Source organism: Watersipora subatra, unplaced genomic scaffold (genome assembly GCF_963576615.1).
Source record: "Watersipora subatra unplaced genomic scaffold, tzWatSuba1.1 SCAFFOLD_51, whole genome shotgun sequence".
Classification (NCBI taxonomy): domain Eukaryota; kingdom Metazoa; phylum Bryozoa; class Gymnolaemata; order Cheilostomatida; family Watersiporidae; genus Watersipora; species Watersipora subatra.
Genome location: NW_027045320.1, coordinates 388666 through 460754, shown reverse-complemented (window position 1 = coordinate 460754; position 72089 = coordinate 388666). Strand labels below are relative to the sequence as shown.

Below are 72089 nucleotides of genomic sequence, written 5' to 3'. Positions count from 1 at the left end.
CAAAACTGAAAAATGTAAATTTCCAATTTCAACCAAACATGCTAGAAATGCTCCAATTGAGCTAATTAGCTTATTGTGAGAATATTACAAACGTCTGACAAAACTGAAAAATGTAAGTTTCCAATTTCAACCAAACATGCTAGAAATGCTCCAATTGAGCTAATTAGCTTATTGTGAGAATATTACAAACGTCTGACAAAAGTGAAAAATGTAAATTTCCAATTTCAACTAAACATGCTAGAAATGCTCAAATTGCGCAAATAAGCCTATTTTAAGAATTTTACAAACGTCTGACAAAACTGAAAAATGTAAATTTCCAGTTTCAACCAAACATGCTAGAAATGCTCCAATTGAGCTAATTAGCTTATTGAGAGAATATTGCAATTGTCTGACAAAAGTGAAAAATGTAAATTTCCAATTTAAACCAAACATGCTAGAAATGCTCCAATTGAGCTAATTAGCTTATTGTGAGAATATTGCAATTGTCTGACAAAAGTGAAAAATGTAAATTTCCAATTTCAACCAAACATGCTAGATATGCTCCAATTGAGCTAATTAGCTTATTGAGAGAATATTGCAATTGTCTGACAAAAGTGAAAAATGTAAATTTCCAATTTAAACCAAACATGCTAGAAATGCTCCAATTGAGCTAATTAGCTTATTGTGAGAATATTACAAACGTCTGACAAAACTGAAAAATGTAAATTTCCAATTTCAACCATACATGCTAGAAATGCTCAAATTGCGCAAATAAGCCTACTGTAAGAATTTTACAAACGTCTGACAAAACTGAAAAATGTAAATTTCCAATTTCAACCAAACATGCTAGAAATGCTCCAATTGAGCTAATTAGCTTGTTGTGAGAATATTACAAACGTCTGACAAAACTGAAAAATGTAAATTTCCAATTTCAACCAAACATGCTAGAAATGCTCAAATTGCGCAAATAAACCTACTGTAAGAATTTTCAAAACGTCTGACAAAACTGAAAAATGTAAATTTTCAATTTCAACCAAACATGCTAGAAATGCTCCAATTGAGCTAATTAGCTTATTGTGAGAATATTGCAATTGTCTGACAAAAGTGAAAAATGTAAATTTACAATTTCAACCAAACATGTTAGAAATGCTCCAATTGAGCTAATTAGCTTATTGTGAGAATATTACAAACGTCTGACAAAACTGAAAAATGTAAATTTCCAATTTCAACCAAACATGCTAGAAATGCTCCAATTGAGCTAATTAGCTTATTGAGAGAATATTGCAATTGTCTGACAAAAGTGAAAAATGTAAATTTCCAATTTAAACCAAACATGCTAGAAGTGCTCCAATTGAGCTAATTAGCTTATTGTGAGAATATTACAAACGTCTGACAAAACTGAAAAATGTAAATTTCCAATTTCAACCAAACATGCTAGAAATGCTCCAATTGCGGAAATAAGCTTACTGTAAGAATTTTACAAACGTCTGACAAAAGTGAAAAAGTGTAAATTTCCAATTTCAACCAAACATGCTAGAAATGCTCCAATTGAGCTAAATAGCTTATTGTGAGAATATTACAAACGTCTGACAAAAGTGAAAAATGTAAATTTCCAATTTCAACCAAACATGCTAGAAATGCTCCAATTGAGCTAATTAGCTTATTGTGAGAATATTGCAATTGTTTGACAAAAGTGAAAAATGGAAATTTCCAATTTCAACCAAACATGCTAGAAATGCTCCAATTGAGCTAATTAGCTTATTGTGAGAATATTACAACCGTCTGACAAAACTGAAAAATGTAAATTTCCAATTTCAACCAAACATGCTAGAAATGCTCAAATTGCGCAAATAAGCCTACTGTAAGAATTTTACAAACGTCTGACAAAACTGAAAAATGTAAATTTACAATTTCAACCAAACATGCTAGAAATGCTCCAATTGAGCTAATTAGCTTATTGAGAGAATATTGCAATTGTCTGACAAAAGTGAAAAATGTAAATTTCCAATTTCAACCAAACATGCTAGAAATGCTCCAATTGAGCTAATTAGCTTATTGTGAGAATATTACAAACGTCTGCCAAAAGTGAAAAATGTAAATTTCCAATTTCAACCAAACATGCTAGAAATGCTCAAATTGCGCAAATAAGCCTACTGTAAGAATTTTACAAACGTCTGACAAAACTGAAAAATGTAAATTTCCAATTTCAACCAAACATGCTAGAAATGCTCCAATTGAGCTAATTAGCTTATTGAGAGAATATTGCAATTGTCTGACAAAAGTGAAAAATGTATATTTCCAATTTAAACCAAACATGCTAGAAATGCTCCAATTGAGCTAATTAGCTTATTGTGAGAATATTACAAACGTCTGACAAAACTGAAAAATGTAAATTTCCAATTTCAACCAAACATGCTAGAAATGCTCCAATTGCGGAAATAAGCTTACTGTAAGAATTTTACAAACGTCTGACAAAACTGAAAAATGTAAATTTCCAATTTTAACCAAACATGCTAGAAATGCTCCAATTGAGCTAATTAGCTTATTGAGAGAATATTGCAATTGTCTGACAAAAGTGAAAAATGTAAATTTCCAATTTCAACTAAACATGCTAGAAATGCTCCAATTGAGCTAATTAGTTTATTGTGAGAAAATTACAAACGTCTGACAAAACTGAAAAATGTAAATTTTCAATTTCAACCAAACATGCTAGAAATGCTCCATTTGAGCTAGTTAGCTTATTGTGAGAATATTACAAACGTCTGACAACACTGAAAAATGTAAATTTTCAATTTCAACCAAACATGCTAGAAATCCTCCAATTGAGCTAATTAGCTTATTGCTAGAATATTACAAACGTCTGACAACACTGAAAAATGTAAATTTCCAATTTCAACCAAACATGCTAGAAATGCTCCAATTGAGCTAATTTGCTTATTGTGAGAATAGTACAAACGTCTGACAAAACTGAAAAATGTAAATTTCCAATTTCAACCAAACATGCTAGAAATGCTCCAATTGAGCTAATTAGCTTATTGTGAGAATATTACAAACGTCTGACAAAACTGAAAAATGTAAGTTTCCAATTTCAACCAAACATGCTAGAAATGCTCCAATTGAGCTAATTAGCTTATTGTGAGAATATTGCAATTGTCTGACAAAAGTGAAAAATGTAAATTTCCAATTTCAACCAAACATGCTAGAAATGTTCCAATTGAGCTAATTAGCTTATTGTGAGAATATTACAAACGTCTTACAAAACTGAAAAATGTAAATTTCCAATTTCAACCAAACATGCTAGAAATGCTCCAATTGAGCTAATTAACTTATTGTGGTGCATGTTGCTGGTTGGAAAGAGGTTACAGAAGCTTGAGCTTTTGCTATTATGTTTCCTGAATGCTTATCTGTAGGTCATAGTCATGTTTTCTGTAACAGGGTGTTTTAAAATGGTCTTTGTCGAGTACCTAGCAATGTATCTAAATTTAAAGGACCAAGCTATGAAGGTTATTGCAGCCTGAGTATTTAGGAATTGATGTCAGCAACCTTCCACTCATGATAAAATGCATCTAACATTTATCCACAGTTAAACTGGCATATCCTCTGTTATATTTAGATCAAGCTCATCCTGGAAAATGACTTGACTACAGGAATCGTGGCGTGAGTGGCAGCAAAAAAGGAGATCTTGTCTGGCCTTTTAATAGAATAGCCTCCGTATTCACAGAACGTATGTTCATATTCAGTCCGCTTCCTACTCCTATGCTTTCTTCAAACTTTTGCACAATCTGACACAAATGTTTTAAAAATACAGATAGATCTTTAGCATAACATGAATAAAATATTTATCTTTATGTACACAAATTAATTTTTTAATATTACGTAGATTTCTTTTACATTATACCACTAGATTACATAGATACTAAGTATTTTACTCCGTTCGTGTTATATCTTTTAGCTGAAACAAGAATATGTTTTCGGTATTACCATGGTAACACTGGAAATCTGAGAGCTGTTACAGAGCCGATTCTAGTCAGGAATTCTTTGGCCTCTTCTTCTGGTGTAAGAGATAAGTTTTCTGTTTACATTAACCTATTGTTGAGATCTCACTATAGCGATAAGAGGATGTACCCAGCACCTTCAAGGTTGCTACATACAATTTCGTTGTAGAGTGGTCTATGGGGTCAGACATCCATGGACAGTGAGGCAGAAATAGTGCATCTAGCAATCGAAGGTAGGCTAACTGTTGCTAGGCTGTCTGCTTGCTTACATGTAGTGTCATAATGTTACTCACGTGTCAAGTCGTTGTGGTCACTTTCTGACTGCTGTCTTTGGACTGTTTGTTTATCAGGTGTTGTTCTTCAGCATTTAAAATGTTTTCACTAACGTAGTGATAACATGTTTGAAGGCATAAAATACACCTTGTCAAGATCATGCATAATCTCTAAGATCCATTGTATGCGGACATTGAGGCTACTCATGTGAGAAAGGGCATGTTCTTCAATCCTGACCCTTATGTAAAAATACGAGTAGAGCTAGGACAGGATAGGTCTCAACCTGCTCTCTCTTACCACTACAAGGATTTTAGGACATCTGTTTGTGACAATACAACTGAGCCAAGGTGGCACAATGAGGTACATTCTTGTAGTACATGTATTTGAAATAGACTATTACTGTTAGAAATATAAATTTCTCTTCAAATTGGATTACAGTCAAATAGCATTTGAATACTGTCCAACTCCGTAGAGCATTTAAAAAAAATGATGATATTCAAATGAATATACCGTAATACCTTTATTTGAATGCTATGTCGCTCTATTTTTCAACAATTCCACTACAGTTGCATTTTATTAGAAGTGATGTTCAAATAGACGGTTACGTTGTATTTTTCAACCCTTTTATATTGGCTTCTATTAGAGGTGGCGTTTAAATCAATGTGGTGTTATAATATAGGTTTTACCATAGTTTCCTAAATGACAACTCCATCTAGCTCAATAGAGCATTTAGAAACATTAATTAACTTAAATGTAGCTTTACAGTTGACAGTCCCATGCAACATAGTAGAGGATTTCAAAACATCTCTCTAACCTGCTTCTAAAGTTGCAGTGATTTTTCGATAACTGATTCGATGATGGAGCAGGTGGGCTATCCAATGTTGGTTCAGCAAAAAATTCAAGATAATGAGTATATGCTGACTGCAGTGTCAGTTAGCATTAAGTTACTAGTTACTACTGCTAACACTTTACTTGTCTTTTTGATATTCCATTTTACTGCGCTGCCATCAGACACTCTTCTTATGAAAGTAAAGGATCGATTCACCACTGCTCGCCCCACTCTTCTCCGGTTCTTAGGTCAACTATCTCTTCCTATGAAGCAAGTTATAGAGAAGGCTAAACTCGGGTAAGATTTGTAGTCCCGTTTGTCACACTGCCCTTTGCTGTTGGTAACCTTAATAGGCACTTTGAAAGTTATTGTGGGTTGTTTCCGCTGAATATATTTTGAAATTGAGCATATATTAAATATAATGAATTCTCGTGACAGCATTTTATTATGCAAATAATTCGGTCTAAACATGTTTATACATTTTAGTTTATGGCAGTAGTAGGTTCACTAAAAATGCTTGCCAAATTGAATACAACTAGTATGTAACATGGCTGGAGTACACAATGTTTTACCAAATTATTATATTAAAACAATGCTTCTGTGAACTTGTTAAACAATTTACTGCAATTGTCCTGAGAAATCTATCGGCATCATCCATCAGTTTTGGTCAGAGAGTGTCTTGTATAATTTTTTTATAGCGTAAGGATTTAATTTTTGAAACAGAATATGCATAAAGGCTGAATATGCGTTTCTTTTCAATGTCTGTGATGCTCATCATAAAAGAGAGAACCGGAATTTTTCATTCAATATTCTTGTGTTTTCTTTTTTGCCTCCAGACTTGCAAGCCATCTGCTTTCCTAAAATGACTATCCACTAGTTTTTACTAAACTGAAAAACTCTGGTTTACACTGGTTATAATATAATGCATAGCATTATATACATGATATAGCATTATGTACATGATATAGCACGAAAGCGCACATGGTATAAATTGTCAAATGGTACAAATTCGGCTATTAATTGGAACACATGAATAGTATCTTGCTAATCTACATAGAATGTTAGTCACTATTCAAAATTACTGCCTCAAGGATCTTATCCTGATGTGTAGACCAGAGCAAGCCAGTCATCTGTATGGCTGATTTTTTTACTTACAAGAGACTTCCAGGAGATCTTTACTGATCATTGATGCAAGCATAACTAGTTTCTAGCACCGTGTGGGGTTATTACACGTTGACTTTCAAGTCTTCTCAGTCATGAAAAGAAGGAGCAACATCCAAATATGCTAGTTGTAGCGTAAAGCTAGTACAGTTCATCTCATGTCATGTTGGCGGTACAGTTGATGAGCAGTCGGACTTATAGTTTGTCCGTTCAGATAACCACAATTGTAGTAAATATTTGAATTGCATTCAGTGTATGAATTCCATTCACCAGGCAACTAGAGAATCCCTTTTGATTCCTTAGCAAACAGACAAAGGTTAGTAAAGGTTTACGAGAGCAACCTTTCCTAGGCCATCTTTTTACCATCTGTAGTACATTGAGTCTTCAGGTGATATCGTGGTAAGTCATTTGATGAACTGCTTTCCTGTTTGTTCCAGGCTGACTGTTAGCTGTCAATTAATTGGTCGAACGCCACATGACCACATCTGTGGTACATTGATGTTTAAACCGACAATCATTCCTTATGATGGTAAGCAAAGTAATCTGGCAAGTTTTTGTCTACTTGAAAGGTGTGTTAATTATTATCTGGTAGAGTTTGGTGTTTACTTGAATGTTGTGTTAATTGTTATCTGGTAGTGTGGTGTTTACTTGAATGTTATGTTAATGATTATCTGGTAGAGTTTGGTGTTTACTTGAGTGTTATGTTAATTATTATGTGGTAGTTTGGTGCTTACTTGAGTTTTATGTTACTTATTATCGGGTAAAGTTAGGTGTTTATTTGAATTCTGTGTTAATAATAAATTATAATGAAATAAGAAGTGGAAGCTAATAAGTTACTTCATTTTGTCCGTAGATATTACAGCACAGAATACATATTCATTTATTGTCAATGTAATAACAGCATGGAGAGGAAACATCATATTGGGGCAGTAGAATATTTTAAAGTAGAGTTTCTTTTGCGTTCTTTCTGGGTTTCAATGCCTTGGAAACTTCAATAATATACTCTACAGTATAATTGGACTTTAAAGTTTATAAAACGGCTTAATTCTGCAGATACTGATAACTATTTATATGCACTGTAGCGAGCAGGCATTCAATGGATAGGAACCATCTTGGAGAAACACGCGTAGGCTGCTGCGCCATCACAGACAGTGCAGTAGAGAACGCTGTAGATAGATCTTCTGCCGATATTCTCTCCGATTCCTCTGGGTACAGTGATGTTGAACTTACTGACACGGCTGAAACTCCAGCAATGCGGTGAGCATGAGCAACTTTGTCAGCCTGACCTCCTTATCTACTTGGAATGTTTAAGATCATCGTAATTCAGCAAAAAGAATGAAATAGCTTGGCGATGTAATTACAGTTGCAAATAGTTAATGTGATTGTTTCTATTTGCATCAGTTTACTGGACATTTAATCTTTTTCGAAATTTTTTTAAAGCACTAGTGCAATAAAATGACTATTAAAATACATGACTACGGACATTGCATTAAATCATGTTTGTGAATGCAAGTAAAATTTTATAGGGTGAGCTCCAGCAAATCTATCTATGACAGCTACAAGTTCACACACACAGTAAATAGTATTTATAGTAAATAGCTACTATCAGTTTTAGTAGCTTTTAGCTCTCTGTATGACAGGCCTTAACTCACTCTGTATGACAGGCCTTAACTCATTCTGTATGACAGGCCTTAACTCACTCTGTATGACAGGCCTTAACTTGCTCCGTATGACAGGCCTTAACTTACTCTGTATGACAGGCTTTAACTTACTCTGTATGACAGGCTTTAACTTACTCTGTATGACAGGCTTTAACTTACTCTGTATGACAGGCTTTAACTCACTCTGTATGACCGGCCTTAACTTACTCTGTATGACAGGCTTTAACTTACCCTGTATGACAGGCTTTAATTTACTCTGTATGACAGGCTTTAACTTACTCTGTATGACAGGCTTTAACTCACTCTGTATGACCGGCCTTAACTTAGTCTGTATGACAGGCTTTAACTTACTCTGTATGACAGGCTTTAACTCACTCTGTATGACCGGCCTTAACTTACTCTGTATGACAGGCTTTAACTTACCCTGTATGACAGGCTTTAATTTACTCTGTATGACAGGCTTTAACTTACTCTGTATGACAGGCTTTAACTCACTCTGTATGACCGGCCTTAACTTAGTCTGTATGACAGGCTTTAACTTACTCTGTATGACAGGCTTTAACTCACTCTGTATGACCGGCCTTAACTTACTCTGTATGACAGGCTTTAACTTACCCTGTATGACAGGCTTTAATTTACTCTGTATGACAGGCTTTAACTTACCCTGTATGACAGGCTTTAATTTACTCTGTATGACAGGCTTTAACTTACTCTGTATGACAGGCCTTAACTCACTCTGTATGACAGGCCTTAACTCATTCTGTATGACAGGCCTTAACTCACTCTGTATGACAGGCTTTAACTTAGTCTGTATGACAGGCTTTAACTTACTCTGTATGACAGGCTTTAACTCACTCTGTATGACCGGCCTTAACTTACTCTGTATGACAGGCTTTAACTTACCCTGTATGACAGGCTTTAATTTACTCTGTATGACAGGCTTTAACTTACTCTGTATGACAGGCTTTAACTCACTCTGTATGACCGGCCTTAACTTACTCTGTATGACAGGCTTTTACTTACTCTGTATGACAGCCCTTAACTTGCTCCGTATGACAGGCCTTAACTTACTCCGTATGACAGGCTTTAACTTACTCTGTATGAAAGGCTTTAACTTACTTTGTATGACAGGCTTTAACTCACTCTGTATGACCGGCCTTTACTCTGTATGACAGGCTTTAACTTACTCTGTATGACAGGCTTTAACTTACTCTGTATGACAGGCTTTAACTCACTTTGTATGACCGGCCTTAACTTACTCTGTATGACAGGCTTTAACTTACTCTGTATGACAGGCTTTAACTTACTCTGTATGACAGCCCTTAACTTGCTCCGTATGACAGGCCTTAACTTACTCCGTATGACAGGCTTTAACTTACTCTGTATGACAGGCCTTAACTTACTCTGTATGACAGGCCTTAACTTACTCTGTACGACAGCCCTTAACTTGCTCCGTATGACGGGCCTTAACTTACTCCGTATGACAGGCTTTAACTTACTCTGTATGACAGGCTTTAACTTACTCTGTATGACAGGCTTTAATTTACTCTGTATGACAGGCTTTAACTTACTCTGTATGACAGGCTTTAACTCACTCTGTATGACCGGCCTTAACTTACTCTGTATGACAGGCTTTTACTTACTCTGTATGACAGGCTTTAACTTACTCTGTATGACAGGCTTTAACTCACTCTGTATGACCGGCCTTAACTTACTCTGTATGACAGGCTTTAACTTACTTTGTATGACAGGCTTTAACTTACTCTGTATGACAGCCCTTAACTTGCTCCGTATGACAGGCCTTAACTTACACCGTATGACAGGCTTTAACTCACTCTGTATGACCGGCCTTAACTTACTCTGTATGACAGGCTTTAACTTACTCTGTATGACAGGCTTTAACTTACTCTGTATGACAGCCCTTAACTTGCTCCGTATGACAGGCCTTAACTTACTCCGTATGACAGGCTTTAACTTACTCTGTATGACAGGCATTAACTTGCTCCGTATGACCGGCCTTAATCTACTTTTTCTGCCTGCGGAGATCTAGAACGGTATAGCAGTGGCACTAGTGGTGATAGTTCTGTGCAAACACTTCCTACTGAAATGGATAACAATTCCGTTTCTTCAATACCTCAGGTAATACTGACCTTTATTGATTTATTGAACAGGCATTTATTATTAATTTCAATAACTCTGCACGCATTGTTCAGTCATTGTTAAGTGTCAGTAAGATGCGAATGGATATTTGAATAAATTACAAAGACAATTTGAATCAATGTCGTTGTTTATTTGGCAAAACACAGTTTTGTTAACCTAATAATTATATTACATGTTTTATATAGTATGCTTTTAAGTTGTTGTTGTTAAGGCAGAAAAAAACTAGCTGGATTCTGTAAAGTCTGACCTTTTTTAACCAATCAATTTATTCTCTTTCCAAACCAACAGTAAAACTTACACAACAAAATTTCCTTAAAAACGCTAATAATAACAACTAATGATAATAAAAAATCTAACAAGAATGTCATGGCCTTCGCCTGGTAAAGGCTAATTCGCACTCGTCCATTTATTTGTCAATGTGACGCGTTATTTCGTGTGTCTAGCCACAACAGCCTCAACTCTTACACATTTTGACACATTTTTTAAATGTAAGTCAGTGGCTGTCATTTGTTGCTTTTCTTCTTAACGCCGCAAAAAACGTAGCGTTCATGTATCTTTTGTAATTAACTTGAAACTTTCAGAGCTACAAACTATTTGATACATTTTACATGATTAACTTATGTTTTAGCTCTGTCACAACTGCTAGTTACATTTTTCTTAGTCAAATAGTATTTGAACATTGTGCTTTACCAACTTATGTAAACTTTGTTGAACGCAAATAATATTGAAAGTTAGCCTATCTATAAATTATTTATCTGTAATTTTTAAAAAAAGAATTGAATTCTATGTTAGAGTATTAAATGAGGTGTCTCTAGACTATTGTTCACTTGGGGGCAAAATCTGAGTTTTTCAGAAGTATTAAAGACCACCAACTAAGGTGAAATCTACAGTTTGTTAACAGTAATGGTATACAACTTGTTAAGTAAGTTATTGCCATAATAAGTCTATGCCATAATAAGCTAAGGCGGGTAAGGTATATCATGTAACAATTAATTCGATAATGTTTTGCTAGACTAACACAAGGAAGAGCAGCTCGCTAGAAGCAGTAAGCGTAGTGTGCAAGTCTAGATTACTTTCATTGATCGCTTACTAGCATCATATTTCAAAATATTTTATTAGAAAGTCTAGATATCTTTTATCATTTGAGATTCTCTGTACCGTTTTAGGTGATCTGACTGCCAGGATGTTTCAAGATTAAAATTAACATAACTTGATAAATTTGATCGCATTTAAAATGCTCAGAAGAAAATCACTTTTTCAAAAATGACGTCAATAGTCGCACTTCATGTTTGTCCCTCTCGTTGTGACATTGGCTGTTCATTCAATCTGCAGTGTTACACATCTCTATATATAGTGACATATGTTTTATTTTGTATTTGCTCAGGATTGTTTAAATAAAACTTCAAGTATAGTCCCAGATACGTACACTGCTATAGATATTTCAAATGATTTAAAGATATTTTGGTTAGAATTTGTCCCATTGTTTTCCTCTAAATGCTGTGTAAACATATGAGTACCCAATGCTGGTGTGAACGTATGATTACCCAATGCTGGTGTGAACGTATACATATCACATATAAAAAATATGCACGACTATTAATGCCATTTTGAGGAAATCTGGGTGCGTTTTTTCTTTCTGAGCATTTGAACTGCGATCAAGTTTTTTCGCCTTTAAATATCTTTAAACATCCTGACAGTCAGATCACTTGAGACAGTAAATGAAATCTCAAGATAGAACAGTATCCTCACATTGTAATAAAATCTTTAAAAACTTGACATGAACCTTTAATGTGAAGCCTCCATTGAGTCTAACAAATGCTACATATCATAGTTGTGAGAGCTTTTTGTTTCACAGCTAACAAAAATTCATCTAAATCGAACTAAATGCAGCACAAAATAGAATGTTCAAACTACTGAAATTTACCTATTAAGATGCTTGATGTGGAGGCTTTGTTTGAAAAGAAAGTCCTGGCTTGCCCTGATGTTACACCAGAGCAGTTAGCATAGCCTATAAACATTAAACTATTGATGAATATCTTGAGCTATATTTTTCAATAATTGGCCGTAGAGATAAATGCATTCCACATGCTGATGAGGCTACGCAACTTGGTTGTAACGTAACATTTTGTACCTTAATCAAGTGAAAAAACTACCATATTTTTTCTGCAGTCGTAAGGAGTATTCAATTGGAATAAAATGCCACCCATGTGCCATATACATGTACACATACCCACAACGTGTAGGGAATCTGAAAGCGCCCTAGAAGTGATAGCAGTTTGTTTTTTTTCCTAAAAAGTCGGAAGTTATGAACCTGACACTCATTGACCAGTACTCTCTTCAGTGCTCACTGTGTGTAGTCATAGCAAGAGGAATAAGATCGCCAAGAAATATCTCAAACATGAAATTTGACTGTTGCTGACAGTGTGTATTGCCAATTCGTTTCAGGTGGCGGTTAATCTCAGTGAATCACCTCCTCACACTGTTGAAAATCGAGGAAAAATACAGATTGAAGCAGTCGAGTCTACACCACATGCGCTGTCATCTGTTGATTCTGATGAGTTAGACATTACTCGGTCTTTCTCAGATCCGTTTGCTATTTACCAGTTAGAGGAGGGGGATGTTGACATCCAAACAGCCAGGAGTGTCCAAGGATGTCATGATCAGGATGATATAAATGGAGGGGTTACTCTAGACAATTCTGATACTATAGCCTCTGAAGATTTTTCTAGCCTAGCTAGGGATGTAGCTATTCCTCAGTTAACCTCATCAAATTATGCAGAGGGGAGCTCACCATCAAACGTTCTCACTTTTAGGGATAATACTGACTCTGTTGTGAAAGCTAGCGACACTAATCAGGCAGAGTCTAACAGCTCATGCACAGCAAGTGCCGATGCTTATGCAATGAGGGACAAAGCACGTAATACCCAGAAAGTTTCTGAATCTGAAACCACGCAGGCTCAAGTAAAAAGCTGTGATGACCTTGCAATAGATATGCAATATGCTGAGAATACACATGGTAGTGAGGAGATGAAAGGCCGAGGTGTGTATGGAAAAGATGGAAATGATGTAACCATCAGCAAAAAAAATAATCTGAAGTTTTGCATGTTTATTAGTTTTTACTTTTATGAACACTTTCATTATTTACCTCCAGACTTTCCTCTGCTTTCACTTTCACCAGAAAACATAAGTAATGTAGCTTGAAAGCACAAATAAATCCAATCATTTTTTTAGAAAAAGTGAAAGATGAATCATCGGTGTCATCAAACAGCACTGATGGCACTCTCATTACTAGTTCATTGGAGAATCCTCCCGTTCCAAGGCACTCCATACTGAGAGCGTGTGGTGATATTAAAAATGGTAAATAGTAAATATGGAAATATTCTTTGTGAAATATTCAATGTTAACGACTCCAACATCCAAAATATATTATAAAAATACATTTATACCCATGATACACACATCTTTAATGATCATATATCATTGTACATGATCTGCACATCTGCAACAATTATGTAATAACATATTATTGCCAATACCGGAAACTGTCTTAAAACAATATAATGTTTTTGTATTATACACATAAACAAGTAGTATTAATTTTAGTGTTTCTATAGATTATCTTGGTATGTATCTTGGTATGTAAATATAGGATTTAAACGCACTGTAAATATTCATGGCGTGGTTTCACAATTCAACTGTAGTATAAAAGAGCCAACAGAGTTATATAATGATAATATTTATTGATCACATGACTTTCCTTCTGGATTGTTCCTTATTTAACAGAACTACTGTATATAAAGGATTGTAGAACATAATAAAAGTGAACTCTACGCATGTAAGAAAAGTGACTACTATTATTACTAGCTCAGTTTTTTTCATATATTCCTATGAATAAAGAGTAAGTAATATATTATTTACCTCAACTATAAGTCTACCATTAAACTGTGTTGTTGAAGTTCTTACTACATCTCTCACTCTCTTGTCTATATGTTGCAGTATAACTTTGACATGGTACTTGCTTGTTCAAATGTTAGCCAAGATTTGCTCTATACATCATCAGCACCTGACTACTAGATATTTAGACCCTCAATAGCTCGGGTAAAGAAAACAGGCTATCAATAGCTGAACAGGCTGAACAATTTTGCTATTCAAACATACGAATGGGTTGCTAATCAACTAAAAAAGAGTCACTGGGTCAGCATAAGTTATTAACAATGACTCAGGTTAGAGCTGAACTGCTGCCGACATCACACAGCTGACCAGGATCTTTGCATGCTGACTGCTGTAAAGAATTTTGAATTACATAAAAAAATATTATGTTTAATCTTTGACCTTGACATCAGACTAGGTGTAGCAGCTGATAGGGTAACTGTCAGCGGCTTTATAAAGGAAGGCAAGTATTTAAACCTGTGAGCAGCTTGCATGGCCCTACACTTAGACTGAGTTTTTCCATACCATGTGAGAGTAATGCATGAGGAGTATTCCCACTGCCCCTCTTTGCTCTGGCGTCAGAAATTCAGCATATTTATAGATTACCATGTAACTACAATTTATCAGGATTTAACTATTCAACATACTCTGAGCTGAGACTTTAATATAAATAAAATGAATGAAATAAATAAGTAAAATGACTTACATTAATATTCAAGAACATGGTGAAAACTTTATACATAATTTATCTGATAAAACAATAATACAGCATGCACAAGAAATATAACAAAATAAAATATACCATAAGACGGTATAGTATTTAGCTATTAGCTAAAACCTCTGGCTCCAGAGAGTACCAGAATTAGTGAATGGACACAAACGGTAACAGTTACTGGAGATGATATAAATATTATAACTAAAAATAAAATGGTAACTAGGTGCACTTTATGATTTCATACACTCACCTTGAAATTTCTTTATAAAAGGAGTAGATGACTCCATCAGGATGCTGTATCGTTATAAAAACAAAAACGTTACTTATTTAGTTATTAATGTTTTGCTAGCCTCAAAAAGGGCACGGCTAGAGCCTGTTGCAATGAGTCAGTGCTTGAATACTATTAATTGATAGGAAAACCCAAAGTGACATAAAATTATTTCTACTGTTTTAGTTACTAACAGCTGGTTTTCATTCACTGCTACAAGAAAAATGTGGTGACCCAACTATTCTCCTACTGTGTCTGGCATGTGTTCATACATTCGACCTTGTCATGTTCAGCTGCGGTTCACATGCAGAAATTCATAAACTGCCATATGTTCCTTTAAATATTAGATGTTTACCAAAATGATTGAATTTCAATATCAATTTGAATAGCTACCAATTTGAATGTATTGAATAATTCTGGAAACCTAGTCAACAGATCTTACCAATGAGCTCCAGAGTTAGTCACTTGGATTCAGGAGGAGATCACACCGACTAACTTGTTACCTTATTAATAACTAGGGCTCTGGCAGTCTAGTAAGCTATGAGAGATCATCATGTGTGCCAATAAAATACAAACAATTACTCTACCATCTATACTCAATAATTCTAAACTACTGGAAGGTGAACAAGAAGCACACATGGTATTGATGCAGAACGCTGCGAGTTCATATCCTGCGTGATATAATCTTTTTTCAAATGTAACCCTGCGCTTTTATACAGACAGACATGGTTCTTATTATAGTAAATATTACAAGTAATACCCATCAGTCACATTGTTGTTGATAAATTTGATGATGCTTCATGTATATAGAAACCCTTGTTGAGTAGCAAGAACAGCCCGTATTGTAAGCACTCACCTCTATTATATGCTCTGGTTAATAAGTATTTGCTTTGCTATTGTTACCTGCTTATCTTTGCCAAAACTTAGAAAATCAACTAGCTTTAAAATAATGTTTACATTACGAGCCTGCAGAAAGCATGTGCTCCTAAAGCCTGCTTCCCATATCGGCTGCGAGACTCCGGCGGTAATAATGTGCAGCAAATCGTTTGCGACGCTAGGCTCCGGTGGCTTCTGTTCACATAAAGCTGCATCGCTAATAACCGAATAAAAAATGTTCGCTCGCTATGCTGTTTCGATAATGCTGACCTTTACCTGTACAGTGCACTTTGAGAAGGTTTTGCCTGCGGCTCTCGCAAAATTTGAATAGCTCTAAACTCTTGCGTTGACTGCCGGCAACTACCGGCGGTACCCGGCGTGTAGGTTCACAATTCATCTCTGATAGCCTGCAGTGCTGTTGCCGGTGCTGTTGCCGGTGCTTTGCGGCATATATTGGAACCGGGCTTAATAGATATTGATATCCCACCAAATGTTGGGGTCAACATATTTATTTATATTGGTTATAAGACCTATAAAAAATAATGCAACATAAATGATTTGAACTCGTGATTGTCAGCCCGCAAGACCAACCCACCAATTACTGCGTAACCCAATTGCCTTCCATGTGTTAGAACTATTGTGCATATGCTTATTATCTGCCCTTTTATTTGACACTCCTGTCATGCTCTCAAACCAAACTAGACTGCCGAGGTACCACTAGCTTTTGTTATAATGAAAGTGTGTATGTCCATCTATCTGAAGTCACAGTTAGAAGTTGGGATAAAATATTGCTTCATACTGGATTCACACTTGTGACACTCAGTTTAGTAGTCAAACACTCTAACACCTGCACTAATCAAACAACCTGAGTACCTCATCACTCATCACTCATCATCAACATCATCGCACACTCCAATGGAGACATCTACAAGATCAACAGGTCCACCGACTCTTTATTTTGACAGTCAAGGCTCCTAGCTGTATGAAGTGCAGGCCACAGGGCTGAGAAAAACATAAACTGAACATAATTGAAACTAAAATAAACTGGCAGATTCAACAGTGATGTATGATTGGGTGCAAAATAATTTTGCATCACGTTGTTCTTCTAAAAGCACACGTAAAAGTATAGAGGCAATTTCATGGCAGGTCTAAACCTCATGGGCTTACATAGAGCAAAACCATTCATCCTGTCTACTGGTGTCAATACTGTTGTAAACGTAAAAATAAAGCGAGATATTCTAAAGAACAAACTCTATGAAAGGAGTGGTGGCCATGAAAAAGACCGTGGAGGAATAACTCCGAAGAGTTGTCTTATTTGGATGCTATCGGTCCCATGGACGTCAGGCTCATCAAGGAGCCCTGGACACCCGGCGCAGAAAAACATGGTGAACTGATCAAAGGGAAAAGGTGACGTAGCCAATATATATATATATAGAGAAGAGACTTCTGGGATAGTGGTTGACCTAGAAAAGATAACAGACGCCATTTATTAAGGCTTTTACGCAGTGAACAATCTTCTATAATTTATTTCTTACCGTTCACTCATTGGAAGACATTTTTTATGTTCATGGTTACATGTCAAAATATTCTAAGTTTCTGTTATAATTAATTGTTAGTGGTTTAAGATTACTTAAACAATATTGTTTCCGTTTTTGTTCTACGTTTTCTCGAGATAAGATTTTGTAATTAGCCCTTTTCGTTATCGAAATATGTCTTAATGTTTTTTTACACTTACTGTTCGCTACCCAGTATATGTAGAATTTCCTGGGCTTTTTGTTAGTGTTTAGATTGTTATGCTATAATGGCTCATTGTCTAGGGATAATTTTTTATTGTTCTGTATGTGAAAATTCTTAGAAACTCGGCAGTCAGCAAGACGATATGATTGGTCGGTTTGAACGATAACCGTCAATCTCTAGGCCAATCGCTTATGTAATATAAATACTGCCACTAATTTTTAGGCAGTTCAGCTTGGGTGTGACTCTTGAATTGGATGCATGATTAGTATTACTATAATAAAGTCGTTATTGTTGGAGAAATATCGTTTATAATCGGCACTAACAGCAAGCTCACACAAAATGACTACAAATAAATAGGATAATTAAATAATTATCCTTACAAGAGTTGTGTTCTCTCCTGTTGGTTTCAACAGGTTACGGCGTTGGTTTCAGCGCACTCTGTTGGTTTCAGCAGAACGGAAGCGAGTTGGGTTCAGCTCCCTCCTGTTGGTTTCAGCAGGTTGTACAGTCAGCAGCGTTAGGTTCAGCGCACTCTGTTGGGTTCAGCAGAGCATAAATGAGTTGGTTTCAGCTCCCTCCTGTTGGATTCAGCAGGTTGTAGCGTTGGTTAAAGCGCAGAGATCTAGAGCTAGGGGTTGTCCCCACCCTACTCTTGCGAGTTTTCTTCAATACGCGACTGTTGGCATGTAATGCTTATCAATCAACATCTGCTGTTAGCCCTGTCACTATCTCGGTCTATGCATTTATCATGCCTTCCAATGGTCAAGTATAATTGCAGTGGCTCAAAACCTGGTCAGTTTCTGGGTCGTTTTGTAGAGGTGGAGCTTAATCCGGAAATGCAAATGTTTTGTCGGCACTAAGCGACGAGGTTTTAAGCAAGTGCCAATGTTTAGTCGGTTAGAAATTGAGTCTGTAATCTTGTTATTTTTTTGTAACAAAATAAAGCATAAACATCGTTTTAGACAAATCTTTAATTAAAAATATGAGATCTTTCATCAAACTAGCATAACGTATTCACATAGTTGTTTATCGTAGTTTTGTCGTGTTAAGACGAAATAGTAACATGCTCACGAAACGGAAAAAAATCTTCTCAAAAATACATCATTAATTATTCGGTATTCGTTTATACAGTGTGTATGAAAAATGTCTTACATACGTTGTAATATGATTGCACTTACATGTATGTAACGTGGTATTATATAAGTTATTGAATATTTGTGATTATGTTCTAACCGAATAAAATGCACATTGAAACAATTGTCTACTTTGCTACCATTCTGAGAGCTAAAGAAGATTCTATTTCATTTTAGTGTAACTATTTATGTTAGCGTATCGTAAGACAAAGATTGTGAAAAGGCAACAGAAGACATTAGTCTATCTTATCTTTACTACAAACACCGACTTCTCCAACAACTAACTTTGTTTAGATTTTGAACATGACCGCACTCTGTAGGTATTCATTTGTCAATTTGCTTATATATTTATTATTTATGTACAGCATTGTGTGACCAAAAAAATTTTCTTGATTTGTTGAGCAAAAAATATTTTCTTTTTGTTGGCATGATGATGTATTTTCTTGCTCCAATATAAATAATGCATGTGGCAATTGTTGTGCATCATTGTTAGCAGCTTTCCCGTTACCTCCACAAGCACAATGTAGCCAATTCTGGAAAATCAGAGGGCAGCACACACAAAACCTTCAGCATGATGTATGTCTATTGGCATTGCTGATGTTGTACAACATACATTGTTTGAAAAGTCGATGCGCAATGACAAAATGTCTGGTGATGGACCACTGGAACAATGATGGGAAGTAGGTTATTTTAGTTATCGGACGAGTCTATCATGATAAATCGTAAAGTTTAATAATTTTACTTTATTTGATATAAAAAGAAAATGTTGCACATAACTTAATTACTACCACATCAGCACCAAAGCCATAAAAGGCCTTTAACAAGCACAAATGAGAACAGAATAACAGAGTAGAAAAGGGCTACATATACTACATGTAGATATGTGAAAATAAGTGAATATAAGTATGGTTTATGTAAAAAAAAATCAGTGTTGAAAATCCTGAATGTTTTATGTATGTAGGTATGTTTTAATTTGATCAATATATTCACTCAAAATTGAGCACAGTACAAGCTGAAACAGTTCGAGATTTTGCATATAAAAGTATTCCTATCTAGAACAAGTTTGTTCTCTATAGCTGCAGATGAATTGGCAATGAGGTAGAGGGCACGCCAGATGCCATCTGGCGTGACTTCCCTTCATTGCCAGTTCACCCACAGCTATGGGGAACAACCTTGCTCTATGCCTATCTAGATATTGCTTGTATTAGAAAGCGTCAGGAAGCATTTTTGCTCTGCCATTTCTTACTCCCTGCAAACTCCTCTTAGAGATCCTTGATCTAAAATAAAAACAATCATAGCATGTGTATTTACATCTCCTTGAACTTGTAAAGTACTGTGAATGCAGTATTCAAGTGGCATTATTTGCGACAATTTTTGACTTTGACAAGAATACTATTTGTTAATTTAATGAAGTAGATTGGAAAGTTACATTGGACATTGTGATTAGCTGGAAGGTAATTTGGCGATCTCAAAGAACCGGACAAATCTGCTTTTGCTAGTTCCTGACTTTATTACTGTTTTCACAGTAGTTTTATTTCACAATTATTTCCTGACTTCATATATCTTCTCCAATCCTACATTGCTCAACTGACTTAGCCCATAGAGTTGACTTGTACAAGACAACAGCGAAATTAGTCCAAGTACTCAGTCTATGAATCGGATGGTGTTGTGGCACCTTGTTATCAATCTCTCAAAGAGTTGATAACAACTCCAGAGATGCTCCCAAATCCTGATTAGAGATTTGCACATTACATCAAATCACCAATCATGAGATTGGCATTAAAGCACCATAAAAATGGATTACCCAGTTTGTAAATTAAATCAAATTAAAACCATCAATTACATAGTGGATGATGGTTTTAATTTCATTTTATTTGAAAGCTGAGCAGTCACCCTTCTAAGTGATTTGATTTGGAGCAAAACGCATGCCAGCGATTTGATATGCTTTACAAATCTGGAATCAAAGACTTGGGAGCATCGCTGCACAACTTTCTCCAATTCAGACACTGAGCACTTACACTAAAGTGACACAAAAGCATCATGCAACAGGGTTCTAATTTTAAAACTGAGTTACTGAATATTACCACTCACCGGACTGTTAGGTATGAAAGTAACATCAGGTGTCTGAGTTACATCTATAATGCTGTCGTTTGTGGCGTTTCGTAGATGCTCCCCACATCTATGGAAGCTCACATAGCCTCTGCTCTTACTCCTACCCATCCTGAGCAAGCACTGCGTTTCCTCCTTATCTTGAGCTATAAATCAGAATGCTCGAGGCATCGAACGTTTGGCTGGGTGTGAACAGGCAACTTAACAAATATCGCAGTTGGCAGCAAATAATTTGTTTCTGAAACCTAATCCTGCCTACACAAGGGGTTCTTCTGCATTATCCTACTATAACTTCACGTTTTTCTAGCTACTAATCTAGGGCTATAAATGGCTTGAAGATTCGCCTACCAATGAAATTCCACATTTAACCATAATTAATATTGCACGATTTGCCTAAAATTTTATTGCTGGTTATGTGAGTGAGTACCTCCGTGTTACTATCAGATGTATTGTCTTGAGGATGCGGTCTCTTTGTTGGATTCTGTGACTAAAAATATAAACAATACGTAAATTATGTATATCGACACCATGTGACAACATATATGAATTTATGCACATGTATAGCATATTTATATTTGTGGGCACAATCTAACTAAATTTAAATTGGCAAAAGAGTCCAAACAAAGGCCTTGTTGCCAGAGCTCCAAAATAAGCTTTCATTCTATCTCGCTTTTAATGATTGTTTTTGCAAATTTTAGGTGTGAAATATTCAATGTAAAATAAAATATTACGTCCAAGTTTAACCAAAGGTGTGAACTGCGATATAATACTATCTGGCGCATGTGTGAGGCCTCACGATGAGAAATTCTCAAGAAAAATGAGACAGATTGCCGTAAACTTCACTGGCTATTGGGTCAAGGATATGGTATCTGAGCATTCCAATCAAGTCTGTGTTTCTTTGCAATTCTACCAAATTTCTATGAGAGTGTAGATGAATAAAAGAAGAGAAAATGTTTTTGAACTTTGATGTACTGTGAGACCGAAAGCAAAGTATCGAATACAGCTTAGACATGTCGCAACCCTCACAGTAGTGTAGACTTAGATTTACTGCATTCTCTGATTTTGGCTTACAAGAATATAAATGTGCACGCATGCTTTTGTTACAAGATAGCTATTTCAGAAATAAAACAATTTAAAATCCATAAAAGTAATAAATATTATTCATCATCTCTATGTAAAATCCATACTATACTATCTGTGCATTTGCAAAGACATGGAAGGATAGCCCTGTCTAAATATATTGGACATACAATGACCGAGTTTTGCTGTCCAAAAATATCCCTTATAATAGGCTGAGTAAAATATTCTTGGTGTACCGGTAACTTACCCTCCGCTGTTCTTTGTACTTTTCCTTCTGGGTTTGCTGTCTTTCAGGGCCGTACATGCAGCCATACTCTTTTTCTTCGCCATACTCTTTTTCTTCGCCATACATACATAAATAGCTTTGACTGTCATGGATGACGTTCTTACCTCTCCAAATATCTTCACCTTGCTAAATTAGAGCAGATAAAATTTTAAAATTAAGAAACATGGTACAGATTTTTTAGATTCATTAGCTGAAGACGTTGTAGGTTTTTAGCCTTACTTGATTGCTAACACTCAATTGGGAACTAACTGCTGCATGTATATGATGCTTGATACATTTATTGCTTGCTTGATTGTAGTTATTAATATATACAATGATTTTTAATGTCATCTCAATTGCATGCCAATGCTTGTACACTGAAGTCCATCTTCTAATCAAGGCTGCACTATAAGCTTGATCGTAATCCACTGCATGTCTGTATATACCCGAATATCCACTTCGTCAAATTAAGCTTAAAAGTTGAGTGTCTATAGAGAGTAATCCTTTATTGCTGAGACTTAGATGGTGTGTATCCAGTGTGAGTTGCTAGTGAACTGATGAAAATTGTGTCAACTCTGCTTCAAGTAGGGCCTGTGACGTCATAGATCACATGGTACAAAAATAAACCAAAAAGGGCTCCATCAAACTGCAGCATAAAAACATATAAGCTACTATTGACATGTACTTCTATTGCACAACAACCAAGCATAGGCCTACATTTTACAATCAAGGTTACACTTCAACATCAATATTACACTAAAATATCCGAGGTATAAAATGTTCATTTTTAACGCAAGATCACAAATTAGGCAGTGAAGAAAAAGTGCTTTAAGGATATGAGATTACCTTCAAAAAGTCTTTCATGCTTGTTGAATATGCCGTCCTCATGGTTTGTGTAAAACTTGTTGCCATATTCGATTTCATGGGCTTTGATAGCTTGCTCAGACTCGTCTAACAATGAGGCAAGAAGGAGCGGCATAATGCTTAAATGCACTGCAATTAAAAATATATATTTGGTAGGCCCTCAGGCTCCTCGTAGAAGTTGACTGTCGTCAGCGATCATGTCATTCAGCTATCGAGGCTTCGATAACCTACCGACATGATTGCCGACTACAGGCACGGGAGGCCTGTAGGTAGGTCTATATAGAAGATGAAATGATGAATACAAAAAGTCAGTTATGAATACATGATGACCCACTGAGGTCTTGAAGCAATATGAATATGCAGTGCATTTCAATTAATTTTTTAAGACAAATTGCAAGCAGTAAGCGACTCTGACTACTGAGGACTACTGATCACAGGCAGGCTGTCTAGTCCAAAAATATAACTGCCCTGCATTGCAGAAGACTACAAAAACTTGCTTTACCTTGCCTCCTCTCCTACACTTTTTGTGAACCAAACAGATGAGATACAGCCTAGGCCTGGCGGTGCTACTGACAGCGCACCATTGTAGTAACAAGTTCAAATAAAATTTGAGATACACAATTAAATGGTTGTTCCTTAGGTAGCTACATACTGTCGTTGCTTCAAAATGTCCTACAGTTGAGACTTGGTAGTAATATAAAGTTAGTTGTTAAAAAAGTGTGTGCTTGCAGCAAATACAGTAAAGATAAAAAACTGATGTCTTCTGTTGCCTTCATTTTTACAATCAATGCCTAACGAGACGCTAATACTAATATTTACAGTGAATTAAAATAGAATCATTTTAGGCTCTCAGAATGGTAACAAAGTGGACAACCGTTTTAATATGCATTTTCTTTGTTCAGAACATAATCGTAACTTTTCAATATTTTATGTAATACCGCTTTACAAAAGTGTATTCATATTAAAAAAATATATAACTATTTTTCAAATATAAACGAATACAGAATAACTAATGGTGTATTTTTGAGAAGATTTTTTCCGTTTTGTGAGCGTGTTACCATTTATTCTTAACAAGAAAAAACTACGATAAACAGCTATGTAAATACTCTATGTTATTTTGCTAAAAGAACTCATATTTGTAATTAAAAATTTGCTTGGAAAAGATGCTTACGTGATATTTTGTTAAACGAATAGATAACTACTCGATTTATCAACAACTAAACGTTTGCAGTGGTTCGACTAACTTTAAAGCTTTTGTATTTCCGGATTAAGCTCCGCCCCTACAAAACGACCCAGAAACTGACCAGGTTTTGAGCCACTGCAATTATACCTGACCCCTTCCAATAAATAATTGTTTTGATAATAGACTTTAACGCATAGCGTAATATCCTTACACTCATGCAAACAATCGTCCATACATGTAGTTATTTTCACCGTAAACATAAGTAATCGTGGCAGCTTATAGGCTATTAGCCGATAACGTACGAATATCAATGATATATCGATATACGCACCGGCACCTTACGCCTAGAATAGCTTAATGCTAGGGTCATGACCAATGGATTGTTCGCTGAAGCGCGCATTTCGTTTGCAATTGTTGTTTACAACCGAAAAGTACCACCATAGTACAGGAAAAAGCAGGTAATCTGCGACTATGTATTTATTTCCATCACATTGACTGTAGAGTAACCATGTTTCTACAAAGCTCAAATAAAAAACACTTAGCCTACATAACTGATTTATGCAACTCTTGCTTAAAAACCCATGGGTGGATATGGAGAATTTACGTTATGTATAACTAAAAACTAACACAAATCCACACACGACATCAGTGTTGAATGTGCTTTGTCATTTTAATCTATTTTGACTATATTATTCAGTTTACACACTTTTGCTTAGCTTGTGGGAACTGAATTGATCATTACTGGTTCAAGTACTAGAGAAGGTTGTTGTATGGAAATACTGTGAAAACAAGATACCGATAGGGAATGTAGCCAGACCACAGGATAAGCATGTAATACGTACAAGCAGCAAGACGCCAAAGGACATTAAAAGATTCGATAATTAGAAAATGTCAATTGAAAATTATGAACTTCAGAATTGGAAGAAATCAATCATAGAAATTGCGTCAACACCAGATGGAGAACATGCCAAAGAGAGTCTTTTTTTGACAGTTAAGGCTCCTAGCTGTAAGAGACTGAAGTACAGGGCAGAAAAACATATAAACTTAATATAATTGAAGCTAAAATAAATTGACAGATGTTATTTGTTGCTGATCTGGTGTATGCTGACTGCTACAATGTTTCAACAGTCCTAATTCTGGCTGCCTCCTGTTATATTGTTGATATCCCTCTCCTTGTGCTTGACACTCTGTAGAGTTGCTGACTTCGTTGAATACCTGTTAGTATTTGTTGTAGCCAGTTACTCTCTTTTATATTAAGTGGTGTTGATAAATAATATCCATTATTTAGTTGTAATTTTATGTTTTCATTCCTAAGCTCTTCATTACAATGGCCAGAGAATTCCCAATTCAATTGATGTCCCATACATTCACATCGCATCAGCTGTGATGGTTGGACAAATCCCATACTTGATATTTCCGGCAGCATAGCAATTGCTCTAGGTTTTCATATTTGCTGATTGGTCATATATCGTTTTAAACCCTGACACATATTAGCCGTCAGGTGAAGCCAGACCCTAGCTTAAAAATTCATGCCGAATCCGTCCTAATAATCTGCCATTTATTGGTTGCTTTGTGCGTAGCCCTCGGTCTTTATCAGTTTTTCCCAGCAGTGATCCTCATCTCAGTTCAATAACATTGGTTACACGCCTCTGTGTCATGTTTTTGGTTTTTCCACTGAGTACATTTTGTGTGGCGGTCTCTTAATGCAGTGTCTCGTCGCGGCTAGTTAGTAGCTAGTCTTATTGTGCGACAGTTATTGGATGGCTTTCCATCGTTTGGCAAATTTGTCCCAGTTTGAGGAATGTCAATTATCCCTCGATCAGTTGTGATCTAGTCACCCCGGGGTTCATAATCGTATTCTCGTAGGTTTCTATAGTTATATACTCGTGCAATGGTCACCATGGTGCTGGAGTTGAATCATTTCATCTTAACAGTATTTAGCTGGATTGCATACTGGCTTGTTTGTCCTTTCATGTAAGTTGCCTATAATCATTCGGAATCCGTATATTCATAGTCACTTTTAAATATCTAGCCTTGTATATGCCATAGCATCAAGCTGTAAAGTACATGTATATATGTATATGTAAAGTTATTAGAAGGTCATTCGGGAAATATATTGTGGTTGCTGTATCATTGCGATAGTCAACTGTATTGAATATAATTATATATATATATATTTGCTTATTAATTCATGTAAGTTGCTTATAATTATTCGGAATCCGTATATTCATAGTCGTTTATCTAGCTGTATATATGCCATAAGATCAAGCTGTAAAGTACATGTATATATGTATATGTAAATTTACATAATTTACATTAAGTTAGTAGAAGGTCATTCAGGAAATATATTGTGGTTGCTGTATCATTGCGATAGTCAACTGTATTGAGTATAATTATTTATATATTTGCTTATTATTTCATGTAAGTTGCTTATAATTATTAAGGATCCAAACATTCTTTTTGTAGGTTTTATGTTATCAAGTTTTTTGATTGTTTTATGTTTTGATATATATATTCATGTTAAGCTGGGCGCTGTGAGCTATTTTTATTCGTACTCTCTCTCATCATCATAAATATAATTTGTCATCCGCTTTTGTTGTACGATCTCGTAGCTCATATCTTCTATTCACTCTATATAGTGGTCATTCTCTCACTTTCCAGAATCAGTGTTTTTCTCTATATCTGGTATCTCCTTTGCGTGAGTTCTGTACGATGTACGAGGGTGAAACATTTTCATGTACAAGTTTTAATCGCTTTACTGAAACTCAGCTTGGTTTTGCAAAGGGCTTGATACACGGTACTATGTTTGCTGTGACATCTGTTCGATACAAAGTATGAAACAGGCTCAGGTACTGACTTGAAAGGGCTCGGCTACAATTTTTGCCAATCTCAAGTCTGAATAGGTAGCATCTACCTCCTATTTTGAAAGATATGTCTGTTGCTTGTTGATTGTAATAGTCTACATGTTTTAGTTTGAGAAATTCTTATATTTCTTGCATTCAACAGCCATATAAAAAATATACGCACAAACCACGTGTAAGTTGGTGAAGTCAAGCTACTAGCAGTTTTACACAGAGTATGAATGACAGCCAAAGACACTGAAATATTTAAAAACATTTTTTCCTAGGTGTTATTGACCTCTGACAATCTTTCTTCAGTGTTTCTACCTTGACTTTCTAAAGTCTGAGTGTCTTCTCACTAAATTATTACACAGACTGTTACTTCTATCTCTACAGGATGGTGCTGCCTCGATGTAGAAACAGCGCTAATTTTTTAATTTTCCGATTCGTGAGAGTTTAATCTTCCCTCATCATGACACTCTCTCATACGGTTGAGCTCGGCGACAAGGAAATCATCAAGATAATAGAGGAGTACCTAGCAAATAAACAGGTTGATATTGCCCTCATATGTTTGGAGAGAGAGAGTCGGGAATCATTAATGGTATGTCCTGAATATGGTTCTGGTTGAAAGGGATACCTCGTTGTCATAAACCATGTCTAAAACCATTCATAGGCTTGTCTCTCCGTCAGACCTTCCACCAACAAGTTTGCTGAAAACTAAGTTAAAATTCAAGTAATAGTATTCTTTTCTGACCTTCGCGCTATTACAGTGTGGTAATTATATAATAATTGTATGATAATTACATAGTATTATATAATAATTGTATGATAATGACATAATATTATATAATAATTGTATGATAATCGCATAGTATTATATAATAATTATACGATAATTACATAATATTATATTATAATTGTACGATAATTACATTATTTTATAATAGTCGTATGATAATTGAGTAATATTATGTAATAATTGTATAATAATGTAACTATTATATAATAATTGTATGATAATTGAATAATATTATATAATAGTTGTATGATAATTACATAATATTATATAATATATAAATAATATTGTACAATAATTGTATGATAATTACACAATATTATATAATACTTGTATGATAATTACATAATATTGTATAATAATTGTATGCCGTATAATCTTAATGCGGTATGATCAAAGCCTTGTCTGGCTGTCTGAAGAGACAGGTAGATTATGAAAAAAGGATTTCACCAGATGGGATTTGAACTCACCACATTTAGCTCAGTAGACAGACACTCCAACATCTACACCATTTGACCGTTTTGGCTTATTACACAATAACTAGTACAGTTTTTGGTCTTGTGCACCGTGAGATAACGTAATCACTCATCACTATCGTTTTGTAGGGGAAGACGGGGCACAGTAAGCCAATTTTGGTTTGTTTCTCAAATAAAATATAAGTGACTGCTTGAATTGAGCTTAAACTTGGTCTATAAAAATTTAACATGTTGTTATTATTGTATTTGAATTGTAATGATTCACTTTGGATCAATCGCGAGATTTTATTGTTTTTGCAACATTTTACACCTGGCTCACTTTGCTCCACTACCGAGGCAAGGTGAGCCACCCAATGGGGCAAAGTGAGCCATAGCAATAAATATGTGATTTGATTGCACATAATATATATTTGATATCTTTTAACTGTTTTAAAACATTGAGTGTGACAATTGGCTAACTAAATTTGACTTATGACTAAGACAGAACATGGTGAACTAATTATACATAGTTTATAACATAAAATGTGGGAGCAAGTCGTATGAGCATTATCGTGAAATAATGTAGTAAAAAGTGTGTCGCCTACAGTCTCTATCAGCAGTGTTATTGAGAATAGTTTATCTTACAGTGTAAGCAGATAAATCTACTCTGAATGTAGTTCGATTTCTAACCCTCAGAGTCCCACCAGTGTTTACTGGCTGCCCAAAAAATATAACTATAGATTCAAAGTCAACATCATACACGTCTTCCTCCTCTGGATAAACAAAGCAGTTTCCAGCTTTTCTTATGAAACTGATGGTAACTGAGTTTTCATTACATTTCATGACTCTTCCTGCATAATAAACATTAAAGATTGACTTGCAACAAAATTCACATTACAGTTATTTGCTATCAAAACATTCACCATGTCTTACTCTGCTGTGTTGTAGTTGCAAAATAGGTGGAAATGGATTTACAAACTCTTAAAAGCTCAAAAACGAACAGTTAATCGCGGTCATTACGAGACCGCCATAAATTAGAATCTCTTTCCAAAACGGCTCAAATGGGACGTAGTTGTACCAGATGGCTTCTGTTTACACTTTCACGCAACCTCATTCGTCGAAATATTTTCACAAATATACTTCATGCATTCAATGAAACCATGTCTATTGTCCTCACATGTCTATTTCATCGTCATTGTAACGCCGTCTCTTTCAGCACTGATAACTTATAACCTACCGTGAGAATTTATTTAATTTTTTAACCTTAGCTCGAAGGAGTACATATCATTGTCTGGTAAACATGACGAGCCTGTTGGTCACCTGTGATAATCAAAATATGTTGCAAAAATTATTCACGAAGTATGGGTCACATGATCAGATTACGACTAGATGATTAGTTCAAGTCGAAACAAAACTGTAAAGTAGCGATCATCTATATTTGATACGGTCTTTTGATACCAAATAACTGTAATGTGAATTTTGTTGCAAGTCAACCTTAGCCAATTCCGTACCAAACTAAAACATGATTATTGATGTTAATATTGTCCCTAGTAGGAGGTACATCTTTACTTTCATCTTTATCTGGACTTTCTTCATCAGAACACAATAATTATTGGGCTAACTCTTCTTCCTCTGATGAAGAATCTGTTTGCTCTTTTTTCTTAGTTTTTCTTTGTCTTGTTCTTAGTCACAGTTACTTTGGATGTTTTTAGCGTAGATCTAATCCAAGTAGACACATGTTGCTACATTTTAAACACCGGCTCACCTGCTTTCTTGTTTTTTGACCAGCTTGGTGGAATACTCAAGTCATTAGCCATGCTGTATTTGTAAGCTAGTTCACATACTTTTTCAGTAGATAAATCTTAAAATCTGTTGTCTAGATTTTTTAAATGGCTAGCCAACTCTTCTTACTTCTCATGCAACACCTGAGATCCACGAGATCTCTCATTCCTGCGCGAAGAGACGGTCACTTAGACGATGTTGTACAATAATGCAGTAACTTAAACAACTTTTTAGTTAAATGTAAGATTAGCTTGGTTAGATGCCAAGCTCATAGAACATGGTCACAAATAATTTAAATTATATCTATAAATTAAACAGGGTACATAGAACACTTGGGCATCTGCTTGTCCTGTCATGTGGAAAAAATACTTTTTCTGGCATATCCTTGATGTGCACCAAGCGATTAGCTAGCCTTGGATGAGAAAAGAAAATGTGGTGCATTCTTCTCTTGAGGTTGAAAGGTAGTTTTGTCAACCCAGTTTATCGTACATTACAGTGTGAGAAGGAAATTTATCACAAACTCTCTTGTACACCAGAGTACAGGGTTACGATGCATTAGAACGGAACTGCGTCAACGAAGTGCAGTACGCAATAATTTTGCAATACATTACAACTTTCTAATTCACAGTAGACATCCACTGCTACTGTGCTCCTGTTTCACATTGCCCATTGCTATATATTGGGCATTCACTTTTATGAAGCATTACCTGACAACCACCACTTCACGCACGCATGCTCTGAATGCACATTCTTCATAACATGAAACTGCTTGTGTACTGCAACTGCTGATTAGTATGAAGTTGATACTGTGGACCAGCTGACAATCCTGACTTTCCAAGCCTCTATACTGCATTGTGTACCATTTTTCACATACTGTGTTTAGCCAGTTCATGTAGGATACTCCTACTCTCACATCCTTTCATAATAGGAAGTCAGTCTGGCATTATCACAATTCTGATCGATGCAATTGAGGTTTTTGTGTTGTATTCTCTATAACATAATATGTTAAAAACGAAATAGATTTTTGCATTTCAACCATATAGCTAATTGTGATCAATTTGTTTGCCCACTCGTACTCAACTTTGACAGCATTCACATCTCGCCATCGTGCTGTGGTTGTGTCAAAGTCAACTCAATATTTGATTTTGTGATGAGTTTTCACAAAAATTGTGCTTAGGATGTATGTATGGTGTACTACTAACATTCCTACTACACCTTGCACTGCGAAATACACCTTAGCAACACTCTCATAACATCTAGCACTGCACATTGTGCGGAAGGCAACCCAGCCACTGTATCAATACCACTTATCCCACGACCAACCACGAGCGAAGCGATTGTTTGAGAGCTTTATGATAAATGCGTATGTGCACACAACTCACGAAAATTATTTATGAACAGCCGTCGCAAACCTTTGTACCGAAATCTCATCAACAATTTAACCATTTTTCAATGGAGTCGATTAAGTATAATAACGATACAAAACACGTATAAACCTTTTTAAATATATTGCCAAGTCTTTGAAATTTGTAGACAATATCCTAAAACTAACCCATCTGATCGGATTATACATAAATGGACAGATTAATTTAGCCTAAAATCGTCATTAAAACTTTGACAAGCTTTTTTTCATCAAAGTTAAGACCGGACAACGAAACGCCGACAAGGCCGCGCGATAGAGAGTAGAACTATTAAGTCGTGTGCATTTTACGAGAAAAACGTGCACATTTCACCAGTCTATGGCATTGTCCAATTGCTGAAGGTTTCTATAACTAACGTAGAAGTACTGAAAAGTAATAGTTTTTTTGCCGATTTCAAAGTAACTGACATTTTGGACACTTACAATGATTACTTTGGTATTCCAACTGATGTTCGAAGCAGTGAAAGTAAAGGAAATGACAATGATATTTCTCTAACGATTCTTATAAGATTATTACAATATTTAATTATAAAAATAATTATTCGATTTTATAAGATTTAATTATAAGAATAATCATTCGAATTTACAAGATCGAAGTGTATAGTGACCGATGTTGGGCAGTATGTTACTGTTATTATTTTTTCTAAATAATTTTGTTAAATAGATATTCTAAAAATCTAGATAAATATCACAACTTCTTGATATTGGTTGCTATGACGTTTTGAAATGTAAACAAAATCGTGCATTGGTTTTCTATTATTACTGTATTACTATATTAATAATATTGGTTATTCTAATAATATCAGTGCATTTTACTTCTAATATTGCATTTCTCCTATTGCAGAGGAGAGATATATATAATATTTTCCTTTTATTGTTGTTGTCTGTTGTACATAATAATGCCCAGTACATTACAGCTACCATTGCAGTTATCCTATTGCACTGCAGTGCCATTTGATTGCCAATATTGCATTTCTCAACCATCAGTACCCTTTCTTTTTTCCAATATCATTTTGGTCGTGGGCTGTATGACAGGGAATTTCTAATTATGAAATTCATGTTGAACTTTCATGCGCATACTAGTAGACGTACCACTAGTAAGTTGATTTGTGGGCAAGAAAAGTTGTAACAATACTTCAGTTTATTTAGTTTTCAAGAAATTATCAGAACAAGTTAACCTTTTATGTCCTATGTTTGACTATGTTAGTGTAAATCTTTCGCATAACTAAGGAGGTTGTTTTTATTGTTACTGATTTTTCATCGTCTAGGTGACCATCTCTTTGAACAGGAATGAGATGTCTCATTCACGATTCTTCTGTGTTTTCATGCTTTGAATGGGTTAGGAATTGCCCTACCATTTCATCAATTCGGAGTTGCACTATTTAGATCATTCCAAGATGAGCGATGTATTCCTCAAAATAAAACTTGTTAGAGTTTTTCTAACTTTTTTCATATCAGGGTCACTTTTCAATTCATGAGTAGCCAATCGCCAGATCAAAATAAGAAATTATTTCATCATCTTCATATGAGCAACCCATCATTCGCATGTAAATATTAATATGAAAGTAACAGGTCCAGATGAAATAGTATGGAGAAGCAGTAGAATGTTTTTGTAGCCGATACCCGCATAGCTGTGTGAAGTACGCTGAAATATTTTTTACCTCTACTGGGGAGAGCTTAGCTGAGTATTATCAAATCCGATCCATCAGCAGTCAGCATTTCTGTGATACTGAATAGTACTCCCACGGCAAATACCTTCACATAAATTTATCGAAGCGAAATGGTCTGGAATAGGTTTGGATTCGTCTGTTCTTGTGATTTGGAGTGGAAGCAACTCCAAATCTATTCAAATCATGGAAACGCTCTGATTCTCAGGTGCTTTGATTCTGCTCTCATATTAATTTGTGATATTTGTAGGTGTTTTCTCAAAAGATGGACTTTTTCTCCGGCAGCTGATTCTTGATGGTCACTGGGATGACGTGCTTGAGTTCCTTCTGCCGCTCCATGGGGTGGAGGGCTTTGACAAAAACGCTGCCTTTACCTCATTTACAAGCATAAATTCCTGGAACTCCTTTGCATAAAGTTGGATCCTGGACCGTTACAGGTAAGTTGTCCTGACAGGCCATTACATGTGATAGTATCTGACAGGTCATTACATGTGAGAGTGTCTGACAGGCCATTACATGTGAGAGTATCTGACAGGCCATTACATGTGAGTGTGTCTGACAGGCCATTAAATGTGAGTGTGTCTGACAGGCCATTACATGTGAGAGTGTCTGACAGGCCATTACACGTGAGAGTATCTGACAGGCCATTACATGTGAGAGTGTCTGACAGGCCATTACATGTGAGAGTATCTGACAGGCCATTACATGTGAGTGTGTCTGACAGGCCATTACACGTGAGTGTGTCTGACAGGCCATTACATGTGAGAGTGTCTGACAGGCCATTACATGTGAGAGTGTCTGACAGGCCATTACATGTGAGTGTGTCTGACAGGCCATTACATGTGAGAGTGTCTGACAGGCCATTACACGTGGTTGTGTCTGACAGGCCATTACATGTGAGTGTGTCTGACAGGCCATTACGTGTGAGTGTATCTGACAGGCCATTACATGTGAGTGTGTCTGACAGGCCATTACATGTGAGTGTGCCTGACAGGCCATTACATGTGAGTGTGCCTGACAGGCCATTACATGTGAGTGTATCTGACAGGCCATTACATGTGAGTGTGTCTGACAGGCCATTACATGTGAGAGTGTCTGACAGGCCATTTCACGTGGGAGTGTCTGACAGGCCATTACACGTGAGTTTGTCTGACAGGCCATTACATGTGAGTGTGTCTGACAGGCCATTACATGTGAGGGTGTCTGACAGGCCATTACATGTGGGAGTGTTTGACAGGCCAATACATGTGAGTTTGTCTGACACTCACATTACATGTGAGTGTGTTTGACAGGCCATTACATGTGAGAATACATATAATTATAGTTACAACTACACGTGCCATGAAGTTGTCACTCATTGACTCACTGTTTTCTAAAAAACACTTTTAGTTCTGATGCTACTTTGTTTGGATGTTTAGTTTCTTCAGTTTTTGTATTTTCGATTAAACACAGTCTGTTTCTGACATCTGTGATTGGCTAATGTCTTCCTTGGCTGTCATTCCATCATCATCCCTGTGGTTGGCTAGCAATCATTATTTTTTCATTTTGTTCATACAGAACCATGACTCCACATTGGACGAGGTCGTCAGCTGCCTCACTGAGTTAGAGCATCTTTGTTCTGATAGTAAGGAGTATGACAACTTGTGCTTTCTATTGACTCTTCCCTCCATTTCCTCTGATCAGGCCTACAAGAATTGGAACCCTTCCAGCGCCCGTATCAACTGCTTTAATGAGGTCGGCTCTCCATGTTGTTTTATTGCATGGGGTTACTTAGTCAGTGGGGTTATTATCTACACTCCTTGCTTTGTACAGTTACATGCTCTCCATGTTCTTATTGCATGGGGTTACTTAGTCAGTGGGGTTATCATCTACACTCCTTGCTTTGTACAGTTACATGATCTCCATGTTCTTATTGCATGGGGTTACTTAGTCAGTAGGGTTATCATCTTCACTCCTTGCTTTGTACAGTTAGATGCTTTCCATGTTCTTATTGCATGGGGTTACTTAGTCAGTGGGGTTATCATCTACACTCCTTGCTTTGTACAGTTACATGCTCTCCATGTTCTTATTGCATGGGGTTACTTAGTCAGTGGGGTTATCATCTACACTCCTTGCTTTGTACAATTACATGCTCTCCATGTTCTTATTGCATGGGGTTACTTAGTCAGTGGGGTTATCATCTACACTCCTTACTTTGTACAATTACATGCTCTCCATGGTCTTATTGCATGGGGTTACTTAGTCAGTGGGGTTATCATCTACACTCCTTGCTCTGTACAGTTACATGCTCTCCATGTTCTTATTGTATGGGGTTACTTAGTCAGTGGGGTTATCATCTACACTCCTTGCTTTGTACAATTACATGCTCTCCATGTTCTTATTGCATGGGGTTACTTAGTCAGTAGGGTTATCATCCACACTCCTTGCTTTGCACAATTACATGCTTTCCATGTTCTTATTGCATGGGGTTACTTAGTCAGTTGGGTTATCATTTACACTCCTTGCTTTGCACAATTACACTTCAGTACTAACATTTGTAACTATACAGTAATCCATCACTACTTCCTGGCTCACCATTCACGGATTCAGTACTTCACAGTAGAAAATTTTTGTTAAAATCGAGAGAAAATTAATTAAAAACCATTTAAAAAGTAAAATACATAAGACACATCAATCTCATGAATTATAAACATGTGACTTCCTTCTCACAACGAACCGAGTTAACACAAGTATGAATATTCAGGTCAGATGAAGTCCAAACTACGTTCATACTATGTAAGTGTATTCTGTGGTTTTAAATACTGGGACTGGGGTTGAAATATAAACTGTAGGTCAATCAATATAACTTCAAATTACTTATTATATAAGAAAGCAATACAATATGTTTAGAAAGCAGTGTAAGTGTTTTGGTGTTAAAATTTTGGCTCTTACATATACTTTAAAACATAAGCTTTTATTTAGCAAATTTTCACTTATCACTGGGACGCCGGTTCCCCTTGACAACCTTATATCAACTGTACTTGAATATTCTATGTACACAGTTAGTATAGATAGCATGAGTTCCATTAACTTTGGCTGTGCTAAATGATAGATACAACCTTAGGCCTTAGTGAAGTTTTGATCACACATAGCCTAATGATACAATTGAACAACATTTTTACCATGATGGTAAATTTATCAAAACCATTGCTTGGCGAGGAGGTTTTTAGCCCTACCAGCAATAACTACAACCTGTACAGTATATTACAAATCATGGATGTAGGGAATGTTTAAACACGATGTTTGAGAAGGTTTTATGTTCTTATTTTGCTGTCAATATTGTCTCTGTTCTTTCAGCTATACCCACTGGTCAGCAGGTTCATCGGGCTTGAAAAGGCAGCACCGAGCAATTCATCAGCTAAACACGACAGACTAGTTAACCTGCTTGCTAAAGGTCAGTTTTCAGACTAGTTAATCTGTTCACTATATGTCAGTTTTCAGACTAATTAACCTGCTCACTAAAAGTCAGTTTTCAGACTAGTTAACCTGCTCGCTAAAGGTCAGTTTTTAGACTAGTTAACCTGCTTGCTAAAGGTCAGTTTTCAGACTAGTTAACCTGCTCGCTAAAGGTCAGTTTTTAGACTAGTTAGCCTGCTCACTAAAGGTCAGTTTTCAGACTAGTTAACCTGCTCGCTAAAGGTGAGTTTTTAGACTAGTTAGCCTGCTCACTAAAGGTCAGTTGTCAGACTAGCTAACCTGCTCATTAAAGGTCAGTTTTCAAACTAGTTAACCAGCTCACTAAAGGTCAGTTTTCGGACTAGTTAACCTGCTCACTAAAGGTCAGTTTTCAGACTAGTTAACCTGCTAGCTATAAATCAGTTTTCAGACTAGTTAATGGTATTAGTACCTTCCATTGCAATGAATTCTCCAACTGTGGACTATGTCATACCTATTGTACTCGTTGGTTCCGTTGCAAGGAAAGTTACAACTGTGGGTCATGTCATATCTATTGTATTTGTAGCTTCCATAGCAGTGAAAGCTACAGCTGTGGGTCGTGTCATAACCATTGTACACGTAGCTTCGATTGCAATGAAAGCTACAACCGTAGATCATGTCATACCTATTCTACTTGTAGCTTCCCTTGCATTGAAAGTTACAACTGTGGGTCATGTCATACCTATTGTACTCGTAGTTTCCATTGCAATGAAAACTACCACTGTGGATTATGTCATACCTATTCTACTTGTAGCTTCCATTGCGATGAAAGCTACAACTGTGATGTGTGTTTGAATACCTGTGTGTGTGCGTGTGTGTATGCATGTGCGTCCACGTGTGTGTGTGTGTGTGCGCTTGTATGTGTATGCGTTTTGTTCGTGTGTTTGAACATGTATACATGCGTCTATGCAGGTCTGCGCATCTGTCCTCGTGCTATGTGTATGTGTCTTCGCAGTTGTTAGCATGATTTTGGATGTGTGTCTGTCCGTGTCTGCGTGACTGTCTTCGGAATTATCATCATTTTTCTTCAAACTTTGCTCCAAATATTGCAGGTTTGTCAAGGTTAATTTTGTTGAATCACAACAAGATCTTCAAAGTCTGTCAAGAAGTTACTAAAATCATCAAGGACGGCTTTTTAACTCGAAATTTGAAGGTACAGTTGGAACTATCAAGCTGTCAATATTTGGGACCTCTCTCAAGCTGCTATTGTGAACTCTCAATAGAACATTGATTGGTAAACGAATCAAATCCGTTGCATTTACTTGTACATACATGTATCCGGTTACATAAGTGTGTTTGTCTGTGCATGCATGTTGGTGGGAGTTTGGTGTGTGCAAGCGTGTTTGCGCATGACTGCTATGCGTGACCGTATGTGAGTCTGACTATGTGTGTGTGCAAGTGTGTGTTCGTTTAATCGCCCAAGTGTGTTTCTGTGTGTGTCTCTGCGTGTGAGTTTGTGTATTTCTGTGCACAGCCGTGTCTGTACATTTTTCTATGCTTGTGTATCTGAGTTTGGGTGTGTTTGCGCGCGTGTGTGTGTGTGTGTCGCTGTCCGTGTCTGTGTGTATGCCTTTGCACGTTTATGGCAGGTGTCTGTTCTGAGCAAGTATATGAATGTATTTGTCCGTCTCTGTGTCTGCGTGACTATTATTAGAGTTACCATCAAAGCTCTGGAAACATTTTTCCAAATGGTGCAATATCACGAGATTTAATATGGGGAACTTTATTCAATCACGCCAAGCTGTTTTAATCTGTCAAGAGGTTACCGTGCACTTTAAAAACAAGTTTTATACGTGCAAGTAAAAGATACATTTAACACTATTTAATGTGTGTTTGAAGACCTGTGAGTGTGCATGCGTGTATGCATGTGTGTCCACGTGTGTGTGTGTGTGCGCGCCTGTATGTGTATGAGTTTTGTTTGTATGTGTGAACATGCATGTGTGTGTCTATGCAAGTCTGCGCATCTGTCCTTGTGCTATGCATATGTGTCTTCGCAGTTGTTAGCATTCTTTTGGATGTGTGTCTGTCTGTGTCTGCGTGACTGTCATCAGAATTATCATTATTTTTTGTAAAACTTTGCTCCAAATGTTGCAGGTACGCCAAGGTGAATTTTGTTCATTAACAACAAGAATTTCAAAGTGTGTCAAGAGGTTACTATAATCTTCAAGGACGGCTTCTCACTCGAAAGTTGAAGGTACAGTTGGAACTATCAAACTGTTCCTATTTTGGACAGCTATCAAGCTGCCACAATGAACTCTCAAAAGAACATTTGGCGATTGATAATCAAATCAAATCCGTTGAATTTAATGGTACATACATGTATCTGGTTACATAAGCGCGTGTGTATGTGCATGCGTGTTGGTGAGAGTTTGGTGTGTGCAAGTGTGTTTGCGCAAGACTGCGTGTGTGTGACTGTATGTGTGTGCGGCTATGCGTGCGTGCAAGTGTCTGTTTGATCGCCTGAGTGTGTTTCTGTGTGGGTCTCTGCATGTGAGTTTGTGTATTTCTGTGCACAGCTGTGTCTGTACATCTTTGTATGTTTGTGTATCTGAGTTTGGGTGTGTTTGCACGTGTGTGTGTGTGTGTGTGTGTGTGTGTGTGTGTGTGTGTGTGTGTGTGTGTGTGTGTGTGTCGCTGTCTGTGTCTGTGTGTATATCTTTGCGCGTTCATGTCTGTGTCTGTTCTGAATAAGTATATGAATGTATTTGTCCGTCTCTGTGTCTGCGTGGCTATTATTAGAATTACCATCAATGTTCTGCAAACATCTTTTCAAATGGCGCAATATCGTGAGGTTTAATGTGGGGAACTTTATTCTATCACGCCAAGCTGTTTTAATCTGTCAAGAAGTTACAGTGCACTTTATAAACAAGTTTTGTACCTGAAAGTAAAACGTACATTTAAAACCATTTAATGTGTGTTTGCATACACGTATGTGTGCGTGTGTGTGTGCATGTGTGTATACATGTGTGTATCCATGTGTTTCTATGCGTGTGTGTGTGCGCCTGGATGTGTATGCGTTTTGTTTGTATGTGTGAACATGTATGTGTGTGTCTATGCGAGTCTGCGCACCTGTCCTCGTGCTATGTGTAGGTGTCTTCGCAGTTGTTAGCAGGTTTTTGAATGTGTGTCTGTCTGTGTCTGGGTGACTGTCATCGGAATTATCATTATTTTTTTTCAAAATTTGCTCCAAATGTTGCAGGTACGCCAAGGTGAATTTTGTTCAATAACAACAAGATTTTCAAGTTTGTCAAGATGTTACCATAATCTTCAAGGACGGCCTTTCAACTCGAAGGTTGAAGGTACAGTTGGAACTATCAAACTGTCACTATTTGGGACCGTTATCAAGCTGCTACGGTGAACTATCAATAGAACATTTGGCGATTGATAAACGAATCAAATCCGATGCATTTAGTGGTACATACATGTATCCTGTTACATAAGTGTGTTTGTTTGTGCATGCATGTTGGTGGGAGTTTGGTGTGTGCAAGCGTGTTTGCGCATGACTGTGTGTGCGTGACCGTATGTGAGTCTGACTATGTGTGTGTGCAAGTGTGTGTCTGTTTATTCGCCCAAGTGTGTTTCTGTGTGTGTCTCTGCGTGTGAGCTTGTGTATTTCTGTGCACAGCTGTGTCTGTACATCTTTGTATGTTTGTGTATCTGAGTTTGGGTGTGCACGCGTGTGTGTGTGTGTGTGTGTGTGTCGCTGTCCGTGTCTGTGTGTATGCCTTTGCACGTTTATGGCAGGTGTCTGTTCTGAGCAAGTATATGAATGTATTTGTCCGTCCCTGTGTCTGCGTGGCTATTATTAGAATTACCATCAATGTTCTGCAAACATCTTTTTAAATGGCGCAATATCGTGAGGTTTAATGTGGGGAACTTTATTCTATCACGCCAAGCTGTTTTAATCTGTCAAGAAGTTACAGTGCACTTTATAAACAAGTTTTATACCTGAAAGTAAAACATACATTTAAAACCATTTAATGTGTGTTTGCATACACGTATGTGTGCGTGTGTGTGTGCATGTGTGTATACATGTGTGTATCCATGTGTTTCTATGCGTGTGTGTGTGCGCCTGGATGTATATGCGTTTTGTTTGTATGTGTGAACATGTATGTGTGTGTCTATGCGAGTCTGCGCACCTGTCCTCGTGCTATGTGTATGTGTCTTCGCAGTTGTTAGCAGGTTTTTGAATGTGTGTCTGTCTTTGTCTGGGTGACTGTCATCGGAATTATCATTATTTTTTTTCAAAATTTGCTCCAAATGTTGCAGGTACGCCAAGGTGAATTTTGTTCAATAACAACAAGATTTTCAAGTTTGTCAAGATGTTACCATAATCTTCAAGGAAGGCCTTTCAACTCAAAGGTTGAAGGTACAGTTGGAACTATCAAACTGTCACTATTTGGGACCGTTATCAAGCTGCTACGGTGAACTATCAATAGAACATTTGGCGATTGATAAACGAATCAAATCCGATGCATTTAGTGGTACATACATGTATCCTGTTACATAAGTGTGTTTGTTTGTGCATGCATGTTGGTGGGAGTTTGGTGTGTGCAAGCGTGTTTGCGCATGACTGTGTGTGCGTGACCGTATGTGAGTCTGACTATGTGTGTGTGTGCAAGTGTGTGTTCGTTTAATCGCCCAAGTGTGTTTCTGTGTGTGTCTCTGCGTGTGAGCTTGTGTATTTCTGTGCACAGCTGTGTCTGTACATCTTTGTATGTTTGTGTATCTGAGTTTGGGTGTGCACGCGTGTGTGTGTGTGTGTCGCTGTCCGTGTCTGTATGTATGCCTTTGCACGTTTATGTCTGTGTCTGTTCTGAGCAAGTATATGAATGTATTTGTCCGTCTCTGTGTCTGCGTGACTATTATTAGAGTTACCATCAAAGCTCTGCAAACATTTTTCGAAATGCGGCAATTTCGCGAGATTTAATGTGGGGAACTTTATTCAATCACGCGAAGCTGTTTTAATCTGTCAAGAGGTTACCGTGCACTTTAAAAACAAGTTTTATACCCGCAAGTAAAAGATACATTTAACACTATTTAATGTGTGTTTAAATACCTGTGTGTGTGCGTGTGTGTATGCATGTGCGTCCACGCGTGTGTGTGTGCGTGTGTGTGTGCGCGTGTGCGTGCGTGTGCGCATGTGCGCGCGCGTGCGCGCGCGTGTGCGTGCGTGTGTGTGCGTGTGTGTGTGTGTGCGTGCGTGCGTGCGTGTGTGTGTGTGGTTCGCTGTCCGTGTGTATGCCTTTGCACGTTTATGGCAGGTGTCTGTTCTGAGCAAGTATATGAATGTATTTGTCCGTCTCTGTGTCTGCGTGGCTATTATTAGAATTACCATCAATGTTCTGCAAACATCTTTTGTATGTGAGTCTGACTATGTGTGTGTGCAAGTGTGTGTTCGTTTAATCGCCCAAGTGTGTTTCTGTGTGTGTCTCTGCGTGTGAGTTTGTGTATTTCTGTGCACAGCCGTGTCTGTACATTTTTCTATGCTTGTGTATCTAAGTTTGGGTGTGTTTGCGCGTGTGTGTGTGCGTGCGTGCGTGTGTGTGTGTGTGACCGTATGTGAGTCTGACTATGTGTGTGTGCAAGTGTGTGTCTGTTTATTTGCCCAAGTGTGTTTCTGTGTGTGTCTCTGCGTGTGAGCTCAGGTATTTCTGTGCACAGCTGTGTCTGTACATCTTTGTATGTTTGTGTATCTGAGTTTGGGTGTGCACGCGTGTGTGTGTGTGTGTCGCTGTCCGTGTCTGTATGTATGCCTTTGCACGTTTATGTCTGTGTCTGTTCTGAGCAAGTATATGTTTGTATTTGTCTGTCTCTGTGTCTACGTGACTATTATTAGAGTTACCATCAAAGCTCTGCAAACATTTTTTTAAATGGTGCAATATCGTGAGATTTAATGTGGGGAACTCTATTCAATCACGCCAAGCTGTTTTAATCTGTCAAGAAGTTACAGTGCACTTTATAAACAAGTTTTATACCTGAAAGTAAAACATACATTTAAAACCATTTAATGTGTGTTTGCATACACGTATGTGTGCGTGTGTGTGTGCATGTGTGTATACATGTGTGTATCCATGTGTTTCTATGCGTGTGTGTGCGCGCCTGGATGTGTATGCGTTTTGTTTGTATGTGTGAACATGTATGTGTGTGTCTATGCAAGTCTGCGCACCTGTCCTCGTGCTATGTGTATGTGTCTTCGCAGTTGTTAGCATGATTTTGGATGTGTGTCTGTCCGTGTCTGCGTGACTGTCTTCGGAATTATCATCATTTTTCTTCAAACTTTGCTCCAAATATTGCAGGTTTGCCAAGGTTAATTTTGTTGAATCACAACAAGATCTTCAAAGTCTGTCAAGAGGTTACTAAAATCTTCAAGGACGGCTTTTTAACTCGAAATTTGAAGGTACAGTTGGAACTATCAAGCTGTCAATATTTGGGACCTCTCTCAAGCTGCTATTGTGAACTCTCAATAGAACATCAATTGGTAAACGAATCAAATCCGTTGCATTTACTTGTACATACATGTATCCGGTTACATAAGTGTGTTTGTATGTGCATGCATGTTGGTGGGAGTTTGGTGTGTGCAAGCGTGTTTGCGCATGACTGCTATGCGTGACCGTATGTGAGTCTGACTATGTGTGTGTGCAAGTATGTGTTCGTTTAATCGCCCAAGTGTGTTTCTGTGTGTGTCTCTGCGTGTGAGTTTGTGTATTTCTGTGCACAGCCGTGTCTGTACATTTTTCTATGCTTGTGTATCTGAGTTTGGGTGTGTTTGCGCGTGTGTGTGTGTGTGTGTGTGTGTGTCGCTGTCCGTGTCTGTGTGTATGCCTTTGCACGTTTATGGCAGGTGTCTGTTCTGAGCAAGTATATGAATGTATTTGTCCGTCTCTGTGTCTGCGTGCCTATTATTAAAATTACCATCAATGTTCTGCAAACATCTTTTCAAATGGCGCAATATCGCGAGGTTTAATGTGGGAAACTTTATTCTATCACGCCAAGCTGTTTTAATCTGTCAAAAAGTTACAATGCACTTTATAAACAAGTTTTATACCTGAAAGTAAAACATACATTTAAAACCATTTAATGTGTGTTTGCATACACGTATGTGTGCGTGTGTGTGTGTGTGTATACATGTGTGTATCCATGTGTTTCTATGCGTGTGTGTGCGCGCCTGGATGTGTATGCGTTTTGTTTGTATGTGTGAACATGTATGTGTGTGTCTATGCAAGTCTGCGCACCTGTCCTCGTGTTATGTGTATGTGGCTTCGCAGTTGTTAGCAGGTTTTTGAATGTGTGTCTGTCTGTGTCTGGGTGACTCATCGGAATTATCATTATTTTTTTTCAAAATTTGCTCCAAATGTTGCAGGTACGCCAAGGTGAATTTTGTTCAATAACAACAAGGTTTTCAAGTTTGCCAAGATGTTACCATAATTTTCAAGGACTGCTTTTCAATTCGAAGGTTGAAGGTACAGTTGGAGCTATCAAACTGTCACTATTTGGGACCGTTATCAAGCTGCTACGGTGAACTATCAATAGAACATTTGGCGATTGATAAACGAATCAAATCCGATGCATTTAGTGGTACATACATGTATCCTGTTACATAAGTGTGTTTGTTTGTGCATGCATGTTGGTGGGAGTTTGGTGTGTGCAAGCGTGTTTGCGCATGACTGTGTGTGCGTGACCGTATGTGAGTCTGACTATGTGTGTGTGCAAGTGTGTGTCTGTTTAATCGCCCAAGTGTGTTTCTGTGTGTGTCTCTGCGTGTGAGCTTGTGTATTTCTGTGCACAGCTGTGTCTGTACATCTTTGTATGTTTGTGTATCTGAGTTTGGGTGTGCACGCGTGTGTGTGTGTGTGTGTGTGTGTGTGTGTGTGTGTGTGTGTCGCTGTCCGTGTCTGTATGTATGCCTTTGCACGTTTATGTCTGTGTCTGTTCTGAGCAAGTATATGAATGTATTTGTCCGTCTCTGTGTCTGCGTGACTATTATTAGAGTTACCATCACAGCTCTGCAAACATTTTTCGAAATGCGGCAATTTCGCGAGATTTAATGTGGGGAACTTTATTCAATCACGCGAAGCTGTTTTAATCTGTCAAGAGGTTACCGTGCACTTTAAAAACAAGTTTTATACCCGCAAGTAAAAGATACATTTAACACTATTTAATGTGTGTTTGAATACCTGTGTGTGTGCGTGTGTGTATGCATGTGCGTCCACGTGTGTGTGTGTGTGTGTGTGTGTGTGTGTGTGTGTGTGTGTGTGTCGCTGTCTGTGTCTGTGTGTATGTCTTTGCGCGTTCATGTCTGTGTCTGTTCTGAGCAAGTATATGAATGTATTTGTCCGTCTCTGTGTCTGCGTGGCTATTATTAGAATTACCATCAATGTTCTGCAAACATCTTTTCAAATGGCGCAATATCGCGAGGTTTAATGTGGGGAACTTTATTCTATCACGCGAAGCTGTTTTAATCTGTCAAGAGGTTACCGTGCACTTTAAAAACAAGTTTTATACCCGCAAGTAAAAGATACATTTAACACTATTTAATGTGTGTTTGAATACCTGTGTGTGTGCGTGTGTGTATGCATGTGCGTCCACGCGTGTGTGTGTGTGTGTCGCTGTCTGTGTCTGTGTGTATGTCTTTGCGCGTTCATGTCTGTGTCTGTTCTGAGCAAGTATATGAATGTATTTGTCCGTCTCTGTGTCTGCGTGGCTATTATTAGAATTACCATCAAAGCTCTGCAAACATTTTTCCAAATGCGGCAATATCGCGAGATTAATGTGGGGAACTTTATTCAATCGCGCGAAGCTGTTTTAATCTGTCAAGAGGTTACCGCGCACTTTAAAAACAAGTTTTATACCCGCAAGTAAAAGATACATTTAACACTATTTAATGTGTGTTTGAATACCTGTGTGTGTGCGTGTGTGTATGCATGTGCGTCCACGCGTGTGTGTGTGTGTGTCGCTGTCTGTGTCTGTGTGTATGTCTTTGCGCGTTCATGTCTGTGTCTGTTCTGAGCAAGTATATGAATGTATGTGTCCGTCTCTGTGTCTGCGTGGCTATTATTAGAATTACCATCAATGTTCTGCAAACATCTTTTCAAATGGCGCAATATCGCGAGGTTTAATGTTGGGAACTTTATTCTATCACGCCAAGCTGTTTTAATCTGTCAAGAAGTTACAGTGCATTTTAAAAACCAGTTTTATACCCACAAGTAAAAGATACATTTAACACTATTTAATGTGTGTTTGAATACCTGTGTGTGTGCGTGTGTGTATGCATGTGCGTCCACATGTGTGTGTGTGTGCGCTTGTATGTGTATGCGTTTTGTTTGTGTGTTTTAACATGTATACATGTGTCTATGCAGGTCTGCGCATCTGTCCTCGTGCTATGTGTATGTGTCTTCGCAGTTGTTAGCATGATTTTGGATGTGTGTCTGTCCGGGTCTGCGTGACTGTCTTCGGAATTATCATCATTTTTCTTCAAACTTTGCTCCAAATATTGCAGGTTTGCCAAGGTTAATTTTGTTGAATCACAACAAGATCTTCAAAGTCTGTCAAGAGGTTACTAAAATCTTCAAGGACGGCTTTTTAACTCGAAATTTGAAGGTACAGTTGGAACTATCAAGCTGTCAATATTTGGGACCTCTCTCAAGCTGCTATTGTGAACTCTCAATAGAACATTGATTGGTAAACGAATCAAATCCGTTGCATTTACTTGTACATACATGTATCCGGTTACATAAGTGTGTTTGTATGTGCATGCATGTTGGTGGGAGTTTGGTGTGTGCAAGCGTGTTTGCGCATGACTGCTATGCGTGACCGTATGTGAGTCTGACTATGTGTGTGTGTGCAAGTGTGTGTTCGTTTAATCGCCCAAGTGTGTTTCTGTGTGTGTCTCTGCGTGTGAGTTTGTGTATTTCTGTGCACAGCCGTGTCTGTACATTTTTCTATGCTTGTGTATCTGAGTTTGGGTGTGTTTGCGCGTGTGTGTGTGTGTTTCGCTGTCCGTGTCTGTGTGTATGCCTTTGCACGTTTATGGCAGGTGTCTGTTCTGAGCAAGTATATGAATGTATTTGTCCGTCCCTGTGTCTGCGTGGCTATTATTAGAATTACCATCAATGTTCTGCAAACATCTTTTTAAATGGCGCAATATCGTGAGATTTAATGTGGGGAACTCTATTCTATCACGCCAAGCTGTTTTAATCTGTCAAAAAGTTACAGTGCACTTTATAAACAAGTTTTATACCTGAAAGTAAAACATACATTTAAAACCATTTAATGTGTGTTTGCATACACGTATGTGTGCGTGTGTGTGTGTGTGTATACATGTGTGTATCCATGTGTTTCTATGCGTGTGTGTGCGCGCCTGGATGTGTATGCGTTTTGTTTGTATGTGTGAACATGTATGTGTGTGTCTATGCAAGTCTGCGCACCTGTCCTCGTGTTATGTGTATGTGGCTTCGCAGTTGTTAGCAGGTTTTTGAATGTGTGTCTGTCTGTGTCTGGGTGACTCATCGGAATTATCATTATTTTTTTTCAAAATTTGCTCCAAATGTTGCAGGTACGCCAAGGTGAATTTTGTTCAATAACAACAAGGTTTTCAAGTTTGCCAAGATGTTACCATAATTTTCAAGGACTGCTTTTCAATTCGAAGGTTGAAGGTACAGTTGGAGCTATCAAACTGTCACTATTTGGGACCGTTATCAAGCTGCTACGGTGAACTATCAATAGAACATTTGGCGATTGATAAACGAATCAAATCCGATGCATTTAGTGGTACATACATGTATCCTGTTACATAAGTGTGTTTGTTTGTGCATGCATGTTGGTGGGAGTTTGGTGTGTGCAAGCGTGTTTGCGCATGACTGTGTGTGCGTGACCGTATGTGAGTCTGACTATGTGTGTGTGCAAGTGTGTGTCTGTTTAATCGCCCAAGTGTGTTTCTGTGTGTGTCTCTGCGTGTGAGCTTGTGTATTTCTGTGCACAGCTGTGTCTGTACATCTTTGTATGTTTGTGTATCTGAGTTTGGGTGTGCACGTGTGTGTGTGTGTGTGTGTGTGTGTGTGTGTGTGTGTGTGTCGCTGTCCGTGTCTGTATGTATGCCTTTGCACGTTTATGTCTGTGTCTGTTCTGAGCAAGTATATGAATGTATTTGTCCGTCTCTGTGTCTGCGTGACTATTATTAGAGTTACCATCACAGCTCTGCAAACATTTTTCGAAATGCGGCAATTTCGCGAGATTTAATGTGGGGAACTTTATTCAATCACGCGAAGCTGTTTTAATCTGTCAAGAGGTTACCGTGCACTTTAAAAACAAGTTTTATACCCGCAAGTAAAAGATACATTTAACACTATTTAATGTGTGTTTGAATACCTGTGTGTGTGCGTGTGTGTATGCATGTGCGTCCACGTGTGTGTGTGTGTGTGTGTGTGTGTGTGTCGCTGTCTGTGTCTGTGTGTATGTCTTTGCGCGTTCATGTCTGTGTCTGTTCTGAGCAAGTATATGAATGTATTTGTCCGTCTCTGTGTCTGCGTGGCTATTATTAGAATTACCATCAATGTTCTGCAAACATCTTTTCAAATGGCGCAATATCGCGAGGTTTAATGTGGGGAACTTTATTCTATCACGCGAAGCTGTTTTAATCTGTCAAGAGGTTACCGTGCACTTTAAAAACAAGTTTTATACCCGCAAGTAAAAGATACATTTAACACTATTTAATGTGTGTTTGAATACCTGTGTGTGTGCGTGTGTGTATGCATGTGCGTCCACGCGTGTGTGTGTGTGTGTGTGTGTCGCTGTCTGTGTCTGTGTGTATGTCTTTGCGCGTTCATGTCTGTGTCTGTTCTGAGCAAGTATATGAATGTATTTGTCCGTCCCTGTGTCTGCGTGGCTATTATTAGAATTACCATCAATGTTCTGCAAACATCTTTTTAAATGGCGCAATATCGCGAGGTTTAATGTGGGGAACTTTATTCTATCACGCCAAGCTGTTTTAATCTGTCAAGAAGTTACAGTGCACTTTATAAACAAGTTTTATACCTGAAAGTAAAACATACATTTAAAACCATTTAATGTGTGTTTGCATACACGTATGTGTGCGTGTGTGTGTGCATGTGTGTATACATGTGTGTATCCATGTGTTTCTATGCGTGTGTGTGTGTGCCTGGATGTGTATGCGTTTTGTTTGTATGTGTGAACATGTATGTGTGTGTCTATGCGAGTCTGCACACCTGTCCTCGTGCTATGTGTATGTGTCTTCGCAGTTGTTAGCAGGTTTTTGAATGTGTGTCTGTCTGTGTCTGGGTGACTGTCATCGGAATTATCATTATTTTTTTTCAAAATTTGCTCCAAATGTTGCAGGTACGCCAAGGTGAATTTTGTTCAATAACAACAAGATTTTCAAGTTTGTCAAGATGTTACCATAATCTTCAAGGACGGCCTTTCAACTCGAAGGTTGAAGGTACAGTTGGAACTATCAAACTGTCACTATTTGGGACCGTTATCAAGCTGCTACGGTGAACTATCGATAGAACATTTGGCGATTGATAAACAAATCAAATCCGATGCATTTAGTGGTACATACAGGTATCCTGTTACATAAGTGTGTTTGTTTGTGCTTGCATGTTGGTGGGAGTTTGGTGTGTGCAAGCGTGTTTGCGCATGACTGCTATGCGTGACCGTATGTGAGTCTGACTATGTGTGTGTGTGCAAGTGTGTGTTCGTTTAATCGCCCAAGTGTGTTTCTGTGTGTGTCTCTGCGTGTGAGCTTGTGTATTTCTGTGCACAGCTGTGTCTGTACATCTTTGTATGTTTGTGTATCTGAGTTTGGGTGTGCACGCGTGTGTGTGTGTCGCTGTCCGTGTCTGTATGTATGCCTTTGCACGTTTATGTCTGTGTCTGTTCTGAGCAAGTATATGAATGTATTTGTCCGTCTCTGTGTCTGCGTGACTATTATTAGAGTTACCATCAAAGCTCTGCAAACATTTTTCGAAATGCGGCAATTTCGCGAGATTTAATGTGGGGAACTTTATTCAATCACGCGAAGCTGTTTTAATCTGTCAAGAGGTTACCGTGCACTTTAAAAACAAGTTTTATACCCGCAAGTAAAAGATACATTTAACACTATTTAATGTGTGTTTGAATACCTGTGTGTGTGCGTGTGTGTATGCATGTGCGTCCACGCGTGTGTGTGTGTGTGTGTGTGTGTGTGTGTGTGTGTGTGTGTGTGTGTGTGTGTGTGTGTCGCTGTCCGTGTCTGTGTGTATGTCTTTGCGCGTTCATGTCTGTGTCTGTTCTGAGCAAGTATATGAATGTATTTGTCCGTCTCTGTGTCTGCGTGGCTATTATTAGAATTACCATCAAAGCTCTGCAAACATTTTTCCAAATGCGGCAATATCGCGAGATTAATGTGGGGAACTTTATTCAATCACGCGAAGCTGTTTTAATCTGTCAAGAGGTTACCGCGCACTTTAAAAACAAGTTTTATACCCGCAAGTAAAAGATACATTTAACACTATTTAATGTGTGTTTGAATACCTGTGTGTGTGCGTGTGTGTATGCATGTGCGTCCACACGTGTGTGTGTGTGTGTCGCTGTCTGTGTCTGTGTGTATGTCTTTGCGCGTTCATGTCTGTGTCTGTTCTGAGCAAGTATATGAATGTATTTGTCCGTCTCTGTGTCTGCGTGGCTATTATTAGAATTACCATCAATGTTCTGCAAACATCTTTTCAAATGGCGCAATATCGCGAGGTTTAATGTGGGGAACTTTATTCTATCACGCCAAGCTGTTTTAATCTGTCAAGAAGTTACAGTGCATTTTAAAAACCAGTTTTATACCCACAAGTAAAAGATACATTTAACACTATTTAATGTGTGTTTGAATACCTGTGTGTGTGCGTGTGTGTATGCATGTGCGTCCACATGTGTGTGTGTGTGCGCTTGTATGTGTATGCGTTTTGTTTGTGTGTTTTAACATGTATACATGTGTCTATGCAGGTCTGCGCATCTGTCCTCGTGCTATGTGTATGTGTCTTCGCAGTTGTTAGCATGATTTTGGATGTGTGTCTGTCCGGGTCTGCGTGACTGTCTTCGGAATTATCATCATTTTTCTTCAAACTTTGCTCCAAATATTGCAGGTTTGCCAAGGTTAATTTTGTTGAATCACAACAAGATCTTCAAAGTCTGTCAAGAGGTTACTAAAATCTTCAAGGACGGCTTTTTAACTCGAAATTTGAAGGTACAGTTGGAACTATCAAGCTGTCAATATTTGGGACCTCTCTCAAGCTGCTATTGTGAACTCTCAATAGAACATTGATTGGTAAACGAATCAAATCCGTTGCATTTACTTGTACATACATGTATCCGGTTACATAAGTGTGTTTGTATGTGCATGCATGTTGGTGGGAGTTTGGTGTGTGCAAGCGTGTTTGCGCATGACTGCTATGCGTGACCGTATGTGAGTCTGACTATGTGTGTGTGTGCAAGTGTGTGTTCGTTTAATCGCCCAAGTGTGTTTCTGTGTGTGTCTCTGCGTGTGAGTTTGTGTATTTCTGTGCACAGCCGTGTCTGTACATTTTTCTATGCTTGTGTATCTGAGTTTGGGTGTGTTTGCGCGTGTGTGTGTGTGTGTCGCTGTCCGTGTCTGTGTGTATGCCTTTGCACGTTTATGGCAGGTGTCTGTTCTGAGCAAGTATATGAATGTATTTGTCCGTCCCTGTGTCTGCGTGGCTATTATTAGAATTACCATCAATGTTCTGCAAACATCTTTTTAAATAGCGCAATATCGCGAGGTTTAATGTGGGGAACTTTATTCTATCACGCCAAGCTGTTTTAATCTGTCAAAAAGTTACAGTGCACTTTATAAACAAGTTTTATACCTGAAAGTAAAACATACATTTAAAACCATTTAATGTGTGTTTGCATACACGTATGTGTGCGTGTGTGTGTGTGCATGTGTGTATACATGTGTGTATCCATGTGTTTCTATGCGTGTGTGTGTGCGCCTGGATGTGTATGCGTTTTGTTTGTATGTGTGAACATGTATGTGTGTGTCTATGCGAGTCTGCGCACCTGTCCTCGTGCTATGTGTATGTGTCTTCGCAGTTGTTAGCAGGTTTTTGAATGTGTGTCTGTCTTTGTTTGGGTGACTGTCATCGGAATTATCATTATTTTTTTTCAAAATTTGCTCCAAATGTTGCAGGTACGCCAAGGTGAATTTTGTTCAATAACAACAAGATTTTCAAGTTTGTCAAGATGTTACCATAATCTTCAAGGAAGGCCTTTCAACTCGAAGGGTGAAGGTACAGTTGGAACTATCAAACTGTCACTATTTGGGACCGTTATCAAGCTGCTACGGTGAACTATCAGTTGGTGTGTGCAAGCGTGTTTGCGCATGACTGCTATGCGTGACCGTATGTGAGTCTGACTATGTGTGTGTGTGCAAGTGTGTGTTCGTTTAATCGCCCAAGTGTGTTTCTGTGTGTGTCTCTGCGTGTGAGCTTGTGTATTTCTGTGCACAGCTGTGTGTGTACATCTTTGTATGTTTGTGTATCTGAGTTTGGGTGTGCACGCGTGTGTGTGTGTGTGTCGCTGTCCGTGTCTGTATGTATGCCTTTGCACGTTTATGTCTGTGTCTGTTCTGAGCAAGTATATGAATGTATTTGTCCGTCTCTGTGTCTGCGTGACTATTCTTAGAGTTACCATCACAGCTCTGCAAACATTTTTCGAAATGCGGCAATTTCGCGAGATTTAATGTGGGGAACTTTATTCAATCACGCGAAGCTGTTTTAATCTGTCAAGAGGTTACCGTGCACTTTAAAAACAAGTTTTATACCCGCAAGTAAAAGATACATTTAACACTATTTAATGTGTGTTTGAATGTGTGTGTGCGTGTGTGTATGCATGTGCGTCCACGCGTGTGTGTGTGTGTGTGTGTGTGTGTGTGTGTGTGTGTGTGTGTGTGTCGCTGTCTGTGTGTATGTCTTTGCGCGTTCATGTCTGTGTCTGTTCTGAGCAAGTATATGAATGTATTTGTCCGTCTCTGTGTCTGCGTGGCTATTATTAGAATTACCATCAATGTTCTGCAAACATCTTTTCAAATGGCGCAATATCGCGAGGTTTAATGTGGGGAACTTTATTCTATCACGCCAAGCTGTTTTAATCTGTCAAGAGGTTACAGTGCACTTTAAAAACAAGTTTTATACCCGCAAGTAAAAGATACATTTAACACTATTTAATGTGTGTTTGAATACCTGTGTGTGTGCGTGTGTGTATGCATGTGCGTCCACGTGTGTGTGTGTGCGCTTGTATGTGTATGCGTTTTGTTCGTGTGTTTGAACATGTATACATGCGTCTATGCAGGTCTGCGCATCTGTCCTCGTGCTATGTGTATGTGTCTTCGCAGTTGTTAGCATGAGTTTGGATGTGTGTCTGTCCGGGTCTGCGTGACTGTCTTCGGAATTATCATCATTTTTCTTCAAACTTTGCTCCAAATATTGCAGGTTTGCCAAGGTTAATTTTGTTGAATCACAACAAGATCTTCAAAGTCTGTCAAGAGGTTACTAAAATCTTCAAGGACGGCTTTTTAACTCGAAATTTGAAGGTACAGTTGGAACTATCAAGCTGTCAATATTTGGGACCTCTCTCAAGCTGCTATTGTGAACTCTCAATAGAACATTTATTGGTAAACGAATCAAATCCGTTGCATTTAATTGTACATACATGTATCCGGTTACATAAGTGTGTTTGTATGTGCATGCATGTTGGTGGGAGTTTGGTGTGTGCAAGCGTGTTTGCGCATGACTTCTATGCGTGACCGTATGTGAGTCTGACTATGTGTGTGTGTGCAAGTGTGTGTTCGTTTAATCGCCCAAGTGTGTTTCTGTGTGTGTCTCTGCGTGTGAGCTCAGGTATTTCTGTGCACAGCTGTGTCTGTACATCTTTGTATGTTTGTGTATCTGAGTTTGGGTGTGCACGCGTGTGTGTGTGTGTCGCTGTCCGTGTCTGTATGTATACCTTTGCACGTTTATGTCTGTGTCTGTTCTGAGCAAGTATATGAATGTATTTGTCCGTTTCTGTGTCTGCGTGACTATTATTAGAGTTACCATCAAAGCTCTGCAAACATTTTTTGAAATGCGGCAATTTCGCGAGATTTAATGTGGGGAACTTTATTCAATCACGCGAAGCTGTTTTAATCTGTCAAGAGGTTACCGTGCACTTTAAAAACAAGTTTTATACCCGCAAGTAAAAGATACATTTAACACTATTTAATGTGTGTTTGAATACCTGTGTGTGTGCGTGTGTGTATGCATGTGCGTCTACGCGTGTGTGTGTGCGTGTGTGTGTGCGTGTGTGTGCGTGTGTGTGCATGTGTGTGTGCGTGCGTGTGCGTGTGTGTGCGTGCGTGTGCGCGTGTGTGCGCGCGTGTGTGCGCGCGTGTGTGTGTGTGCGTGTGTGTGTGTGCGTGCGTGCGTGTGTGTGTGTGGTTCGCTGTCCGTGTGTATGCCTTTGCACGTCTATGGCAGGTGTCTGTTCTGAGCAAGTATATGAATGTATTTGTCCGTCTCTGTGTCTGCGTGGCTATTATTAGAATTACCATCAATGTTCTGCAAACATCTTTTGTATGTGAGTCTGACTATGTGTGTGTGCAAGTGTGTGTTCGTTTAATCGCCCAAGTGTGTTTCTGTGTGTGTCTCTGCGTGTGAGTTTGTGTATTTCTGTGCACAGCCGTGTCTGTACATTTTTCTATGCTTGTGTATCTGAGTTTGGGTGTGTTTGCGCGTGTGTGTGTGCGTGCGTGCGTGCGTGCGTGCGTGTGTGTGTGACCGTATGTGAGTCTGACTATGTGTGTGTGCAAGTGTGTGTCTGTTTAATCGCCCAAGTGTGTTTCTGTGTGTGTCTCTGCGTGTGAGCTCAGGTATTTCTGTGCACAGCTGTGTCTGTACATCTTTGTATGTTTGTGTATCTGAGTTTGGGTGTGCACGCGTGTGTGTGTGTGTGTGTGTCGCTGTCCGTGTCTGTATGTATGCCTTTGCACGTTTATGTCTGTGTCTGTTCTGAGCAAGTATATGAATGTATATGTCTGTCTCTGTGTCTACATGACTATTATTTGAGTTACCATCAAAGCTCTGCAAACATTTTTTTAAATGGTGCAATATCGTGAGATTTAATGTGGGGAACTCTATTCAATCACGCCAAGCTGTTTTAATCTGTCAAGAAGTTACAGTGCACTTTATAAACAAGTTTTATACCTGAAAGTATATTACAAAATGTGCTCATTACACATACTACCTTACTTGTTAAGATGAGACTAGTTTGACAAAAGCTTTGGATGTCTCCTCTGTTGATGAAAGCAAGTATCTGTTGGAGCACCTTCTCTCACTCGCTCTCACTCAGGGCTTTGCTTGTACTCAGAAAGAATCTCAATTCAAGGAGTTGACTGCTCGCTACGATAAAATGCAGATGGATTCCAGGTTACGGGATCAGCTTTTAGACCAGGTTTTGCAGGATTCCGGGATAACTATACAGTCGCAACAAGAATGTAAGCCGGCCAAATATTCTAAACACTCTACGTTTACTACCATAGTGTTAAGGATTATCAAAGAGAATGTGAAATGTCTTGCAGATGGTTGTAGTTATAAGCTGTGTTACCTTCTCTTGTGTTAAGGTCTACCTGTAGTTATAAGCTGTGGTACCTTCTCTTGTGTTAAGATCTACCTGTAGTTATAAGCTGTGTTACCTTCTCTTGTGTTAAAATCTACCTGTAGTTATAAGCTGTGGTTCACCTTCTCTTGTGTTAAGATCTACCTGTAGTTATAAGCTGTGGTACCTTCTCTTGTGTTAAGATCTTCTCTTGTGTTAAGGTTAATGTGATTGTTTCTATTTGCATCAGTTTACTGGACATTTAATCTTTTTCGAAATTTTTTTAAAGCACTAGTGCAATAAAATGATTATTAAAATACATGACTACGGACATTGCATTAATTCATGTTTGTGAATGCAAGTAAAATTTTATAGGGTGAGCTCCAGCAAATCTATCTATGACAGCTACAAGTTCACATATACAGTAAATAGTATTTATAGTAAATAGCTACTATCAGTTTTAGTAGCTTTTAGCTCTCTGTATGACAGGCCTTAACTCACTCTGTATGACAGGCCTTAACTCACTCTGTATGACAGGCCTTAACTCACTCTGTATGACCGGCCTTAACTTACTCTGTATGACAGGCTTTAACTTACTCTGTATGACAGGCTTTAACTTACTCTGTATGACAGCCCTTAACTTACTCCGTATGGCAGGCCTTAACTTACTCCGTATGACAGGCTTTAACTTACTCTGTATGACAGGCCTTAGCTTACTCTGTATGAAAGGCCTTAACTTGCTCCGTATGACAGGCTTTAACTTACTCTGTATGACAGCCCTTAACTTACTCTGTATGACAGGCCTTAACTTACTCTGTATGACAGGCCTTAACTCACTCTGTATGACAGCCCTTAACTTGCTCCGTATGACAGGCTTTAACTTACTCTGTATGACAGCCCTTAACTTACCCTGTATGACAGGCCTTAACTTACTCTGTATGACAGGCCTTAACTTGCTCCGTATGACCGGCCTTGACCTACTTTTTCTGCCTGCAGAGATCTAGAACGGTATAGCTGTGGCACTAGTGGTGATAGTTCTGTGCAAACATTTCCTACTGAAATGGATAACAATTCCGTTTCTTCAATACCTCAGGTAATACTGACCTTTATTGATTTATTGAACAGGCATTTATTATTAATTTCAATAACTCTGCACGCATTGTTCAATCATTGTTAAGTGTCAGTAAGATGCGAATGGATATTTGAATAAATTACAAAGACAATTTGAATCAATGTCGTTGTTTATTTGGCAAAACACAGTTTTGTTAACCTAATAATTATATTACATGTTTTATATAGAATGCTTTTAAGTTGTTGTTTTGTTAAAGAATAGAGAAAGCATAATATTATTATGCTTTATTATTCATCTTGAGGTGTTGACTGATGTTCTAAAAAAAGAATCAAGAAGATTGACCTACCAGAAGCTGAGATATAGCCAGCCAAACACAGGTCTACCAAAAAAACAAAAGTGTTTTGGTAATCATCAATATATGACGTATGAAATCGACTTGTGTGCCATTGGTCAATTAAGCCAACTAATGCGCTCTCCTATAACAATCACGGCGTTTTAATTGGTTTAATCCCTGGAAGTATAGAACAATCAAATTGAGCCTAACAATCATCGCTCCTAGAATTCCGAACCAGTCCCTCTGACGTGTAGATTAGTTTTAGCATAAAATAACTACACGCATCTATTATTTCGCAACATTTCGCTATCTTGCTAGTTCAGCTCAGTTTTGTTGTTCTCCTACTTAGCTTCCCTATTCAGACTCATCTTTAGCGTTGTTCAGATTTTTTAACTATAGCTAATAAATAGAATCAATTAAATCAATCATCAATCTCGGTTATCATTTGGAATTTTCTACAAATTATATTAGTTACATCATTTATTCTATACGCAGTTATATTATTATTTTGTATAATATGCATTATGAATATTATATAAATCATAAAAAATAATCATAGATAAGATAATAGATCAATAGAAAAATCAAAGCAAAAGTTATCGTTTTCTTTTCTTATAGCAAGAGCAGCACGGTCAAGTTAGTCTTTTTAAGATTATGGCTGTAGTGAACTTCCAGTCTGTTAATAGTGACGATAATCATGAAAATAAACTGAATGCTGCAGTAGATACACAGTAGAAAAATGATGAAGGGAACAAAAAGTCCCATTCCTATTTCTTATTCTAAACAAACTGCAATCGCGGATATCGCATATAGACTATACACGCGCCGTTCGTTGAACAGATGATCTTCGGAGCATATCCGTGGAGATCGAGTTAAAATTTGAAGCACAATAGTCAAAATCTGCTCTTCTGCTTTAAAAAATCATGGCGAGGGGTTGTGGGCAAATGCCTTTACCATACAATGTTTGGATGATTTTCCTGAGAAACCAGAGCTAGTATGTAAATTATTTACTATCGCGACAAGCGTTTCACATCTCGTAGCCAAAACAATCATTATAAGTAACGGCGGTAAGGGTGCGCAACTCCGGCACATGACCATTAAGTCGATTTTAAACGTCACAGTTTTCGGGATTTTCGAAGGGTTTTCCTCTGATTCTTTATTAGGTAGACCTGTGTTTGGCTGTCTATATCTCAGCTTCAAGGAGGTCAATCTCCTTGATTCTTTTTTTAGAACATCAGTCAACACCTCAAGATAACTAATAAAGCATAATAATATTATGCTTTCTCTATTCTTTAAGGCAGAAAAAAACTAGCTGGATTCTGTAAAGTCTGACCTTTTTTAACCAATCAATTTATTCTCTCTCAAAACCAACAGTAAAATTTACACAACAAAATTTCCTTAAAAACGCTAATAATAACAACTAATGATAATAAAAAATCTAACAAGAAAGTCATGGCCTTCGCCTGGTAAAGGCTAATTCGCACTCGTCCATTTATTTGTCAATGTGACGTGTTATTTTGTGTGTCTAGCCACAACAGCCTCAACTCTTACACATTTTGACACATTTTTTAAATGTAAGTCAGTGGCTGTCATTTGTTGCTTTTCTTCTTAACGCCGCAAAAAACGTAGCGTTCATGTATCTTTTGTAATTAACTTGAAACTTTCAGAGTTACAAACTATTTGATACATTTTACATGATTAACTTATGTTTTAGCTCTGTCACAACTGCTAGTTACATTTTTCTTCGTAAAATAGTATTTGAACATTGTGCTTTACCAACTTATGTAAACTTTGTTGAACGCAAATAATATTGAAAGTTAGCCTATCTATAAATTATTTATCTGTAATTTTTAAAAAAGAATTGAATTCTATGTTAGAGTATTAAATGAGGTGTCTCTGGACTATTGTTCACTTGGGGGCAAAATCTGAGTTTTTCAGAAGTATTAAAGACCACCAACTAAGGTGAAATCTACAGTTTGTTAACAGTAATGGTATAAAACTTGTTAAGTGAGTTATTGCCATAATAAGTCTATGCCATAATAAGCTAAGGCGGGTAAGGTATATCATGTAACAATTAATTCGATAATGTTTTGCTAGACTAACACAAGGAAGAGCAGCTCGCTAGAAGCAGTAAGCGTAGTGTGCAAGTCTAGATTACTTTCATGATCGCTTACTAGCATCATATTTTGACATATATAACAGCTGCTATATCATATATAACAGCTACTATAACATATATAACAGCTGCTATAACATATATAACAACTGCTATAACATATATAACAACTGCTATAACATATATAACAACTGCTATAACATATATGACAGCTGCTTTCAGTTAATTTCTTTTGCCGCCTTGATCAGTTGATCACCCTTGGTTGATGCAACCGTTTAAAGGTCAAGGCCAAGATTACCCATATAGATACTATTCTACCCAGTATCTATACTAGGTAGAATAGCACCCATATAGATACCGGTACAATTCTACCCATATACGTATAGATACCGGTACTATTCTACCCATATACGTATATACACTGGTAACTATTCTACCCATATACGTATATACACTGGTGCTATTCTACCCATATGAATACTGGTCGAAAGCATTGCTAAAACCTTCATATGCTCATCAGGACTTGATATAATCAGCTGGTTTTTATCATTTCTAATTCTTGTAGAGTTTGACCATCTTCAAGAAGACCTGGCAGAGCTGTCAGGAGAGATTTCACTTAAACAAAGAATGATTGAAGAACTCGAAAGGAGCCAGCGACAACTGCAAACAATTCGTCAGCATTACGAGGATAAAATGCGCAACTTGCAGGACCAAATAATGGCTGTTGAACGAGAACGAAACCAGGTCCTAAGCAGCTTAGGTAACCTCCTGTTATAGCTAGTATATGTTAGATCAGCTGTTATAGCTAGTATATGTTAGATCAGCTGTTAATAGTTAATCAGCTAGCTCTTAACAAGTTATAAAGTTCAGTCCATACGGTGCTATGGCTTTGGTGTAATAATCTGTCATTTAGATAGTAATTGGTATGAGTTTGATAATCTTAACGTGTAGCTAGCTTTGCAACCAGCTAATTCGTAACCGGACAGCAGTTACCAGGATAGCAAATACAAATGAAATAAACTGTTATGTGAGTTCTGTTTTCAGGCAGCAAGAAGCAGCAGTCGGAGGAGCAGGTGCGCAAAGTTAAAATGGAGTTTGAGAAACGGCTGGATACCATGCAACAGGAGCTCAATAAGGTAAATGCTGCCAAAAAGGAGCACGCCAAAATGATGAAGAACCAAGTTGTCTACGACCGGCGCATCAGGGACCTTAGTACTGAACTGAATGAGATGAAGAAGATAAAGGTAGGCTTGCTGACCGATACAAAAGCTGTGTTAGTTAATCCTACACAGAGAGATATCACCACTATATTTATATGTGCTAGTTAATCCTACACAGAGAGACATCACCACTATATTTATATGTGCTAGTTAATCCTACACAGAGATATCACCACTATATTTATATGTATTAGTTAATCCTACACAGAGAGATATCACCACTATATTTATATGTGCTAGTTAATCCTACACAGAGAGATATCACCACTATATTTATATGTGTTAGTCAATCCTACACAGAGATATCACCACTATATTTATATGTGCTAGTTAATCCTACACAGAGATATCACCACTATATTTATATGTGCTAGTTAATCCTACACAAAGAGATATCACCACTATATTTATTTATGTCTTACTTAATCCTACACAGAGAGACATCACTACTATATTTATATCTGTGTTAGTCAGGGAAAAGTTTGAATGGGAAATAATTGTTTGGCATATGAGTTTTTTGGGATCTTCGTAATGTGTTGTGTTGACTATTGCACCACCACATGATCTTGGTTTTGGAGATCTCGACAACTATGGTGATGCTATTGCAGGTGCGACTGATGGCACAAATGAAGACGGAATCAGAGAAGAATAAGATTAGTGACCAACGAAAGAATAAGGAGCTGCTACAGCTGAAAAAAGAGAAGCGGCAAAGAGACAATCAGGTGCGCATGTTGGAGTTGCAAAACAGACAGAAAAATGCCATACTCAAGGTTGGTCTTTAACAACACTCAAATGTTGGTCTCTAAGTTTTCAAAGAGTGCCTTCATTAATTACAGGACGAATATAACAGTCTACTGATGTTTTAATTAATTCTGTCGTAAAAAGTAGGTGGCTTGGGATAGCCATCGACATTTCATGTATCCTTGACATATAAATCATTTTTATTTTATCCTAGCCTTTGCATAAGTCAGCGTATTGCGTTGCCAGCGCAAGCACGAAGAGGTCAGTCAGTTGAGGAAAAGACAAAGAGACTCGTCCGCCTCTTCCAGGGTGATGGCCAAAAATAGGGCAAACCTCTCCCATGAAAATTCATCTGGCAAGACTTCATCATCTTCTGCTTCTAGGCACAAGTCAGCAGCTCTTCTCTCCCAAGGTAACTGTTTGCATCGTCTTTTTTAACCTCTTTGTCCCAATCAATCTGCCAAATTTGCTTCAGAATGATTTTCATTTCTGGACAGTATTCTGGTAGCGAATGTTAGTTACTGAAGAACAACTTATAGCTGGGCCATAGCACTAACTGGGTCGTAACTTATAGCTGAGATAAAACTAGACAATGTTAAATGAGCAATTGCAGAGTAGATAACTGCTTGTTGCTCAGACGGCGATTTACTATTTGCCTTTTGTTGATACGTCTAGCACATGTTATCTCATGTTATCTCATGTCACCTCATGTTATCTCACGGCACCTCATGTTATCTCATGTCACCTCATGTTATCTCATGGCACCTCATGTTATCTTATGTCACCTCTTATATCAAAGTTTCTCACAGCCTGTTGTTATAATCTCAACTTACTAGTGACTTTTTCTACTGATTACAGCTAAACCTAAAGTAATATAAAATAATCTGCCACTTAAATTGGAAGAGTATTTTTTTTTGTGTATGGCATGTTTCTTATATATACACATATTATGGCGTCTTGTCCTCTGTGCGAATGGACACTACGTTTTACTCGATTACTCTAACTCAGGTGGCGAAAAGCAAGTGGGACAAGCTTGAGCGGTACGTGACATCCGTTGTTGTGCGGAAACAGACAATTGCCAACATGGAAGCTGAGATGGATCTTCACATTAACAAGCGAGAACAGCTCAGCAAGAAGATAGATGCGTACAGTAAAAGGCTGGACACTGCCATTAGGAGAAATGAGGTCGGACACATGTATAGTCATTACTCTTAGGCTCTTAAAATGGGCAAATTTCTTAGCTGACATATGGCATAAACATCTGCTGCGACTACACAGATCGAGACTACTGAATAACTAGTTATGTTTTACAAGTATCAACCTAGGTCAAGTAAAGATCAAAACATCTATTGGATGTTGTCATTACCCTTATTGGAACATGATTGTATTAATTATATATATATATATATATATATATATATATATATATATATATATATATATATATATATAGTAGATATGGGTAAACCATAGTTTGTCATTGGACTAATGTTTGTACAGCTATTTACACTTGTGTTTTCTTAAAAAAAAGATCCATCAACTTATAATCTAAAATCGTCCAACTACAACTTGAACTCAGGCTGATGAATTGTATCAAACTGCAAGTAAAACTTAGGTCTTTAAAATATTTAATCTAACATATCCTGAAATTTTATGCAAGCAGTTCCAATTTACACCAGTGTTCATCACATATCTTTTACAGCAAGTAACAGCCTTTTTCATATATAAATACTTGTTGGTCATCGTTGTCACTAGTTCAAAGCAACTTTCAAAAAAAATCGGTTTACTGTGAAAATGAACAAATTGGTGTCATGATTATGTTAATCAGGGATCAACACTTTTAACCAATCACAAATACATCAGTTTCTTCTATTACTACACAGCCATCAGGGGTGTGTGGTGTCTTTGCAAATAATAATTTTGCCAGCGTAAATAGCCAATGCCTTATTCCTTGTGTTTCTCTAATGTTTTCTGTTCTGTTGAACAGAAAACTCTCTACAGACTCTTATTTGATAATTGCTGGCATAATCATTACATTGCATAGAGTAATTAGTAATGTCACGGTTACACTATATTGCGCTGAAATTTTGTTGATGATATGTTCAACTCATCTTCATAGCTGCTAAAGTCTGGTTTCCATATCGATTGCGAGACTCCGGCGGTAACTTGCGCAGCAAAACGCTTGCGACGTTAGGATCGGCAGCTTCTGTTCACATCTAAAGCTGCATTGCTAAACATAATCGCAGCTTCACATAAAATGTTCGCTCGCCACGCCATTTTGATAATGGTGACCTTTACCTGTACAGTGCATTTCAGGAAGGTTTTGCTTGCGGCTATTTGCGAAATTTGAACAGCGCTAAACTCTTGTGTTAACTGCCGGCAACTACCGGTGGTACTCGGCGGTACCCGGCGTGTAGGCTCACATTTCACCGCCATAGCCTGCGGTGCTGTTGCCGGTGCTTTGCGGCATATATGAGAACCACGCTCAAGGTAGTCGTTGTGTAACTCCTATTCATTTGCAGACGACTGTCGCCATGAACCTAGAAGATCAGCTGGAGACGATGAGCACCAATATGACATACATTCAGAGTAACGTGTCTGAGTGCCAAAACAATATCATGCAGATGGAAGAGGAGGCGAAGGTTTGTTCATTTGCTTTTGCTATGCGTCTGCTTAGGCTTGTAGTGGCTACTGCTAGCATTCACTAACTTTGCATTGTTTCCTGTCTAAGCATTTACTAACCTCGCATTGCTTCCTGTCTAAGCATTTACTAACCTCGCATTGCTTCCTGTCTAAGCATTTACTAACCTCGCATTACTTGTTGTCTAAGCATTTACTAATCTCGCATTGCTTTCTGTCTAAGCATTTACTAACCTCGCATTGCTTCCTGTCTAAGCATTTACTAATCTCACATTGCTTCCTGTCTAAGCATTTACTAACCTTGCATTGCTTCCTGTCTAAGCATTTACTAATCTCGCATTGCTTTCTGTCTAAGCATTTACTAACCTCGCATTGCTTCCTGTCTAAGCATTTACTAATCTCACTTTGCTTCCTGTCTAAGCATTTACTAACCTCGCATTGCTTCCTGTCTAAGCATTTACTAACCTCGCATTGCTTCCTGTCTAAGCATTTACTAACCTTGCATTGCTTCCTGTCTAAGCATTTACTAATCTCGCATCGCTTTCTGTCTAAGCATTTACTAACCTCGCATTGCTTCCTGTCTAAGCATTTACTAACCTCGCATTGCTTCCTGTCTAAGCATTTACTAACCTTGCATTGCTTCCTGTCTAAGCATTTACTATTCTCGCATTGCTTTCTGTCTAAGCGTTTACTAACCTCGCATTGCTTTCTGTCTAAGCATTTACTAACCTCGCATTGCTTCCTGTCTAAGCATTTACTAATCTCACATTGCTTCCTGTCTAAGCATTTAGTAATCTCGCATTGCTTCCTGTCTAAGCATTTACCTAATATATTTCATCCGTGTGTTGTATGTTTAGTAATTATTCATTGCTTTATTTATCTTTTTTAATGTTACAGCGGGCTTAGCTAACAATTCCCATTTATCGGCCCGTTCCCATAGATGGCTATACTCGAATTTACGTAAGCGCATGTAAATCAGTAAAGTTATCTTCTACAGTCATGCAGCAACATTTGATTTTGTTAATTCAGAATCTATAATCTTTCACCTTTATTTGACATCCACAATGAGTTCATCTCCTATCGACTGGAAACATTTTCTCAATAATTCACTAGAAGCAGTTCATGTTATGTTTAAAACGCTACCCCTCTAACAACCTCTAAACTTCATCGTACGACTTGCATGCCCTTTCATATCTATCTTGTCTCTCATATAAAATATTATTATAAGCCAAGATAATCTTTTAACCTGTCGTTATTCACTAGAAGAAATGACACTTTTATTCCTATATCAATAATTTTATTATGGCTCAAATTCTTCTCATAGATTCAAGAAACAGTTAACATGTTATATATTCTTATAGAATGAACCCCTGCTGTTTTTTTCTTGAGTCCTTTTTCATTAGTTTTTATCAGTTTATATTACGACAAAACAAGTTACATTTACATATTGCGATAGCTCTTTGGTTTGAGCATCAAATTTGGTCATTGCTTTTGCAATCACAACGCAACTCGATGAACTGGTTGTTATATTGCTTGTAATGATGTCTCTGAACCATATTACAAAATGTGCTCATTACACATACTACCTTACTTGTTAGGATGAGACTAGTTTGACAAAAGTTTTGGATGTCTCCTCTGTTGATGAAAGCAAGTATCTGTTGGAGCACCTTCTCTCACTCGCTCTCACTCAGGGCTTTGCTTGTACTCAGAAAGAATCTCAATTCAAGGAGTTGACTGCTCGCTACGATAAAATGCAGATGGATTCCAGGTTACGGGATCAGCTTTTAGACCAGGTTTTGCAGGATTCCGGGATAACTATACAGTCGCAACAAGAATGTAAGCCGGCCAAATATTCTAAACACTCTACGTTTACTACCATAGTGTTAAGGATTATCAAAGAGAATGTGAAATGTCTTGCAGATGGTTGTAGTTATAAGCTGTGTTACCTTCTCTTGTGTTAAGGTCTACCTGTAGTTATAAGCTGTGGTACCTTCTCTAGTGTTAAGATCTACCTGTAGTTATAAGCTGTGTTACCTTCTCTTGTGTTAAAATCTACCTGTAGTTATAAGCTGTGGTTCACCTTCTCTTGTGTTAAGATCTACCTGTAGTTATAAGCTGTGGTACCTTCTCTTGTGTTAAGATCTTCTCTTGTGTTAAGGTTAATGTGATTGTTTCTATTTGCATCAGTTTACTGGACATTTAATCTTTTTCGAAATTTTTTTAAAGCACTAGTGCAATAAAATGATTATTAAAATACATGACTACGGACATTGCATTAATTCATGTTTGTGAATGCAAGTAAAATTTTATAGGGTGAGCTCCAGCAAATCTATCTATGACAGCTACAAGTTCACATACACAGTAAATAGTATTTATAGTAAATAGCTACTATCAGTTTTAGTAGCTTTTAGCTCTCTGTATGACAGGCCTTAACTCACTCTGTATGACAGGCCTTAACTCACTCTGTATGACAGGCCTTAACTCACTCTGTATGACCGGCCTTAACTTACTCTGTATGACAGGCTTTAACTTACTCTGTATGACAGGCTTTAACTTACTCTGTATGACAGCCCTTAACTTGCTCCGTATGACAGGCTTTAACTTACTCTGTATGACAGCCCTTAACTTGCTCTGTATGACAGGCCTTAACTTACTCTGTATGACAGGCCTTAACTCACTCTGTATGACAGCCCTCAACTTGCTCCGTATGACAGGCTTTAACTTACTCTGTATGACAGCCCTTAACTTACCCTGTATGACAGGCCTTAACTTACTCTGTATGACAGGCCTTAACTTACTCTGTATGAAAGGCCTTAACTCACTCTGTATGACAGCCCTCAACTTGCTCCGTATGACAGGCTTTAACTTACTCTGTATGACAGCCCTTAACTTACCCTGTATGACCGGCCTTAACTTACTCTGTATGACAGGCTTTAACTTACTCTGTATGACAGGCTTTAACTTACTCTGTATGACAGCCCTTAACTTGCTCCGTATGGCAGGCCTTAACTTACTCCGTATGACAGGCTTTAACTTACTCTGTATGACAGGCCTTAACTTACTCTGTATGAAAGGCCTTAACTTGCTCTCTATGACAGGCTTTAACTTACTCTGTATGACAGCCCTTAACTTACTCTGTATGACAGGCCTTAACTTACTCTGTATGAAAGGCCTTAACTTGCTCCGTATGACAGGCTTTAACTTACTCTGTATGACAGCCCTTAACTTACTCTGTATGACAGGCCTTAACTTACTCTGTATGACAGGCCTTAACTCACTCTGTATGACAGCCCTTAACTTACCCTGTATGACAGGCCTTAACTTACTCTGTATGACAGGCCTTAACTTGCTCCGTATGACCGGCCTTGACCTACTTTTTCTGCCTGCAGAGATCTAGAACGGTATAGCTGTGGCAAAACACAGTCTTGTTAACCTAATAATTATATTACATGTTTTATATAGAATGCTTTTAAGTTGTTGTTTTGTTAAAGAATAGAGAAAGCATAATATTATTATGCTTTATTATTCATCTTGAGGTGTTGACTGATGTTCTAAAAAAAGAATCAAGAAGATTGACCAACCAGAAGCTGAGATATGGCCAGCCAAACACAGGTCTACCAAAAAAACAAAAGTGTTTTGGTAATCATCAATATATGACGTATGAAATCGCCTTGTGTGCCATTGGTCAATTAAGCCAACTAATGCGCTCTCCTATAACAATCACGGCGTTTTAATTGGTTTAATCCCTGGAAGTATAGAACAATCAAATTGGGCCTAACAATCATCGCCCCTAGAATTCCGAACCAGTCCCTCTGACGTGTAGATTAGTTTTAGCATAAAATAACTACACGCATCTATTATTTCGCAACATTTCGCTATTTTGCTAGTTCAGCTCAGTTTTGTTGTTCTCCTACTTAGCTTCCCTATTCAGACTCATCTTTAGCGTTATTCAGATTTTTTAACTATAGCTAATAAATAGAATCAATTAAATCAATCATCAATCTCGGTTATCATTTGGAATTTTCTACAAATTATATTAGTTACATCATTTATTCTATACGCAGTTATATTATTATTTTGTATAATATGCATTATGAATATTATATAAATCATAAAAAATAATCATAGATAAGATAATAGATCAATAGAAAAATCAAAGCAAAAGTTATCGTTTTCTTTTCTTATAGCAAGAGCAGCACGGTCAAGTTAGTCTTTTTAAGATTATGGCTGTAGTGAACTTCAAGTCTGTTAATAGTGACGATAATCATGAAAATAAACTGAATGCTGCAGTAGATACACAGTAGAAAAATGATGAAGGGAACAAAAAGTCCCATTCCTATTTCTTATTCTAAACAAACTGCAATCGCGGATATCGCATATAGACTATACACGCGCCGTTCGTTGAACAGATGATCTTCGGAGCATATCCGTGGAGATCGAGTTAAAATTTGAAGCACAATAGTCAAAATCTGCTCTTCTGCTTTAAAAAATCATGGCGAGGGGTTGTGGGCAAATGCCTTTACCATACAATGTTTGGATGATTTCCTGAGAAACCAGAGCTAGTATGTAAATTATTTACTATCGCGAGAAGCGTTTCACATCTCGTAGCCAAAACAATCATTATAAGTAACGACGGTAAGGGTGCGCAACTCCGGCACATGACCATTAAGTCGATTTTAAACGTCACAGTTTTTGGGATTTTCGAAGGGTTTTCCTCTGATTCTTTATTAGGTAGACCTGTGTTTGGCTGTCTATATCTCAGCTTCAAGGGGGTCAATCTCCTTGATTCTTTTTTTAGAACATCAGTCAACACCTCAAGATAACTAATAAAGCATAATAATATTATGCTTTCTCTATTCTTTAAGGCAGAAAAAAACTAGCTGGATTCTGTAAAGTCTGACCTTTTTTAACCAATCAATTTATTCTCTCTCAAAACCAACAGTAAAATTTACACAACAAAATTTCCTTAAAAACGCTAATAATAACAACTAATGATAATAAAAAATCTAACAAGAATGTCATGGCCTTCGCCTGGTAAAGGCTAATTCGCACTCGTCCATTTATTTGTCAATGTGACGTGTTATTTTGTGTGTCTAGCCACAACAGCCTCAACTCTTACACATTTTGACACATTTTTTAAATGTAAGTCAGTGGCTGTCATTTGTTGCTTTTCTTCTTAACGCCGCAAAAAACGTAGCGTTCATGTATCTTTTGTAATTAACTTGAAACTTTCAGAGCTACAAACTATTTGATACATTTTACATGATTAACTTATGTTTTAGCTCTGTCACAACTGCTAGTTACATTTTTCTTCGTCAAATAGTATTTGAACATTGTGCTTTACCAACTTATGTAAACTTTGTTGAACGCAAATAATATTGAAAGTTAGCCTATCTATAAATTATTTATCTGTAATTTTTAAAAAAGAATTGAATTCTATGTTAGAGTATTAAATGAGGTGTCTCTAGACTATTGTTCACTTGGGGGCAAAATCTGAGTTTTTCAGAAGTATTAAAGACCACCAACTAAGGTGAAATCTACAGTTTGTTAACAGTGATGGTATACAACTTGTTAAGTGAGTTATTGCCAAAATAAGTCTATGCCATAATAAGCTAAGGCGGGTAAGGTATATCATGTAACAATTAATTCGATAATGTTTTGCTAGACTAACACAAGGAAGAGCAGCTCGCTAGAAGCAGTAAGCGTAGTGTGCAAGTCTAGATTACTTTCATTGATCGCTTACTAGCATCATATTTTGACATATATAACAACTGCTATATCATATATAACAGCTACTATAACATATATAACAGCTGCTATAACATATATAACAACTGCTATAACATATATAACAACTGCTATAACATATATAACAACTGCTATAACATATATGACAGCTGCTTTCAGTTAATTTCTTTTGCCGCCTTGATCAGTTGATCACCCTTGGTTGATGCAACCGTTTAAAGGTCAAGGCCAAGATTACCCATATAGATACTATTCTACCCAGTATCTATACTAGGTAGAATAGCACCCATATAGATACCGGTACAATTCTACCCGTATACGTATAGATACCGGTACTATTCTACCCATATACGTATATACACTGGTAACTATTCTACCCATATACGTATATACACTGGTGCTATTCTACCCATATGAATACTGGTCGAAAGCATTGCTAAAACCTTCATATGCTCATCAGGACTTGATATAATCAGCTGGTTTTTATCATTTCTAATTCTTGTAGAGTCTGACCATCTTCAAGAAGACCTGGCAGAGCTGTCAGGAGAGATTTCACTTAAACAAAGAATGATTGAAGAACTCGAAAGGAGCCAGCGACAACTGCAAACAATTCGTCAGCATTACGAGGATAAAATGCGCAACTTGCAGGACCAAATAATGGCTGTTGAACGAGAACGAAACCAGGTCCTGAGCAGCTTAGGTAACCTCCTGTTATAGCTAGTATATGTTAGATCAGCTGTTATAGCTAGTATATGTTAGATCAGCTGTTAATAGTTAATCAGCTAGCTCTTAACAAGTTATAAAGTTCAGTCCATACAGTGCTATGGCTTCGGTGTAATAATCTGTCATTTAGATAGTAATTGGTATGAGTTTGATAATCTTAACGTGTAGCTAGCTTTGCAACCAGCTAATTCGTAACCGGACAGCAGTTACCAGGATAGCAAATACAAATGAAATAAACTGTTATGTGAGTTCTGTTTTCAGGCAGCAAGAAGCAGCAGTCGGAGGAGCAGGTGCGCAAAGTTAAAATGGAGTTTGAGAAACGGCTGGATACCGTGCAACAGGAGCTCAATAAGGTAAATACTGCCAAAAAGGAGCACGCCAAAATGATGAAGAACCAAGTTGTCTACGACCGGCGCATCAGGGACCTTAGTACTGAACTGAATGAGATGAAGAAGATAAAGGTAGGCTTGCTGACCGATACAAAAGCTGTGTTAGTTAATCCTACAAAGAGAGAAATCACCGCTATATTTATACCTGTGTTAGTTAATCCTACACAAAGAGATATCACCACTATATTTATATGTGTTAGTTAATCCTACACACAGAGATATCACCACTATATTTATATGTGTTAGTTAATCCTACACACAGATATCACCACTATATTTATATGTGTTAGTTAATCCTACACAGAGAGATATCACCACTATATTTATATGTGCTAGTTAATCCTACACAGAAATATCACCACTATATTTATATGTGTTAGTTAATCCTACACAGAGATATCACCACTATATTTATCTGTGTTAGTTAATCCTACACAGAGAGATATCACCACTATATTTATATGTGCTAGTTAATCCTACACAGAGATATCACCACTATATTTATATGTGTTAGTTGATCCTACACAGAGAGATATCACCACTATATTTTTATGTGCTAGTTAATCCTACACAGAGATATCACCACTATATTTATATGTGTTAGTTAATCCTACACAGAGAGACATCACCACTATATTTATATATGTGCTAGTAAATCCTACACAGAGAGATATCACCACTATATTTATATGTGCTAGTTAATCCTACACAGAGATATCACCACTATATTTATATGTGTTAGTTAATCCTACAAAGAGAGAAATCACCGCTATATTTATACCTGTGTTAGTTAATCCTACACAGAGATATCACCACTATATTTATATGTGTTAGTTAATCCTACACACAGAGATATCACCACTATATTTATATCTGTGTTAGTTAATCCTACACACAGATATCACCACTATATTTATATGTGTTAGTTAATCCTACACAGAGAGATATCACCACTATATTTATATGTGCTAGTTAATCCTACACAGAGATATCACCACTATATTTATAAGTATTAGTTAATCCTACACAGAGATATCACCACTATATTTATATGTGCTAGTTAATCCTACACAGAGAGATATCACCACTATATTTATATGTGCTAGTTAATCCTACACAGAGATATCACCACTATATTTATATGTGTTAGTTAATCCTACACAGAGAGATATCACCACTATATTTTTATGTGCTAGTTAATCCTACCCAGAGATATCACCACTATATTTATATGTGTTAGTTAATCCTACACAGAGAGACATCACCACTATATTTATATATGTGCTAGTAAATCCTACACACAGAGATATCACCACTATATTTATATCTGTGTTAGTTAATCCTACACACAGATATCACTACTATATTTATATGTGTTAGTTAATCCTACACAGAGATATCACCACTATATTTATATGTGTTAGTTAATCCTACACAGAGAGATATCACTACTATATTTATATGTGCTAGTTAATCCTACACAGAGAGACATCAGCACTATATTTATATGTGCTAGTTAATCCTACACAGAGATATCACCACTATATTTATATGTGTTAGTTAATCCTACACAGAGAGATATCACCACTATATTTATATGTGCTAGTTAATCCTACACAGAGATATCACCACTATATTTATATGTATTAGTTAATCCTACACAGAGAGATATCACCACTATATTTATATGTGTTAGTTAATCCTACACAGAGAGATATCACCACTATATTTATATGTGTTAGTCAATCCTACACAGAGATATCAACACTATATTTATATGTGCTAGTTAATCCTACACAGAGATATCACCACTATATTTATATG

At 37.5% G+C, this 72089-nt stretch overlaps 1 protein-coding gene and 1 pseudogene across 2 annotated transcripts; one reads left to right on the top strand and one right to left on the bottom strand.

Moving 5' to 3' along the window:
• Positions 1-3592: 3592 nt before the first annotated feature.
• On the top strand, positions 3593-12963 carry LOC137410163 (E3 ubiquitin-protein ligase HECW1-like; annotated as a pseudogene).
• Positions 12964-19440: 6477 nt separating this feature from the next.
• LOC137410161 (uncharacterized) lies at positions 19441-24280 on the bottom strand. 2 transcript variants are annotated; one of them, XM_068095745.1, is made up of 6 exons: positions 24207-24280; positions 23018-23164; positions 22154-22318; positions 21254-21313; positions 20809-20972; positions 19441-19994 (listed from the first exon to the last, which is right to left on the bottom strand). In XM_068095745.1, the coding sequence occupies exons 2-5, from the start codon at positions 23093-23095 to the stop codon at positions 20907-20909; spliced, it is 369 nt and encodes a 122-aa protein (XP_067951846.1). In that variant the 5' UTR covers positions 23096-23164; positions 24207-24280; the 3' UTR covers positions 19441-19994; positions 20809-20906. The 2 variants fall into 2 exon arrangements, with proteins under 2 accessions (XP_067951846.1, XP_067951847.1); XM_068095746.1 differs by having other exon boundaries at positions 23018-23122; positions 24207-24249.
• Between the last annotated feature and the right edge of the window lie 47809 nt (positions 24281-72089).

Bases quoted from the DNA above. Each gene is read 5' to 3' on its own strand.
- LOC137410161 (XM_068095745.1), bottom strand. From the start codon at position 23,095: ATGAAATCGAATATGGCAACAAGTTTTACACAAACCATGAGGACGGCA. The intron at 22,319-23,017 runs GTAATCTCATAT...GCTCTAATTTAG, and splicing joins GCATGAAAGACTTTTTGAAG to CAAGGTGAAGATATTTGGAG. The intron at 21,314-22,153 runs GTAAGTTACCGG...TTATATTTTTAG, and splicing joins AGTACAAAGAACAGCGGAGG to TCACAGAATCCAACAAAGAG.